The 71642-nt window shown below is 35.4% G+C and overlaps 1 protein-coding gene across 4 annotated transcripts; it reads right to left on the bottom strand.

Moving 5' to 3' along the window:
- Positions 1-7261: 7261 nt before the first annotated feature.
- Positions 7262-60721, bottom strand: LIPI (lipase I). Of its 4 annotated transcripts, none has more exons than XM_030330464.2 (9): positions 60336-60721; positions 57543-57651; positions 55164-55265; positions 44132-44221; positions 42988-43155; positions 41127-41231; positions 27510-27621; positions 21104-21280; positions 7262-7418 (listed from the first exon to the last, which is right to left on the bottom strand). In XM_030330464.2, the coding sequence occupies exons 1-9, from the start codon at positions 60645-60647 to the stop codon at positions 7328-7330; spliced, it is 1266 nt and encodes a 421-aa protein (XP_030186324.2). In that variant the 5' UTR covers positions 60648-60721; the 3' UTR covers positions 7262-7327. The 4 variants fall into 4 exon arrangements, with proteins under 4 accessions (XP_030186324.2, XP_035920194.1, XP_035920192.1 ...); XM_036064301.1 differs by having other exon boundaries at positions 42988-43050; positions 60336-60714; XM_036064299.1 differs by having other exon boundaries at positions 41145-41231; positions 60336-60714.
- Positions 60722-71642: the final 10921 nt, after the last annotated feature.

Genomic DNA, 71642 nt, shown 5'->3' on the forward strand with positions numbered 1-71642 from the left:
TGTTAATTAAAATGAAAGCTTTCCTTTTATTTGTAGTTTAATAAAGTTTTATTTTGTTCTCCCATTTTTTGAGATGAGTTTTAGGTTTTGTACTGGGTTGAAGAGTATCTCCCCAAGTCCACATCCATTCAAACCCTAAGAATGTGACATTATTTGAAAATTGGGTTTTTGCAGATGTAATTAGTTAAGATGAGGTCATGCTGGAGCTTTCCTTCCCTCAACTTCCATATCTAATAAGTGGCATGACCTAGTTCTACCTTCAGAATACTTGAGCTAACCACTACGTCCAACAAAACAAACACACAACGGCAACAAAAACATCACAGACCAAGCCACCATGATCACACAGCCTTCTTAGTGGTTTCTCTGCTTCCAAACTTACCTGCCTACCTAAGGTGCCCTTCCAGTAATGAAACACAGCCAATGTTATTCTCATGTGTGAATGATATTATTAATGGTTTCATATTATATTTAGAATATAATGCAAACTATTACCATGACCAAGAAGATGTTTAAAATCTGGCATCTGCCAATGTCATCATCCTCAACTCCTGCAATCATGCCTCTGGATTTCTAGACTCCCAGCTCCACTGGCCTTCTTCCTGTTTCTCCAACACACTTTCCTTCTTTGGGTCATTATACTTGCTATACCTTTGCTGCAAATGCTGTTCCCTAGATCCTTACATGGGTGGTTCTGCCTTATCCCCCAGGTCTCTTCCAGGGAGGCTTGCCCTGACCATTTCAACTAACTCAGTCCCTCTAGTATCACTATCTCTTTTCACTGTTATTTTTTCTTACTGCCTTATCACTCTCTGAAATTATATTTTTGTTAATTTATATAGTCTTTGTCTTACCCACTAAAAACTAAGCTTTCTAAGTTCAAGAACCTGCTCACTTTGCTCATAGCTGTGTTTCCAATAAAATGTCAGGCACATAATAAACATTCGGTGTATGTTTGGATGAATGAATAAATGAATGAATGTTTATGTAAACGTATCTAATTTGCACATTCTGTAACACATCCTTCTAGAAGCACCACATAGTTTTTCTTGCTACCATCCATGGTATACCTACTCCATGTTTCAGAAAGTATATTGCTTAACTTTTGCTACATAACAAACCATCCCAACACAGTGCCTTGGTCTATTGCATTTCTTCAAGTCTGGGCCAATTCTACCAATCTTTCTGCTTGTGGTCAATCTGTTGAGTGGCAGTTGTTGGCTGAGGTGTATCATTTCTCTTCCATTCAGTGTCTCATCCTTCCAGCAGCTTAGCTTGAGCATTTTAACATGATGTCCCTGGGATCCAAGGGCAGGAAGTATTTGTCAGGTCTCAGGTTGGGTTACATTTGCTATTGTCCCAGTGGCCAAAGTAAGACACATGTTCAAGCCCAGATTCAGGGTTTGAGGGTATTACATATGGGAATGACTACTAGGAGATTTGAACAAACTAGGCAATATTACAGAAACAATCTACCACAGGTGGAAAGCCACATAGCCTGTCTATATTAATTTCCAATCATATAATTTTCCTGATTTTGTGGGATACTGATGACTAAAAAGTCAAATAATGGAAGAGAATGTGAAGAGTGGAAATTTTCTTGCTCTCAGAAAGTTACGGATTTCCAGTAGGTAAATGTCTACACACCTCTAGTTGGAAAGTGAAATGGAATCACAGTGCAATGGGTCACCTCTCTACCTGCCCAATAAGGGCATAATGGGGATCAGCTCAATTACCTGCCTGGATGTCCCATTTGTGTGTGATTATTATAACTTCCTGCTGAAATTTGGAATATTATATTTAATTTCCCTATGCTGCAGATATTTTCAATCCTAGATTCTGTGTATTTCCTTGACTTGTTCAAATGAAAAGGAGGTAAGGGTGAATCTGGCACTACTGCTTGCCATCATCATAACCCTGAGGTGCTTTCCACATTTTTCTTTATATTAAAACTGTGCCTATATTCAAATCTATAAATATTGGTCAAGTGTTACTTTTTTTGTACAGATTTTAGGAGAATATGATTGAAATAAGATAGTCTGTATGATCAGTAATTCATTATTTCATAGAAACTATATCTTGTGTTTCACAATGAAAGTTTTTCGGGGGGTGTCCTAGGCCATGTGGTTCTGAGAATACATTCCATTTAATCATTAAAATAAGGTGTAATACTGATAAATTCTAATTCTCCTTCTCTCTCTCTCTCATCCCATACCCCCCTAACTTAAAAAAAGTGCTCTGCTAACAGTAAGCCCATTTTCCAAGTTATTCATTCTTCATTTACTTTGACAACCCTTATCTTGGAAACGTTCTCCATAGACATTTTCCCAATTAAACATGTCTCCTATCAATTGTTAAAGAGTAACACAAAATTAACAAGTATTGGAAAATAAAAAAAACTCTTTGATAACTTATGACAAGTACAACTGAAAAAGGTCCAGTGATTTCAGAATCTATACCTTTCGCACACTTGTTGTGTGTGTTTTTTTTTCCTTTTCCCAGGTAGTTATTTTTAATAGGCCTGAATTTTTATCATTCTTCTATGTGTTTAGAGTGTTAATGTTTTAATATTTCAGTGATACGTGTGAAAGAATTTTTAAAATTCAGCTCTAAACGCAAAAATTATTCTTAAATACTCTGTTTTGACTAACATCATCTAATGTTAAAATCAGGTTTTACTACATTTACTACATTAGAAAAGAGCGTAAGGCATAGATAATCTCAAATTTGCTGTACAGGAGAGCTCTGTGATCTGTAGCCAGAACCACTTGTAACATTTTGTTCTTCTAAATAGCTTGCAGTCAATGGTCACTGCCCACTCTTCCCAACTAAGCTAAAAAATATTTACTGCTTCATTTAATTTTGCATTTATCATTCAACAAATATTCATGGAACCTTTGAAACAGGCGAGGCAGTCATCTAAACCCTGAAAATACAAAGATGTATAATACAAAAATTTCCTACTCAGGAAAATCACATCTTTGTGATGGATATAGACAAGTAAGCAAAGAGTTAACATCCCAGGCTGTAACAGAGACATGAAATAGCATCTCTGGGAAACACAGGAGGAGGCAAAAGCAAAGGAAGGAGTCATTTGGGGAGATATGCAACAAGCTGACCATGGAAAAGGCCAATAAAAGGCCCAAGTGAGAAGGAAGCTATGAAGACAAATCTGAGTTAGGAACCGGAAGGTGCTGATGGGGATCAAACAAGAAAGCTGGAAGACTATTCAACTGAGTCCTAGAGAATCTGGGTGAATGATAAGTTGCTTTGAATCTTCATACGCTTTTACAATATTATGTTCCATTTAAAACACTTTAATCATGACTGCTAGCCTACATGCAAACACATTCTTCCATGTCCCTGTGAGAAATAATTCTACCCTTAGCCAAGAGCCTAGCATTCCAGAAACTTAAGTCGTGATACAGAAATCCAAATTCAATTCAACACCATCTGCATAACCAGCTGTTCACCTCCCATATTTCCTTCTTTTTTCATGTACCACATGTTCACGGGAAAAAAGAAATTATGAATGAAAATGTTTTCTGTGCTTTGAAGTCCTACATTTCATTATCCCAAAGTCATCCACTGATATTCTCTGAAAGTGTTGTTTATGCCACCCAGAGAAGCAGATTGTATTGTCTTGGGGCAGGAGTCAGGTATTTGGTAACTTTTAACAATGTCTTCATACTAAGATCCTAAAAGCACATGCCAGAAAACCAGTACATGTGCCTGGTGATTTGTTGGAATGGTTACAACCAGCAAGCCCCTTGGCAGTTGGCAGGCACTCACCAGCCCCATCACAATTTCTGAGTCAGGCTCTTCTTTTTTGTCCTATGCTTCTTTTCCAGAGGATTTGAGCTCCTGTTCACACATCTATCCATTTATTCATCCACAAACATTCACATAATGCTTATTACATACTCGGTAGACAACAAAATACAACAAACATATCTTTCAAGTATTGCCAATTGTTCAAAGGGTTTTTTTTTACTCTTTTATTCCCCTTAGTCACTGAAGGTAATAAAACTACCTAATGCATATGGTAGCTTTCAATACTAAATGAAATAGTGCAAGTCAAGGACTTCCTAAAATCACAGACTGGTGGGGCACCTAGGTGGCTCATTTGGTAGAGCAGGAGACTCTTTTATTTTAAGTTTATTTATTTATTTTGATAGGGAGAAAGAGAATTCCAAGCAGGCTCTGCACCATCAGCACAGAGCCCGACACAGGGCTTAAACTCACAAACTATGAGATCATGACCTGAGCCAAAATCAAGATTTGGACGCTTAACCAACTGAGCCACCCAGGTGCCCTAAGCATGAGACTCTTGATATCAAGGGCATAGTTCAAGCCCCATGTTGGGTGTAGAGATTACTAAAAATCAATCAATCGATCAATCAATCAATCACAGACTGTCCCATAGTAAGTATTCATTATGTATTTGTTATTATTATTATAATAATGCAAAAAACAGGACTAATACATAGGCCATAAATTTTATGACTCACAACAAACCTTTATGAATAAAACTATTTCTAAGTATTCTTACATAATTTTGCCTTGTCTATATTGGCTACACACACACACACACACACGCACACACACACACACACACACACACAATTATCCAATACATTAGAATGGTATTACAGCCAATGCAAATGATGCAATTTGGTTTTTTTAATGTGTAGTTTATTAAAACAAAATACAGTTTGCCGAGGATTATATTTACTCCTCATTTCAGTCAACCATTATTGGAATAAAGGTATGATTTGTTGCTTTGTTGGTGATTTTTTTAAATATAAAATTTATTATTCCATGGAAACACAAGAAGACACATCAATAAAATTGTAATATATTACTTAATTAGATAAATCCTAAAACTAACCTAAAAATAACCAAACTGCATTGTTGAAAGGACTTTGAAAGACAGGGTTGGGTCTGATTCTGTGATTCATGCCAAGTAAGCATCATGAAAGATAGAAATTAAACATCTCATGTCTGTTTCCTCTTCTATCTGTTCCAGAACAGCATGCCTTCAAAGCATCGTGGTGTAACGTATTTTGTGCATAATTCTTATTTGTTCCTTTTGTTGTCCCTGATTATTGCTATAGAATACCTGTGCTTCACCATAATACTCCAAAAAGCACATTTTTCCCCTTTTATTTTTGATCTATGACTTCCACAAATTTAAAAAAAAATTATGATAAAAAATGTTGCTTAAGGCCTATGAACTTGAGGTCAGAGGAGTCACAGCCTTCTTCCCTTCTCTGTTTTTATCTTTTAAAAAAATGGGAATAATTAGAATCCTGGAAGATATTATAATATGGAAACCTATAAACATTTTATAAGCTTGTGTCTTCAAGTTATCCTTGGGAGAGTCTATCACCTGTGGCAAGAAGTTTTATTATAAAGGTTACAGGAGCCATGAAAATGCTATAAGTTTCTCTATTATCCGGAAACCCTAAGCAACTGGAATACTGGAACAGAATTTCTGGTCCTCAAAATTTATCTGTAGTGCATTTATTGACATTTAATTTTAAATGTCATTCCCATCACAAACAGATCCAAAAGTTGCTGGGAATATCTGGCAAGTTAATTAGAGAGGATTAGCAATTACATGAGGGTTTGTAGTTTTGTTTAAGACTGTGAGCAGACACCTCAGAGACAGAGAGGAGCAAACAGGTGTCTCTGCAGACTTGAGTCAGAGGCCTGTGTGGTGAAGGCTGAGGCAAAACCCGAAGGCGCTGTTTTCAAAAAGGACTATCAGTTGAGGTACAGGCTGCACTGATTAAATCCCTGGACAAAAAGTGAGGAGATTTCTACTTGTTTCTGCCAGGAACACTCATCTAGTACATCAAGAGTCTTCACACATCAGTGTTTTCCAGATGGGCAACAAAAATGACCCCAATTAATCTTCAAATGGCTTATCAGGCAAAGGTCATCATTGTGGAGCTAATGAGTCATGGCAGGTATTATGGACTGAACTGTGCCTCCTGACCCCACTCCCTTCCACCACCACCCCCACCACCGCCAAATTCATATGCTGAAAGCCCAACCCTCAGCACCTCAGACTGTGACTATATTTGGAGTTGGGGGTCTGCAAAGAAGTGATTAAATTTAAATAAGTCCTTTAGGGTAGACCCTCATCCAACTGGACTGGTGTCTTCATAAGAGGAAATTCAGACACATGGAAGAGACATCATGCACAGAACAAAGACCATGTGGGGAAACAGCAAGAAGACAGCCATCTGCATGTCAAGGAGAGAGGCCTCAGAATAAATGAAGCCTACTGACACCTGGATCTTAGACTTCCAGCCTCCATGCCTGTGAGAAAATAAATTTATGTTGTTTAAGCCACCCATTCTGTGGTATTTTGCTGTGGAAGCTGTAGCAAACTAATATAGCAGGAAGTCAAAACACACGGACTGTGACTGTAGTTGACATACTGGTTTATAAACACACATGAAACAAACCTTGGGAGTATTCAGACATAAGTGAGAGAGTGGAGGCCCAGGAATCCCTCAATGTCTTTATCAGCAGAAATAACGAGGTCAATCTCATAGGGTTTTTGTAAGGATTAAATGAATTCATATATGTGTTATTAAACTGTGTAGCAATACAGGGATGTATGTAAGTGTTAACTATCAGTATTTTTATTATTATTTTCATTATGTATTTCTTATTATTATTATACTAATTTGAAAAGACACCAGTCAAAATATTGACTCAATCTTCACAAAAATTCTTAGGTGACTGAAACATGATGAAGTTTAGCTACTCAAGTTCACACCATCAGTAGGTGGACCCAAAGTCTGACCTTAAGCATTACAGACCCATATATTACTGTGCTCCATAGAAATAAATTTATTTACAGTGCCAAATAAATCAAATATATCTCTAAATGCCAAATAGATCACTAAACACAAGGTGTATTTATGTTTACCAAATTTACATTAATCCAAGTGACTTCTCCAAGTGACAAATTTACAATTAAAAATACTTCTTTTATGACTGCAGTTTGACAAGTAGAAAATGATAGTTTAGACAGTGTATTGAAACAATAGGCGTCTCTTTTTTCTAAAGACATATTATCTATTAAGTAATTAAGGGAAACATTTAATGATAAACATTTGATTGAGGTAAACAGAGATAAACAGCTTTTAGAATATATTCAGAATGCTCTACTATATGCATTTTAATATTTTTCTATATTTTTTATTTTTTAAATTTATTCAGGAAGTAGAAATATGTGAATCCCAGATTGAACAATGCCTTCATAAAGAAATGCTGATTACATTGTCCCCATTTACAAGTTCTTTAATCACAAACCAAATCCTGATGTGCATGTGCTTGGATTGAGAAATAATTCCTCATTTCCTTTAAGAACAAAATTATATATGCAAAGTGGTGGTCTGTGAAAAAGCAAGGGAGAGAGAGAATGAATTATTAATAAAAAGCAGCAAAGTTTATTTTTTTCTCATAAACATTAGAATATTCAATGCCTGTAATTAATTAGTTTTCCAAATGCAGGGACAAACCTATAGCATCCTTTCCATTCCATCTCACTTGGCTACACAGGGATGAAGTAGACACAATATTTATGAGAAAGAAAAAAACTGTGTTTCAAATTCTTCTCTCCTTGATGCCTCTTTGGGATACTAACTTTATATGGGAAATATTTTTGGATACTGTAATAGCTAAAGCCTGAACTCAACTCTTAGTGGCTGGGCCACTTTTTCTACTGGGAGAGCCACCATGAAAGAATGGAGCTTAACTGCATAGACAAATTCTGTCAAAATAATGTAATCATTCCTTTTTTTCCACCTGCTAAAATGGAAGTAATAATGAGTAAAGAATTCTGTGTCTTGGAGAGATTGTGTATTTAGCATTTGAATATTTCTGAAAAGTCAAATCACTGTGGTGAATCGAGCATCTTGTCTAGTTTTTATCTCCCATTAATGTCTTAAAAACTTTCAAAACAGGTAATCAAGGAGGATAAGAAAAGATAGGTTAAAGTTTAGGAAAGGAGCTAAAGAAAAGATGCATTGCTCTAATTCAAGATATACATTGCTCCCAATCTCCTTCTAGCTTGCTTGAGACACCACTGAACAAGTTTTTAAAATATTCAACAGCATTTTTAGTCAAGTTATTCATTTTTAGATAAATCAATTTTCTATGCCTGCAAATTTGATTAAAATAATAAAATATAGACATATTCATTTTTAATTATAAAAACTGAAACAGAATACTAGAGTATCTTCTATTTGAAATAATAAAGGCACCTTGGAATTTTAATTTTAATGCTATAACAGTGAATATAAAATGATAATACTTCAATCATAAGAATTTTAGGTGTTAGCAAAAGTAGTTTTTTGTCACATTATCAGAGATCATCAACCTTCCTTCATTATTAAGAAATAGGTGTAGGAATGACTTTACCACTTCTCCAAACAAATGTATATATACTTGTGTCAATTCTTTACCTATGCCGCTATACCGCTTATCCATTGAATGTGCCTTCACTGTTCTGGACCTCCCTGATCTACCTCGTTTTTAAGTTGTCATAGTAGAACAAGTGTGTCATTAGACTTATTAATAGGCAAATTACCTCAACCATTAAGTAATTATTCTATTCACATATTTATAATATAAAGACAAGTGTGGTTTTTCTTGTTTTCTACAATAAAATATCACAGTATGTTCAATCAGTAATATAATAAATGCATATTTTTGAATTAAATATTCTACATTTTACAAATCTTTGCAAGCATTACAAGTCAGCTGGGGCAGGTTTATAATACCTACCAAAAGTTAATTTTCATCAAAATGTATGAGAAAAATTAATTTTCTTTGTTTTTACATTGTGAAAAGCCTGTCTACTTCCTCTGCCAGGACTCTAATTTTGACATCATTTATTCTATGTTATTAGTTCCTACTCCCCAACCTATAAAATTTTTTAAAAACTATAATTTAGAAGAAAACTTGTGTTATATATTGAACTACCATGGGGAGATTATTATATGTTTACTTGTTTAGTTTTAAAAAGAACACTAAATATTGCATTTCAAATGCTTTACTTACCACAAATTAGTGAAATAAATACATTACTTTGATTATATAAAATAACAGAAGAAATCTAGTAATAGAAAACTCTAAAATTCAAACATAGTTCATTTTTTAAAAACTTAAATCCATGTATTATTCCAAATTACAAAAAATACATGTACTTCCTTATTTTAAAAAGCTCCCTAGGGCCTTTGTACAATAAATCACCACATCCAAGCCTATCATACTGTTTTTAAAAGTTACTTAAGGTTCTCAGCATTAATTCAGGTGCCTGTTCCCACCTGCCAGATGGGAAAAGCCAGTATTTCACAGGTCACTGGGGAAGGCATATGGAGGTTCTTGCCTCAGTAGTGGGAGTAATTAACCCTAAACTACTCCAGGACTGCCTAATAAATCTTGAAAACAGGACCCGAAAAAAAATCAACCTGTTTATAAGAGCTTAAGTGCATCTTCAGAATAAACCTGAAGAATATTTATAGAAATATAAAAATATAGAGCACCCAACATAATAAAATACACAAACATCTATCATCTAATCAAGAATTACCAAACATGCAACGAAGCAGGAAAATGAACCCATATGAGGGTCACCAATTGGAACCAACCCAGAACAAAGTACAGATGTGAGAATCAGCAGGGGACATTAAAGGAGTTATTATAACTTTATTTCATATGTTCAAATAGTAAATAGAGGCATGAGAGATACAAAAAGATGCTAGTCAAACTTGCAGAGGTGAAAACTACAATGTCTGGGATCAAAAATACCCTGGATGGGATTAATATCAGATTAAACATTGCTGAATAAAAGAATAGGAACTCGAAGACATAACAACAAAAGTATTCAAAATAAAATACATAGAGAAAATTAAATATAAAAATTAACAGAGCATCAGTGAGCTGTGGGATAACTTCAAGCAGCCTAATGAACTTGAAATTAAGGCACAGGAGAGAGGGGGGACATGGAAAAAAATGTATTTTAAAAACTAGTTACGATTTTAGATGAAATTTGATGAAATCTATAAAATTATGGGTCCAAAAAAGGTTAACAAATACCAAACACAAGAGGTATGAAGAAAATTACAAGTAAGTCACATCATAATCAAACTGCTTAAAATCAATGGTAAGGCGATAATAAAACCAGCCAGTCGGGGGGTGGGGGTGGGGGTGGGGAAGACATATTATATTTACAAGAACAAAGGAAGGATAGCAATAGATTTCTCATTAGGATCAACGCATAGTAGAACACAGTCCAGCAACATCTTTAACTAACTGAAATAAAAAAAAATAAAACAAAAAAACAAAAAAACAAAAAAACAAAAACCTGTCAAACTAGAAGTCTATACCCAGAGAAACTATTTTTCAAAATCAAGGCATCACAAAGGATTTTTCAGACACATAAAAGTTGAAAGAATTCACACCAGCAAACCCAGACTACCAAACCAAACCAAACCAACAATAAACCTTAAAGGAACTCTTTTAGTCCAAAGGTAAATTACACCAGATAAAAATATGCATCTGCATAACAGAAGCATATCAGAAATGGTAACTATGTGAATATATAAATACATAAGACTTTTCCTAATTATTTATATCTCCTTAATAGATTTACCCTTTAAACAAAAATGATATACTGTATTATGGAATTTTTAGCATATATCCAAGCAATATGTCTGCCAACAACAGCACAAAAGCCAGGATGGGAGAAATGGAATTATACTACTCTCAGGTTCTCATGTTAAATGTGAAGTTATAAAATTCACTTGGAGGTAGACTCTGATAAATTAAGGATTATAATATGAACCCCAAAGAAACCACCAAAATAATCAAAGAGTTAATAACAATAATAATAAACCCAGAAAGGAAATAAAACATAATCCTAAAACTACTCAATTCATCCAAGAGAAGGCAGACAACGACAAAACTGGGAACAAAGAACAGATGGGACAAATAGAAAAGAAAATAATAAGATGATAATAATAAGATTTTAACTCAACCATATTAATAATCACATTAAACTAACTAATCTTTATACCCTCAATTAAATGGCAGAGGCCATCAACATCACGTGTCATTTGAGAAATCCAAATTAAAAACACAAGTTAGTAATGAGAAAATAAAAACCAAACAACAAAAAAACTTGATGATGATGCAGGAGAGCAAAGGAACTCTGCTAAGTGTTGACAGGATTGCAAAATGTACAGTCACTTTGGAAACCAGTCTGGCAGTTTCATATAAAGTTAAACATACACTTACAGTATGACCCAGCGATTTCACTGCTAGATATTTATCCAAGAGAAATGAAAACTTATGTTCACATAAAAACCTACATGCAAATATTTATGTTGGCTTTATTCATAGATAGATATCAAAAACTGTGAACAGACCATATGTCCTCAAACTGGTGAGTGGTTAAACGAACTGCGGTAGTCATCAATAACATTCCATTGATATAAGCAACAAAATGCATGAATTTGGAATGTTTGAAGCTGAATGAAAAAAGCCATATTTAAAAGGCTGTACATACTGTATGATTCCATTTATATAATGATCTGGAAAAGAAAAAACTAGAGACAGTGGTTGCCAGAGAGTGGGAGTGGGTAGTGGGGTTGAAAATAAGGGGGCAGCACAAGGCAGTCTTTGTCATTGATGGAAATGTCCTGTACCTTGAATGTGATGGTGGTGTATGACTCTATGAATTTATCAAAACTCATAGCACTATACACCAAAGAGTACATTTTACTGTTAGGTAAAATTTTTAAAAGTAGATTTAGTCCCACTTTTCGCAGGAAGTCATCCCAGGTCACTTCCACTAGAAATATTCCTCTCAATCCCTAAGTTCAAAGGCCCTACTCTCCTGGAAATGCCCTGAAGGAACGATGCTGTAGTCTCTATCAGAGTTTGTCACAGAGAGATAATTACTGGTTGAATGCATACACAGTATATCTGGGCCATACGGCGTCCCACTTTTATAACTCACGTTCCCAATAACTTGGCAGTGCTAATTCTCATTAATTGCACATTATCTGTAGGGACAGATCTAAATAGGAAAAGCAACTAAACAGTTATGGCAATTATCTAGGTAATTAAACTTAAAGTATACATTTCATCCAAGCATCTGTTAGCACCCTCAACCAGCAGGGAATGCTGTGTTTTGCTAACCACCCACAAGTTTTTTTGTTTGTTTGTTTTTTGTTTATTTTTTTCCCTCATGAGTAGAAACAACTGTATCTAAATTGTATAAATTTGGTAAATTTTCATAGTCTATTCACTGTTTATATTTTACATAAAAGTTAAAATTACATGCATGCTTATTTTTTCTCTATAGCATATTCGATTACATTACCCTATTTTTACTGATTAACCAATGAATGAATTGTGTACAATATTTGTCCGTATAAAAATGATTAAGAAAATAGGGATCGACATATAATAGTGGACACATCTGTCTGCTTTTACCATTTCTTTTTCCCTTATGAGTGACTTAGAAAAGAAAAATGCATGGAAAAAGTCACAACTCTCCACGGCTCGCCAACAATCTGTATGAAGGTGTGAACATCATGTGCTAAGGTGCAAGATTTGAAACTGTTCCTCATCCTTGATGTTCCTTCTATGAATGTAAAACAAGGAAAATTGTTTACCGTGCAGATAGTTGTCTCTGCACAGAAAATCAGTATCTATGATAAGCAAGCACTGGGCGGGGGGGGGGGGGGAACAAAATACTCAACAAAACAGGAAAGACCAATTTGAATGTTCCACAAAAGACAGAATATAATGGCAGCCATTAACTTACATTTTGGAAGAAAAAATTGCTTCTAATCAGGCCCAAGGTACTGCACAACCCCAAGTACATTATGTTCACATTGTTATCTATGTAAACAGTGATTCTCGCAAAGCTACTGCAGTGAATAAGCTGCATGATTCTACACAGAAAGCCTGCTTATAATTTAATGTAAATAATCAGAGTCAGGGGCGTTTGCATGGCTCATTTGGTTAGGCATCTGACTGTTGGTTACCACTGAGGCCATGATCTCACAGTGTGTGGATTCAAGCCCCGCTGTCAGCACAGAGCCAGCTTGGGATTCTCTCTCTCTCCCCACCCCTCTCTCTTGGCCCCTCCCCTGCTCATTCTCTCTCTCTTTCTCTCTCTCTCTCTCTCTCAAAATAAATAAACTTAAAAACAATAATTAGATTCATGATTCAGTTATAACATGTGTGATTATTAGTAAGCATGACAAAATATTAACAGTGATATCTCTTAGTTGTAACATTATATTTGAATTGTCTGAATACTCCATAATGGAAATAATTCACTACATTAATTAATGAAAAAAATATTTATTCCTATAAAAATAACAGCAACTAAAACAAAAGAAAACAAGAACATTATAAAAACCCAAGAAAAGCCAGGCTTCAAATCATTGCAAAGTCACTTCTAGGTTTAAAAACCTTAGATGTGTTATACAAAACCCCTCAGTTTCTGTTCCTTTACTAATAAAACAAAGAAAATACCTACCTCAGAAAGGTGTTGCAAAGATCACAAAAATAGTGTCTGGGATGTAGTAGATCTAAACAAATTTAGCCACTATTATTCATCTTGAAAGCAGCTTACTAACAGAAAAAAGAAAACTTTGGGATATCTCTTTCATGCCTACCTCTTCAAAGAAGTCATCTTTCCTTGGTACATAAGAATTTTCCTTTAAATGGTATACATCATACAAAACATGCACCTAAAAAATCCCTTCCATGTGTGCTAGTTCCCTAAAAAAGAAGGTTAAATTACATTTAGGGCAAATAATTTGGACAGTAAGTTCTACTTTATGAGATGAAATTGGAATCAATGCGAGTTTTCTTCTCTGAAGTTCTTAATCAATAGTCTCAGAGTCTTCCTATGTCCCCAACAAAGCCACTGGGTGAAGATTCTGATCACAGCATTATCAGAGAGGATAGTGTGGGAAAGCGAATACAGAGTTTGTGTAGGAAATTTCAAAAGGACTACAAAAGGAAAGTTTTACAAGAAGGTAGAAGGATGTATATATGGAGAATGAGACAGTTTCATAAAAATATTGGGAATGAGGCATTTTAATGATGAATTGCTTTAGCAAGACAAACAGATCTCTTTCATGTAATTATTGACTTGGTCAATCTTTTGCTTTAGCTGTGTATTTACAGGTTAAATGAGGTATAAGAAAAAAATTAGGGACCAACAAGAGAAGAGAAGAAAAATGAGAAAAAAGGGATTGCTTTAATTGACCATCTATTATCATCCAAATATAAACTTTATGTATATTCTGCCACTGAAAACATTTAGAGCAAATTAAATCACAAGACAAATATACAAAAAAACAACTGTTTTATGAACAGTAAGGATTGACTGAAAATATATTTGTTTGTTATATATTTATGTAAGGTACTTTTAATTCAATGTTGTTAAGATTTGTATTGCTTATTGGATATTTGTGTAATAACTATAACTGCACCCAACAGCATAGTGAAAATATATGTGTTGTATCTTTTATGATTACAACTTGAAAACCCTGATAATGTTGTCCAGTTTTACAATTGCAAATTGGAATTATGTCATCATAACTTTTAAGCAAATTAAAGAGAACCACTTATTTCAATTATCAAATATTTTAAAAATCCTTATATAACTGCAAGAGAATTTTAATCTAAAACACTGTTAGGAGAATATGAATAAAACTATCTTGTCTCTTAATAATTAAAAAACTGAATTTCTAAAAATATTTAGGTATAACATTTTTGTTCAATAATGACTCTAATAGTATATAATATGAGAGTTTGGGTGCCTGGGTGGCTCAGTCAGTTGAGCATCCAACTCTTGATTCCGACTCAGCTCATGATCCCAGGGTTGTGGGATCGAGCCCCACATAGGGCTCTGAACTGAGCATGGAGACTGTTTAAGATTCTCTCTCTCTCTCTCTCTCTCTCTCTCTCTCTCTCTCTCTCTCTTTCTTTCTCTCTCTCTCTCTCTCTTCCCCTGCCGCCTCCCCTGCTGTCTTGTTCTCTCTCAAAGAAAATAATAGAAAAGAAAGAAAAGAAAGGAAAGAAAATAAAAGCTCATTTCCAGTCGTCCTAAAACTACTTAATTCTCTCTTCCTCTGCCCCTCTCCCCCACTCTCTTGCTCTCTCAAAGAAAAGAAAAGAAAGGAAAGGAAAGGAAAGGAAAGGAAAGGAAAGGAAAGGAAAGGAAAGGAAAGGAAAAGAAGGGAAAGAAGGAAAAGGAAAGGAAAGGGAAAAGAAAAAGCTCATTTCCAGTCATACTAAAACTACTTAATTCTCTCTTCCTCTGCCCCTTTTCCCCACTCTCTTGCTCTCTCAAAGAAAAGAACAGAAAAGAACAGAAAGGAAAAAGCTCATTTCCAGTCATCCTAAAACTACTTAATACTTATATGAGGTGTAGCTTACATTACATATAGAAACACTATATGCATGCACTACTCACATAGTTGACATTGTTTTGGAGTTTCTGACCCATATCACCTCTCAAAATTACAGTGACCTAGAGAACATCATTTGGGGACATAGGAAAAAGTGGGGTGTGGATATTGAAGATGGAAGATAGGTTTCAAGAAGGATGAACAAATTTTGGGAAAATGTAAAATGAGTTATGTCAAAATTGCTACCTGTAAACACCCTTCAGAGTTCTAGAGTTCCAGTCCTCATATTCCCCCAAAGTACTGCACGGGTCGGCCTTCAGCCAGGCAATTTCAAAGACACAAATGCAAGGTTGAAGACTTTAGCACAAATAATGTAACTGTAAATGGGTTTTCTAAGATTACTCTTTAAGTTGAAGACAGTACTGTTGCCTTTTCCTAACTAAATACTCTCATTAAATTTAAGTTCCATGTATAGTATTTTCAAAAGAATCTTGAAACTATTCAGCTAAATGCAATACTAAATAACTAGAGAAGTATCAGGAAGTAAGTAAAGCATTCAGGCAAAAGCTACAAAATTATTGATCAAAATATTTAATTAATTTGAAAAAGGACAAAATGTCTAAATGTATTTATAAGCCCTCCAAGATATATTGAAGGAAATTATTTGAGGAGTTACTACAATGTTCAATCTCAAGTTGTTTTACAGGCAAAATATTACATTGTAGCCATCCAGAAAAATAAATATAACCACTTAAAAAACCTAACTTACCCCCAAATTGTTTAAAGTATCTTGAAAAATCTGAATTTGAGTACTCCCACTTAAATATTCATTTTTTGTCTTCATTCACAGGTTAATTGCATCTGGCAAACAAATTTTGATTTTTTTTTTTTTGTTAAACCAATATTTAACTTTAGTAGGATACATTACAAGCCAATGTACTTTCAATTAATGTTTTGCTCGATTTATCAAAATATTTTCAGTTTTTCTGTAGTGTCGTGTTATTTTTGCCACCAAGCATCTATCCCCTTTCAGGTAATATAATCTTCTTTGATAATATTACCTTTATCATTCTTTATCCCACTCTCAATATATAAACTTTGATTGAATTTGATTCCATCTTGTTTCAGAGTAAGCATAAACCAAAGGACTTATTTCCTTGGCCAATCAGAAGAATCTATTTCCTTGACCACAGTGTAAGGTTCAAAAGTATGTACTTGCCCAAAGTCACTGAGATGCAAGGAGGCCTTAAAACCTTTTCTCCACCCATCCTCATGGGATTAGAACTTGGAATCAAGTAGCAGCCAAATTGGTATTATGTAGACAGAGTATGAAGCAATGTGAATGGTAAAGCCAAGAGCTAGCACAGAACTGTTCTTTGAATGCAGCCAAATGAGGAGACATATCTTCCATGGGATTTTCAGATATGTCTGGCTACATGACCCTTTTATCTTTAGGGACTTGCAGTTGTATTTTCTGTCTTTTGTGGTAGGGAATTCGCTTGTTTGTATTATCTGCTATACAACATTGTGCCTATAGTAAACAGTATTGTATTGTGCACTTAAAATTTGTTGAATGTAAATCTCATGTTAAGAGCTCTTACCACCGCAACAATAATAAAAAAAAAAAAAAACAATAGACAACTGAGGGGGTGGTGACAGATTTTGCCTTTTGCTTCATGTGAACTCTGAGCAGCAGGGATAAGGTCTTTAATGAATAAGCCATTTGGTGAAACAGGTAAGGGGGAAGCACTTGGCAGAATGTCCACAGCTATTAGAAAGTATATTTGTTTACATCTTCATTACACATTGTTTATACAACAAAAGAAAAATAAAACATAAAATAAAAAGCTCAGATCATTTTTGTAGTTTGTACATTTTCTCTTTTGTGTCCTTGTCCGTTTATCCTCGTAATATATTCATCCTTTTATTATTGATATGTAAGATATCTTTTTAAATTAATTATTTTTTCACCTTTATTGAGATATAACTGACATATAACACTGTGTAAGTTTGAGGTATACAACATGTTGATTAGATACACTTATATATTACAAAACAATTACCACCATTACCATTTTTTTTGTAGACAACATTTAAGATTTACTTGTAGCAACTCTCAAGCATATGATACAGTACTGTTAACTATAATCACTACATTATACATTATAACCCCAGAACTTATTCATCTTATAACTGGAAATTTGTATTTTTTTACCAATATCTTACCTTTTTATCTGCCCCTTAGGCCCAGGTAACCACCATTCAAGTGTCTATTTCTATGAGTTGGGCTTTTTTAGATTCCACACACAAGTGAAATAGTATTTATGCTTCCCTGATTTATATCACTTAATATAATGTCCTCAAGGTCCGTGCATATTGTCACAAACTGCAGCATGTCCTTCTTTCTTCTTTCCTCTATGATGAATAACATTCATACGCATATGCACACATACATATAGTGATCCATTCATCCATTTGATGGACACGTCAGTTGCTACATTTAATCTTCCACTCTATGAAGATTTCTTTGAATACTTGCAGAATTCTATCTTTTTTTAAAAAGTTTATTTATGTATTTATTTTGAGAGAGAGAGAGAGAGAGAGAGAGAGAGAGAGAGAGAGTATCCTAAGCAGGCTCCATGCTGTCAGTGCAGAGCCCGATGAGGGGTTCAATCTCGCAAACCATGAGATTAAGACCTGAGCCAAAAGCCGAAATCAAGAGGCATACACTTAACAGACTGAGCCACCCAGGTGCCCCACAGAATTCTATCTTTTAAATTTTTTTTATGTTTATTTTTGAGACAGAGACAGAGCATAACTGGGGGAGGGGCAGAGATACAGGGAGACACAGAATCTGAAGCAGGCTCCAGGCTCTGAGCTGTCAGCACAGAGCCTGATGTGGGGCTTGGTCTCATGGACTGTGAGATCATGAACTGAGTCAAAGTTGGACACTTAACCGACTAAGCCACCCAGGCACCCCCAGAATTCTCTCTTTATCACCAAATTTTAAAAAATAAAATATATAAGAGTGAGTCTAAAGATTGGTCTCTTTTAGTTTCTGGTTCTTAGTTTACTCTATCAATTTGCGATCTGTATCTTCTTCTGAAGACAGTTTTCTTGTATCACATCTGCACTTAGTTCTTCTATTGTGTCTCCTCTTCAACAACACCAGATAGCTACATTTTGCATTTCAATTATTTTTTCCCAACAATTGTTCCTCAATCTTTTATATTATGTATATCACCTTATTCTGTAAATTATTATAAAATGAGTTTTTTACATTAGTGATCAATTCTATTTTTTATTTTTAATGTTGATACTAAACTTGATACTGTCTTTAGTTTAACTGTGAGCTCACTCTGCATCATAGTCAGCTGTTTCATAATCACAAACAAGTGCTCTTCTCTTGTTCTTTAATGAATTACTGTTTTCTTAAATATTATTAAGAACACCAAGCAATGATTTGTACAATTTCCATCTATTTCCTATAATAAATCTTTTAAAGGGTCAACCTTATTTCTAAATCTTGATTGTTAGATCTTTTTTTCTATGTTGCTTATGCTGAAATAGGCAGCATTTTGTTGTTGTCATTGTCACTGTTGTTGTTATCGTTTTTTGTGTTTTTCCTGTTCACTTTTGCTTAAATGATAAAAGCAGTATCCAGTCCTATCATTTGCCCATATAAACAAAGGGTGGATTATTCTTAGTTCCTGTTATTGTCCTTGTGTATGTAATTAAATTTCTCTTTCTCAACTTGAGCTTCTGTGCTATTTTATGTATAAAGGTTCTAGCTAATACCTGGTGTCTGGCCAAAGCTTACATTATATGCTTCTAGACTGAAGAGAAAATTCTTTTTCTTTTTCCAGTTGTGATATATAGGGAAAAGACTTTATTCAGGGACAATATGAATTCTTTACACTTAAGTACCAGACAGAAGGTATAAAACTACAACCTCTAAACTTCTCTGTTCATACCTTCCTTAAGCTCAGAGGAGTATTAATGGGGGAAATTAGGAGGCTATGATGGTGCAACAAGTTTGGTCCCTTTAAAACCTAGCTTTTGGAAACACAAGTATAGTCTGCATTCTTATGTTTACCAGAATATTTGCATGTTTAAGATAATAAATACAGAGATCAGTTGAAGATTACAAATCTTGAGACTAGTCCTTTAAACATTACCCCCTAATGTGTGTGTGTGTGTGTGTGTGTGTGTGTGTGTGTGTGTGTCTGTCTCTCTCTCTCTCTCTCTCTCTCTCTCTCTCTCTCTGTCTTTGGTATACTCTGGCAGGGAATAATATTGCTAATATTTCTAGCTGAAAATTTCAAATATTTTGGTATTTTTGGTAGGTATTTCAATCAAAGGCAAAGAAAAGTAGAATAACCCTGAGATTTTTTCCACTATAATGACATCTTAATTATTGACTTTTGAGTGACTAAATATTCTCATACCAAAAGTTACAAAATAACTTACACTTCAAACAATCCAGTTTTCCTCTGTTAATATAGACCTCATCTAAATGCATGTTCTTGTCATTTATTATTTTTATTCTCCAAAACTTCTTATTTACTCTGTTCAACATTCATATAAAGGTAACTAGAGAATCAAATATACAAATACAGAAAAATAAAGAGAAATAAAAAGAAAGATCTACAGTCAACTAAAGAAGAGTGATTTCTAGCAATTCACAAACCCATTGCTATTGACTCTCAGTCGGAACAACTCAAATCTCACATATCCAAATTGACAGATGGTCAACTCATTAAAGGGGTCTTAGTGGTTCTTAATGTTTTCACAGAGGTGTTTCTGTGGCAATATGAATTCTGTCATGGTGAACATGTACATCAATATCATGGGCACAAGGATAGTAGGAAAACCTCTTCAGTTGTGAGAACATGGAACTAAGAAAAACATATTAAATGGGCAAAGAAAAATACTGCTACAGTCTATCATCTTCAAATATCCCCATCAAGTCAGGATAGTATCACATTTTTGTGTAATGGAGATATTTGTGATGTAACAGAGAAACCAAGGCATAGGAGTCAGACTTTCCTCCTGCTGTTATTGTATATATGCTAGAGCTTCACTGATGTCAATATATTCCTAGGGTTGAATCTCCATGATGTCTAGACTCTGATATATAATAGATAAAAATGGATTTTTTTTCTCTTCCCAAATAAAAATAAAGAGAAAAATCATTGAAAGTCCTGATGACTTCTATCTTCTATGATGATATGCTTCGTGATAGAGTTTTCAGCCATTGAACCCCATCTAAAGAATTGTACAAAAGGAATCTCAACCAATCTATAAATATATATGTATATGTAAGAAATTATTGATCAACTTCTAAGGCAGATATTTGTCTCACATTTTTCATTTTTATCGTGTCTAATGAAATGATTGTGTTTTTTACTTTGCCTAGGTAATGTGACTCCAAACTAAACTTCATTCAAACTAATTTTCATTTAAAAAGTGCATTTTGCACCTTTTAGATATTCTAATATTTGTGTAAAATATAATCTGAAATACACAATAAACATATATCTGAACATATGAATTCTTAAGCCATTTCTTAGCATACTGATATTTTCAAGTTTAAAAGATAATATACCGAAATCAAAATTTAGTTTTCTTACCTTTCTGGATAGGTAAGTGATTGTACCATGACACGGTGGATGTTGTAATTACATTGGAAACATTGCCAATTTGAGCTCTGAAAATATCCCAAACCAATGCCTGAAATATTTACAACATCATTTGAAAACTGAGCAAGAATCTTGACTTCTTGAAGTTGATAAAATGATCTGTTCTTCCTAAACAGAAAATTTAATATGCTCACCATATTAGTAATTTAAAATTTAATTTAACTCTAAAGTCAATATAATCTTAATGTAGTATAGAAACAACAATCTTAAAGGAAAAAAAGCCAAAACATATTTGTGAAGTATTTATTAAAATAAATGAAAACAAAATAAAATAATAATATAGGTATCCTCATACAAAATTATTTGGGGACACTTTTTGAGAAAAAAGTGGGGCATCTTGTCTTTCTGACTTGGTGTCTAGATTGTACATTTGTCTAAGATTACAGGAGTCATTTTATGCTTCCTGTTTTAGACACCGTAACAACTATTACAGTTCCCTGAATGGACAGGATACTCAAATAATAATTCTTAATTGATCTGTGCCATTTTGTCAAATATTTGTGAATTATTACAAAAGCTTCAAATTCAAAAGGAAAAAAATTAATGTAGAATTTAATAAGTACAATTTCCTGAGCATTTACAGTGTACCCAGAACTATAATGAAGCTTGACATGCTTGACCTTATCTAACTATCTTGACAACTCCATTTACTAGGTACTATTAGTATTGACGATTACAGATGAGAAAACTGAATATCAGAACATACAAATGTCTTTCCAAAGCTAGTGAATGCAAAACAAACACAGCCATGTCAATGCTCTTCTCCATCACTCTACTCAAATTCCTCACCCCTATGTGCCAGAAACATAGGGGAGCCTGGAGTCAGATCAATATGGATCTGCTTGACTACAAAGGAAACTCCAAAGAAGGTGAAGAAGGAGGAGGAGGAGCAGGATAAGTAAGAGAAGGAGGAAAGAAAGGGAGGGAGAGTAGGAGGAAGGGGGAGGAGGGGGAAGAGGAAAGGAGGAAGGAAGGAAAAGAGAAAAGAGGAGAGAGCAAAAAAAAAAAATTAAAAAATCTGTCGTGGTAATTTCCTCCTTCAAGGTGACAATGATTTGCTTGAGCAAAGGCAACAATCATACGTAAAACAGCTGAGGAGCAACCAGTGGTGTCTCCAGCTCTTGTGCCATCTTATATTTATCCCTGCTCTTTCCTGCTTTTGATTCTTCGAAACAGCTGGGCTCCAAAAAGGTTGTCATTAATCTCCTCAAAGCCCATATCTATTACCCCCAGGAACTGATATTACCTCCTCTTTCATGGAATATAATGTCATTGTTCATATCTCTAATTTCTAAGACGTTATCTAGATTTCTCAGAGATACTTCAGAGTCAGTATGTCCAGATGGGAACGTGCTATCTCTCCCTACAATTTCACATCCACTTCAATGATTTCAAATACCAACTATTTGCTCGTGACCACCAAACCTCTGCCTCTATCTGAGCTCTGTTTGCTGAGATCTATTGCTTTTCACCATGTGTACCTGCATACCTTAAGGATGTCTAAAACTCAGTAGGGTTCAAATCTAAATGACATCTTTCCCAACGCCCATCTCTCACAAAAATATAAATAAAACAAATAAAAATAAAACCTACAACTAACAAATTTTCTTATTATTTTAAATGGCATCACTACCTATTACCCAAGCTAGACAACTAGGATTCACCCTTGATATCACCCCCTCTTTCAATCCCTACATCCAATCTATCATAAATTCCTACTGATTATTCCTACTAAATATCCTGAATCCGCTTTGAATTCATACATTTCCACAGCAAGCACTCAGACACCACTGTTCCTTTCCTATATTCTTGCAACAGCATCCTGTCTTTTTCCTTGTCAACACATTGTGGTCAAATTGTTTTTCCAAAATGAAAATCCAACCCGGCTCCAACCAAACTGCTCCAACTAAAACCCTTTAGTGATTTTCATTTGCTCAGTGAGTAAAATATAAATCCCAAAATATGCCCTACAAGTTCTAGTTCTTACAAAATCCAGGGGCTCTCTACTTCTCTCATATCTCTCTTGCTGATCCTGCCTCCATTCTAAGACATTAGAAAATTCCTTCAGATCCTGAAATGGGCTATGTTCCCTCCTGCTTCAGGATCTGTGCATTTGTTGATACTTTGTCCTGTAATATAGCAAAGAAAATCAATCTTGTCCCTCATTTAGGTCTCAACTAAAATGTCCTCAGAGAAACTTTTAGTGACCTCACTAATTCATATCCCTTATTTCATGTTTCCATGCACACTATAATTTGCCTCAAGACATTTTTCAGATTTTATTTATGTAGTTTTATTTAATTTTTATAACTGTTATATATTTCATTAGGGCTTCAAGCTTAAAGAGGGTAGGACCGTGTCTATCTTTCTCATCACAGTATCTTCAGCACTTAGCATAATTCCTAGCTCAATGTAGATTCCTCTGTTTGAATAGAGGAATGATGAACATCATCATTTTATTTGTATTATGTATGCGTAAAGTCTATCTGCTGCACTAGACAGAAGTTATGTAAAGACAGCAATCTAATTTGTCCAGAATTGTATCCCTAATTTCTAGTACAGTCATTGGCCTATAGAAGCTTTCAAGAAATTATACTGAATGATTAAACTGGCTCCTCTCCATGACTTCCTAGCTCAATAAATGGTATCATAATTTAACTAGTTACCTTGAAACTGGTTTCTTTACTTAACTTTCACATATTTAATTAATCATAAAAAATATCTATCCTAAATCCTAAAAAAAAAAAAAAAAATGAAGAAACACCTCCACGTATTGAGTCTAGACCTCTATCATGTCTCACATAAATTATTATAACAGCCACCTCCACCTCTTTGGACACGTGCCACTCTAATCTCTCCATTACTCATCCTCTGGGGGAATCCTTCCAACCAGAATGTCCAAAATTGATACCTCTTGTTTAAAATCCTATATTTATATATTATTATAGTTAGCATATTATAACGTGTGAGTAATATTTAGCGACATCAAAAAATGATTGCACTGTAGCATTCAGTATAAAAATCAGGATACAGAACACATTTGTGGTAAGATCCTAATTTTGCTAAATGAAGAAAATAATGTGTGTGCATAAGGGTATATACCAGAATGAAGAGAAGAAAAGAGGAGGTAAAGGAAGAGGAGACATAGTGGTAGACCATATAGTAAATGTGAACATCCCTGGATGATATAATTATATATGATTCTCATTTTCTACTGTATTATATGACACATTTTCTACAGTAAGCAAATCTTCCTATTTTAATTTTGAAGAGGGAAACAAAAGGTCATTTAAAAATCTCTGACTTCCCTGGTTTCTGAAACAGTTTAAATCTCAAAGCATGACTAAAGTTATTAGCAAAGAATTATTAATAGAAAAACAATAAAGCCCTTGGCCAGTCATAGATGGACAGATTTGTCATGAATATATCATCCTTCATGAAAAATGCACTAATTCAAGGACGTGAATAAAATATATCAATATTTCAGGGTGTTCTGCATACACAATGATGTTTATAAGGGAAATGAAGAATCACAATTTCTTTGCCTTTTGAACAAGTTGGAAACAACTTCTCTAGGACTGTAGTCTGTGAGCTGTTACTGAACTCAGGTACTCTCCTATCTCCATGCCTTTGAAAACACTGTCTCCATTCCTTGACTGCAATAACTCTCCTTTAAATGTTTCCTTGCATCCTCTTCATACACCCACAGCACATAAGTATTCTGCTAGTATAGATCTTATTACTCAAAGCTGTATTTACTCATTGGTCTCCTTCAGTGTTCTGTGACTTCCTTAAGAACTGTAACAGTGCTATTTTAGCTTGAGTATCCATTATTTAGCGAAACGCCTGAATAAGTTTCAGTGTTGCTGAATAACACTGTTGAATAAGTGGATTCAAAAGCTAAGAAAGCATATATTTCATAAAAATAAATAAAGGATCATACGCATATGTGTGTGCACAGATAGACACATACATACACTATTTTAAGCAACATAAAGCAATAAACTATTACAAAATAATTATTATAACCCAGTCAATCGTGCTGAGAATTAGGTGGAAAGAATTTGAAGTTTCTCTATTAAAATATGGACCTTGATGTAAATGAAGAATTTAGATTGAAATCCCAGTTTGATTTATTTAATAGTCTTTGGGTGACTGAAAAGAAGTTGAGAAAAGGGAAAAAACAAAAATAATTGATGCTCACTCAGGACAAGTTTTTTTTTTTTTTTTAATTTTTTTTTTCAACGTTTATTTATTTTTGGGACAGAGAGAGACAGAGCATGAACGGGGGAGGGGCAGAGAGAGAGGGAGACACAGAATCGGAAACAGGCTCCAGGCTCTGAGCCATCAGCCCAGAGCCTGACGCGGGGCTCGAACTCCCGGACCGCGAGATCGTGACCTGGCTGAAGTCGGACGCTTAACCGACTGCGCCACCCAGGCGCCCCTACAAGTTTTATCCAACTACTAAATTATCTGCAAAGCCTTTAAAAATTTTATGAAAACTAATTTGGTAAGGCTCTAATATTAAAAATACATTTATCTCAAAGTTAAAAAAATTTTCTCTGACTTATGACTCAGAATGTTATTTCCAAGAGTGGCCTTAGTATCCCATGATACTATAAATAGTTTCTATGTTATGTCAGTACACAGGTTCTCAATATTTGATCATAATATACTTCTTTTACTATTATTTTATTTGTGGATTTTAAGGTGTTAAAGATTTATCTACAAAACAAACTTCGTTTACTATGAGCTATGGCTACTTTGTATATTTTTGTTATTTTAGATTTTAAACAAAGGTTCATAATAATACTGTAAAATTACATACATCACTGCCATTATTTGTGACACTAATGTGCAAATATATAAGCATGCAGAGACTTTTTCCTGGTTCACTTTAATGGTTGCATAAATTTGGATGTCATGATGTACTCAAGTCTGAATCCCATCACACACTAGATTTAGTCAATTCAGGTATTGTAACTACCTAGACTGTGACAACAGTAAACGTTGGATATACCAACTATGCTTCCTGAAATTCGAATGATGTCATCAGTAATCAGTCTAAACTTAAACCAAACTGTCGTAAGTCCAGGTGTAATAAAATAAAGTGTTTCTTTTTTTTTTTTTTTTTTAAATTTTTTTTTTCAACGTTTATTTATTTTTGGGACAGAGAGAGACAGAGCATGAACGGGGGAGGGGCAGAGAGAGAGGGAGACACAGAATCGGAAACAGGCTCCAGGCTCCGAGCCATCAGCCCAGAGCCTGACGCGGGGCTCGAACTCACGGGCCGCGCGAGATCGTGACCTGGCTGAAGTCAGACGCTTAACCGACTGCGCCACCCAGGCGCCCCTAAAGTGTTTCTTTTATCTCATCACTAGATATGTTACCTGTGAGCCTTTCAAAAAGTTACATTATTTAATAGATTTCTAGAAGTCTAGCACAGCAGGTTGGAAACTACTATTTAAAAATGTTTTTAATGTTTATTTTCGATAGAGAGAGATGGGGGCCCAGGGGTGGGGCAGAGAGAGGGAGACAGAATCTGAAGCAGGCTCCAGGCTCTGAACTGTCAGCACAGAGCCTGACGCAGAGCTCAAACTCAAAAACCGAGAGATCATGACCTGAATTGAAGTCAGACGCTTATCCAACTGAGCCACCCAGGCACCCTGAGGAAACCACAATTTTAATAGTAGCATGCATCTTCATACCATTCTTTTATTTAACAGAAAGTGAATTTCCTTGTTTGAGAACTTATGAAATAGACAGGTATACCTTCAACAAATTCAAGCTGAGAATATTCTTTGAGATGATTAGATAACTTTTAAAATATGTATATATAACATACATATATACACAAAAAGCTAAATAGAAGATTAAGCAAAAAAAAAAACCCTCTTCTATCTTGTAGGATTTGTAGCTGCAAGTGTTTCTCTGAAATACTGAAATTGGGTCACTCTACTGACAGAAGCTACTTGACATTTGGTCATATCACTGTGAATACAATGTTGCCTGAAAACTAGAGAGAAATAGAAGGCAAGATAGTTTGAGAAGAAGAACACGGGAATGACAATCAAAAGAGAAAAAAAAAACTTTTCCTAATGTTTGTAGTCCCTAGGTGTGTATGACATAAAGAAGTTAAGTAGTAGACTTCATATTCCACATCTTTCTGCAGACAATGAATGAATTAGAATATAACACCTGAGATATTTTAATATTTAATATTTTAAGACTCTCTGGAGAAAAAAAATTTACACTATTTGTATTATATTCCAAAGTGGATGCTCAAGAAAACAAACATTTAATTTATGAAAGAAAAAAATTACTAAATTATACTTACTCATAGACCCTTGACTCTTCAACCATTCCAAGCTGGTTTAATAATTTAAATGTAATACAGCCATTTTTCATATTGTTATCCAGAACAGTTATACCGAGAACAAAATAATAGCCTACAAAAAATATAGAATGCAATTGACATTATTATTATTTTCTACTTATTTTTGGTACCTATACAGATATAGATGTGTGTTTGTAAATGTGTGTATAATATATGTATTATATGTAATATACATGTAATACATGTAATTACATACATGTAATCTAGACACATATTATATATGCACATAATATCAAGAGGCATTTTGTACATGGGTAATATATTTTCATTTTGTCAATTTTTAACTAGACTTGAAAATGAGAAATGGAAAAACCTGCCAGAAAGTCATTGGTATGGTAAAGAGCTGGCCAAATAGAGAATACTAACTGGTGTGCAAACCAAAAAAAATCATAGTTTAGGTCAATGAAACAATTTTTATTTTTCAGTAGCACACCTAAAATAAATATGATGTTTCCATATTTATCTGAGGAATTGTCTTGGCTAAAATTGCTTGACAAATATAATTCCCAATTTCATTGTTTTTTAGGAATGACTGTAAAATTAAGTATTTTTATATATACCCAGCTCGTAGTAGCTCTTATTCAAAATACCCAGTCAAAATATCTGTACACTGAAAACTACATAACGCTTATGGGAAAAAAACTGAAGAAGACACAAAGAAATGGAAAAATATTCCATGCTTTTGGTTTGGAAAAACAAATGTTGTTAAAATGTCAGTACTACCCAATGCAGTCTACATATTCACTGCAACCCCTTTTCAAAGGAACATGAGCATTCTTCACAGAGCTAGAACAAACAATTCTAAAATTTTTATGGAACCAGAAAATACTTCAAATAGCCAATGTAATGTTGAAAAAGAAAATCAAAGCTGAAGGCATCACAATTCCATACTTTAAGCTGTATTACAAAGTTGTAATCATCAAGACAATATGGTACTGACACAAAAATAGATATAGATCAGCGGAACAGAATAAATAATACAGAAATGGACCCAAAAATGTATGACCAACTAATCTTTGACAAAGCAGGAAAGAATATCCAATGGAAAAAAGACAGTCTCTTAAGCAAATGGTGTTGGGAAAACTAGACAGCGACATGCAAAAGAATGAACCTGGACCACTTTCTTACACCATACACGAAAATAAACTCAAAATGGAAGAAAGACCTAATTGTAAGACAGGAAACCATCAAAATCCTAGAGAAGAAAACAGTCAACAACCTCTTTGACGTTGGCCACAGTACCTTCTTACTAAACATATCCCTGGAGGTAAGGGACACAAAAGCAAAAATGAATTATTGGGACTTTATTGAGATGAAAAGGTTCTGCATAGTGAAGGAAACAATAAGCAAAACTAAAAGGCAACCGATAGAATAAGATGAGATATTTGCAAATGATATATCAGATAAAATGTTAGTATCCAAAATCTATAAAGAACATGTCAAACTCAACACCCCAAAAACAAATAATCCTGTGAAGAAATGGGAAAAATACATCAACAGACACTTTTCCAAAGAAGATATCCAGATGGCTAACAGAGACCTAAAAAGATGCTTAACATCACTCATCACCAGGGAACTACAAATCAAAACCACAATGAGATACCACCTCACACTTGTCAAAATGGCTAAAATGAATAACTCAGGAAACAACAGATGTTGGCAAGGATGCAGAGAAAGGAGAACCCTTTTGCACTGTTGGTGGGAATGCAAACTGGTGGAGCCACTCTGGAAAACAGTACGGAGGTTCCTCCAAAATTTGAAGATAGAACTATCTTATGGCCCAGCAATTGCAACATTAAGTATTTATCCAAAGGACACAAAATGCTGATTCGAAGAGGCACATGCACCCCAATGTGCAGCACTATTGCCAATAGCCAAGTTGTGAAAAGAGCCCAAATGTCCACTGACACACACACACACACACACACACACACACACACACAGGAATATTACTCGGTGATCAAAAAGAATAGAATCTTGCCATTTGCAACAATGTCAATGGAACTAGAGTGTATTATGTATGCTTAAGTGAAATAGTCAGAGAAAGAGAAGTATCATATGATTTCACTCATGTGTGGAATTTATGAAACAAAACAGATGAACATAGGGAAAGGGAAGGAAAAATAAGATAAAAATAGAAAGGGGGTCAAACATAACAGACTCTAAAATACAGATAACTGAGGGTTGCTGAAGGGGTATGGGGTGAGAGGGTGAGCTAACTGGGTGATAGGCATTAAGGAAGGCAGTTATCAGGATGAGCACTGGGGGTTAAATGTAAATGATGAATCACTAAATTCTACTTCTGAAACCATTACTACATAAAATGTTAAATAACTTGGATTTAAATTTAAAAAAATAAAAGAGGAAGAAAAAAATTCCCAGCTAAAAATTGATACATATTTCAGAGGCAAGGATACTGAACTCACCCCCATATTCAGTGTTGTCTGAACTATAGAGAAAGTTCTGACTCCCTGTGAGATTTTTTTTAGCACAGAAGAATTTATTAAGGAATATGTAGCTCAAACAAGCATTCAGGGCCAGAGAACAAGGCTCAGCCAGAAACACTGCCCCAAAATCACAGGACAGACTGCTTCAAGATCCCATTGCTACCACTTCCAAACATGAGCTAGAAGATTAGCTAAGAAAGCAAGTTTAAGACACTTTCATTTCTATGATGAGAAAATATTAACACATCTGGACAGGAAATACCCAGAGGGAGGATTTAAATTCACATCAAAGTGATATTTTTAAGTATGCACTACATCTACCCCTTTTACCAACTAACATCAATATCCACTCTTCCTCCTATATTTCAAGCACGATGCTATTATTGCTTAGATGCCCATTCCATAGTACTAATAACAGCCAAGTGGGCTACATTTGGCTGCAATCCAGGGTAAGGCAATACCCATTCTTTTAGTTCTATCCCAATCCTGTTGTGATATTGTAACTTATGGACTAGAATGTACAGTCCATCTCCATCATACTTTATATAAGGGAGGTAGAAACCAGTCCCTGTACTGTGAACTATTTCTTAGAAGAAAACATATAAAAACAGAACATGGAATGTATGAAATTATCTTGTGAGAAATACATGTAGTAAAACCATGCAGGCTAGGTGTTAAATGTTGCTACCGAACAGACAAGAGTAACTTCTTGTTTTATGCCTGATGCTTACTTAGTACCACCTTAAATGAGATAATTTATTTACCACTGGACCTCAAGAAATTCTAACACAAGAGACTGAAGAACCACTTCTTACTCTGAAGTGACTCCCCAGCTTCAGACAAAAGACTGTTTCACCTCACCCGGAAAAGTAGGTGTTCAGACTCTCTCAGATGATTTCTGGTAGTGTGACATATTAAGATGTCACAGAAAAAGCCCATCTCATGTTACAAGTACATGGAAATGATGACTGTACAATCCATAAATTAAATACAAAACCAAGCTCAGATGAAGGCAGGGAAAATATCATAAGGCAGAAAGGAAGAGAAAATAAAGGCAAAACATAAGGAGGACTGAAGCCCTGGATCCCTACAGGACCTGGGAACTAGATTTAGCATGGAGACAGAGGATGCATGTCAGCTTCCATGCACAGGAGGCATGATGCTAAGTAAAGGAGCTCAGTAATATAGAAGTTAAACCCAAAAGGAAGAAGTAGGGGAGGGAGAAGAAGGCCAGATAAAATGTAGAAAAACAACTGGTAAATAGAGTATTTGATGTAATAGCATCCATAATAAATACTAATTGTTAAACAACAAGTGGAATAAAATACTATAGAACATAATATTCAAGATGGAAAAAAAGACACAGATTCAAGGGGTCTATGAGACAAATTGTTGTGATAGAATCAGATAAAATCAGGAGGCAATTTTATGTACAAAGAAAAAAAGAAGGAAGTCACCAGGCAACTATAAAAATCCTGAACTTTTATACATCTAAGAAGCCATAGTCTCAGAATAAAGCTAAAATCTAAACAATAGCTTCCTGCTCAAAATAAAAGATTTAAATAGGACTCAAATTCCAACATAATAGACAAAATGCTCAAAACATTATTGAAAATTGCCCATTATACCAAGAACAAAGACAATCACAACTTTGGTGAGAAAGGAAATCAATTGATGCCAACACTGAGATGAATCAGATGCTAGGATTATCTGACAAGGATTTCAAAGAAGCCATTATAAAAATGCTTCAAAGTCAGTTTCTTGAAAAAAAATGAATAGAAAAATCTGAGCAAAAAAATAGAAACTGGAAAAGAAAGTAGAAATTACATAAGTAAAAACTACAGTAATGTATATATAACTCATTGCATGTGCCTGACGGTAGAGTGGATGATTAAGGATAGAAATCAGTGAATCTGAAGACAGATCAATTTGGCACTCAATCTCAGCAATGTAGAGAAAAGAGATTGAGGGGGAAAAAATTAACAGGGCCTCAGACACTTGTGGGACTAAACAAAAGATGTAATTTCTGTGTTATCATATCAAAAAGAGAGAAAGGAGAGTGAGGCTGAAAGAGTATTCAAAGAAATGATGGCTGATGGCTGAGGACTTTCTAAATTTGGTGAAGGAAACTAACATGAAGATTCAAGAAGCTGAGTGAATGTAAACAGGATACTAAACAAATCCTCACCATGTCATCTCAAAACTAAACTTCAGAAAACTGGGAGGAGGAGCCAAGATGGTGAAACAGCATGGAAGGTTTTTGTGTGTCTCACATCCATGAAATACAGCCAGACCAACACTAAACCATCCTGCACACCTAGAAACCTAATCTGAGGATTAACACAACAATCTACACAACCTGAACCACAGAATTCAGCAGGTACGTGGCATGGAGAGGTGAACTTGGGGAGAGAGAAAACATGGAGGGCACGGAACAGCTTTTGCATGCAGAGAGAGGATGGACATGGTGGGGGAGAATAAGGGGAAAGCACCCCTCCCTAAAAGCAGCTGGAGAGAAAGTGGAAAATTGGAAACAGCTGCAGGGACTGAACTAAAAAGGGAGAAAGGAGAAAGGAGAGGGTTTAAATTCCATTAAGACTGTAAACAAGGGGATCACAGTCTGCAACTCTGCATCTCAATACCTGACAGTGGTCTGGTGTAAAGGGTGAATCCCCAGGAGCAGAGCGGGGTCCGACAGGTTCTCGGGCTACAAGGGGAGAAGCGGTTCCACTGCTGGAGAGAAGCGGTTCCACTGCTGGAAGGACGTTTGGTAGAGGCTGTGAGGCCACCTGTGCCCAGCAGACCCCAGAGAAGGGCCACATTCACTGGTGCTGGAACAGGGTCATTGGGGGTGAAGCCTGGTGCCAGATGTGTGTTATTATTTTCCATACCCCTGAGGTGCTGCTGCTACACTGTCTCACGAACTTCTTCTGGGGCGGGCTAGCACCCAGCCGCAGTTAGTGGGCATCGGCAGCAGCATGATCCCGCAAGCATTCCTGGGTGTGGCCGGCACCCGACTATTGCTCTGTGAGACCCTCCACAGAGGGGCAGAGCAGGTCAAAGCCACAGTACCTCAGAAGTGGGGGGATGGGGAAGGCAGCGGCATCTGAGACAAAACTCTGGAGGGAGGTGCTGCCTGGGGTCTGGTCACTAATGGTGTGGAAACGGCGAGTGGACAGAAGCTGAAGATGAAGGATGGGTGCACAATTGCTGATCAGGGAGAAAAGAGTTCCAATACTAGAGACTGAGTAGCTGGGTGACACCATTTTTACTGCTCCCACACATGCGCATATGCACCTACAAGTGCCACAACAATCCACCCCAGTAGGCTAGCAGCGCCATCTAGCAGATAAGGGAGCCGTTACACTAAGCCCCGACCAACTGGGCTGACCAAGCTCTTCAAGAACACAAGTCTCACCGCTTGCTCAGTTTATGTACTATAAAGTGCTTCATAGTCTGACTTCCAGGGGAAAATGAAGTAATTTAAGTACTATTTCAATCTGTTAGCAGGTCCAATTATTCAATTTTCTTTCTTTTTTCTTTTTTTCACCTCTTTTTCTTGAATACAGAAAGAGAAAAAAGTTATTTTTATTTTTAGTTTCTATTAAAAATATATTTCTTTAATTTTTTCTACTATATTCTTTACTTTTGTGTAATTTTTTTTCAAATTCCATTTTACTTCCATCATTTCATTTTAGTCTATTTCAGTATTTTCATTTTTTTCAAATTCCCAATTTCCTTTGTTTCCCCCTTTTTTCTCTAATCTATCAAACCACTTTCAACACCCAAACCAAAACACACCCAGGATCTAGCATCATTTATTCGATTTTTTGTATGAGTGTGTTTTTAATTTTTTAATTTTAATATTTTTTAATTTTAATTTTTCTACCTCATTAATTCCTTTTCTCCCTTCAAAATGACAAAACGAAGGAATTCACCCCAAAAGAAAAGAGCACGAAGAAACGACAGCAAGGGATTTAACCAACACAGATACAAGCCAGATATCTGAAGCAGAATTCAGAATCATGATAATAAGAATACTAGCTGGAGTTCAAAATAGATTAGAATCCCTTTCTGCAGAGATAAAAGAAGTAAAAACTAGTCAGGATGAAATAAAAAATGCTACACCTGAGCCGCAATCATGGGTGGATGCCTCAGGGGCAAGGATGGATGAGGCAGAACAGAGAATCAGCGATATAGAGGACAAAATTATGGAGAATTATGAAGCAGAAAAAAGAGGGACATTAAGGCAAAAGAGCATGATTTAAGAATTAGAGAAATCAGTTACTCATTAAAAAGGAACAACATCAGAATCATAGGGGTCCAGAAAAGAAAGAGAGAGAAATAGGGGTAGAAGGGTTATGTGAGCAAAACATAGCAGAAAACTTTCCTAACCTGGGGAAAGATACAGACATCACAATCCAGTAAGCACAGAGGACCCCCATTAGAGTCAACAAAAACCGACCATCAGCAAAGCACATCATAGTCAAATTCACAAAATACTCAGGAAAGAAGAGAATCATGAAAGCAACAAGGGGAAAAAACTCCCTAACCTACAAGGGAAGACCAATCAGGTGTGCAGCAGACCTATCCAGAGAAACTTAGCAGGCCAGAAAGGAGTGGTAGGATATATTTAATGTGTTGAATCAGAAAAATATGGAGCCAAGAATTCTTTACCAGCAAGGCTGTCATTCAAAATAGAAGGAGAGATAAAAAGTTTCCTAGACAAACAAAAATTAAAGGAGTTTGTGACCACTAAACCAGCCCTGCAAGAAATTTTAAGGGGAACTCTCTGAGAGGAGAAAAGATTAAATTATAAATAAATAAACAAATAAATAAATAAATACCAAAAGCAACAAAGATTAGAAAGGACCAGAGAACACCACCAGAAACTCTAAGCATCATAATGGCAATAAATTCATATATTTCAGTACTAACCCATTAAATGTCAATGGACTCAATGCTCCAATTAAACTACATAGGGTAACAGAATAGATAAGAAAACAAGATCCATTTGTTTACAAGAGACCCACTTTAGACCTAAAGACACCTTTCGATTGAAAATAAGGGGATGGAGAACCATCTATCATGCTTATAGTCAACAAAAGAAAGCCGGAGTAGCCATACTTGTATCAGACAATCTAGACTTTAAAATAAAGACTGTATCAAGAAATGCAGAAGGGCATTGTATCATAATCAAGGGATGTATTCACCAAGAGGACCTAACAATCATAAACATTTATGTGCCAAATGTGAAAGCACCCAAATATATAAATCAATTAATCACAAACATAAAGAAACTCATCAATAGTAATACCATAATAGTAGGAGACTTCAACACCCCACTCACAGCAATGGACAGATCATCTAATCAGAAAATCAACAAGGAAACAATGGCTTTGAATGACACACTGGACCAGATTGACTTAACAGATATATTCAGAGCATTTCATCCTAAAGCAGCAGAATACATATTCTTTTCCAGTGCACATGGAACATTCTCCAGAATAGACCACATGCTAGGACATAACAGCCCTCAGCAAGTATAAAAAGATCGAGATCATACCATGCATATTTTCAGACCATAACGCTATGAAACTCGGAATCAACCACAAGAAAAAATGTGGAAAGGTAACAAATACTTGAAGACTGAACAACATCCTACTAAAGAATGAATGGGCTAACCAAGCAGTTAAAGAGGAAATTAAAAAGTATATGGAAGCCAATGAAAACGATAACACCACAATCAAAATCTCTGGGACGCAGCAAAGGCAGTCCAGGCCTTTCTAAAGAAGGAAGATCTCAGATACACAACCTAACCTTACGCCTTAAAGAAGTGGAAAAAGAACAGCAAATAAAAACCAAAACCAGCAGAAGACAGGAAATAATAAAGATTAGAGCAGAAACTAATGCTAACGAAACCAAAAAAAACAGTAGAACAGGTCAATGTTAATTCTTTAAAAGAATTAACAAAATTGATAAACCACTAGCCAGTCTGATCAAAAAGAAAAAGGAAATCACCCAAATAAATGAAATCAAGAATGAAAGAGGAGAGATCACAACCAACACTGAAGAAATAAAAACAATAACAAGAGAATATTATGAGAAATTATATGTCAATAAAATGGGCAATCTGGAAGAAATGGACAAATTCCTAGAAACATATACACTACCAAAACTGAAACAGGAAGAAATAGAAAATTTGAACAGACCATAACCAGTAAGGAAATCGAATTAGTAATAAAAAATCTGCCAAAAGACAAGAGTCCAGGGCTGGATGGCTTTACAGCGTAATTCTACCAAACATTTAAGGAAGAGTTAACACCTATTCTCTTGAAGCTGTTCCAAAAAATAGAAATGGAAGGAAAACTTCCAAACTCTTTCTACGAAGCCAGCATTACCTTGATTCCAAAACCATACAGAGACCCCACTAAAAAGCAGAACTATAGACCAATTTCCCTGATGAACATGGATGCAAAAATCCTCAACAAGATATTAGCCAACCGACTCCAACAATACATTAAAAACATTATTCACCACAACCAAGTGGGATTTATAACTGGGATGCAGGGCTGGTTCAATATCCACAAAACAATTAACGTGATTGATCACATCAATAAAAGAAAGGATAAGAACCATATGATCCTCTCAATAGATGCAGAGAAAGCATTTGACAAAATACAGCATCCTTTCTTGATGAAAACCCTCAAGAAAGTAGGGATAGAAGGAGCATACTTAGAGATCATAAAAGCCATATATGAATGACCCAATGCTATTATCATCCTCAATGGGGAAAAACTGAGAGCTGTCCCCCTAAGGTCACGAACAAGATGGGGATGTCCACTCTCGCCACTGTTATTCAACATAGTATTGGAAGCCTCTGCAATCAGACAACATAAAGAAATAAAAGGCATCCAAATCGGCCAGGAGGAGGTCAAACTTTCCCTCTTCTCAGATGACATGATACTCTATATGGAAAACCCTAAAGATTCCACCAAAAACTCATAGAACTGATTCATGAATTCAGCAACACTGCAGCATATAAAATCAATGCACAGAAATCATATGCATTCCTATACACCAACAATGAAGCAACAGAAAGAGAAATCAAAGAATAGATCCCATTTACAATTGTAAATTTACCATAAAATACCTAGGAATAAATCTAACCAAAGAGATGAAAAATCTATACACTGAAAGCTATAGAAAGCTTATGAAAGAAATTGAAGAAGACACAAAAAAAAATGGAAAAAGATTCCATGCTCCTGGATAGGAAGAACAAATATTGTTAAAATGTCGATACTACCCAAAACAATCTACATATTCAATGCAATCCCTATCTAAATAATACCAGAAGTCTTCACAGAGCTAGAACAAATAATCCTAAAATTTGTATGGAACCAGAAAAGACCCCAAATAGCCAAAGCAATCTTGAAAAAGGAAACCAAAGCAGAAGGCCTCACAATCCCAGACTTCAAGCTGTACTACAAGGCTGTAATCATGAAGACAGTATGGTACTGGCACAAAAACAGATACTCAGATCAATGGATCAGAATACAGAACCAAGAAATGGACCCACAAACGTATGGACAACTAATCTTTGACAAAGCAGAAAAGAATATCCAATAGAATAAAGACAGTCTCTTCAAGGGGTGCTGGGAAAACTGGACAGCGACATGCAGAAAAATGAAACTGTACAACTTTCTTACACCATACACAAAAATAAACTCAAAATGGATGAAAGACCTAAATGTAAGACAGGAAGCCATCAAAATCCTCAGGGAGAAAGCAGAAAAAAACCTTCTGACCTTGGCCGCAGCAACTTCTTACTCAACACGTCTCCAGGGGCAAGGGAAACAAAAGCAAAAATGAACTATTGGGACCTCATCAAAATAAAAGCTTCTGCACAGCAAAGGAAACAATCAGCAAAACTAAAAGGCAACCGACATGATGGGAGATGATATTTGCAAACGACATACCAGATAAGGGGTTAGTATCCAAAATCTATAAAGAACTTATCAAACTCAACACCCAAAAAACAAATAATCCAGTGAGGAAATGGGCAAAAGACATGAATAGACACCTCTCCAAAGCAGACATCCAGATGGCCAACTGACACATGAAAAAATGCCCAACATCACTCATCATCAAGGAAATACAAATCAAAACCACAATGAGATACCACCTTACACCTGTCAGAATGGCTAACATTAACAGCTCAGGCAACAACAGATGTTGGCGAGGATGCAGAGGAAGAGGATCTCTTTTGCATTGTTGGTGGGAATACAAGCTCGCACAGCCACTCTGGGAAACAGTATGGAGGTTCCTCAAAAAACTAAAAATAGACCTACCCTACGACCCAGCAATTGCACTACTAGGCATTTACCCACGGGATACAGGTGTGCTGTTTCGGAAGGACACATGCACCCCATGTTTATAGCAGCACTATCAACAATAGCCAAAGTATGGAAAGAGCCCAAATGTCCATCGATGGGTGGATGAATGGATAAAGAAGAAGCGGTATACATATACACAATGGAGTATTACTCGGCCATTAAAAAGAATGAAATCTTGCCATTTGCAACTACGTGGATGGAATTGGAGGGTATTATGCTAAGTGAAATTAGTCAGAGAAAGACAAATATCATATGACTTCACTCATATGAGGACTTTAAGAGACAAAACAGATGAACATAAGGGAAGGGAAACAAAAATAATATAAAAACAGGGAGGGGGACAAAACAGAAGTGACTCATAAATATGGAGAACAAACTGAGGGTTACTGGAGGGGTTGTGGGAGGGGGGATGGGTTAAATGGGTAAGGGACACTAAGGAATCTACTCCTGAAATCATTGTTGCACTATATGCTAACTAATTTGGATGTAAAATATAAAAAAAAATAAATAATGTAAAATAAAATAAAAATAAATAAAATAAAATAAAATAAAATATCCAGTTAAGAAATAGGCAAAGGATATGAACACACATTTCACCAAAGAGGATATACAGAAAAGATATTCATTATTATAAACCATCAGGGTAACAAAAATTAAAACCACAATATGGCATCACTATCCACCTATTAGAATGAATAATTTTTTTTAAATAATGACAACACCAATTATTAGTAAGAAATCAGAGAAATTGGATAACTCATACTTTGCTGAGGGGATTGCAAAATGATACAGTACTCTGAAAAACACTTGGTCAATTTCTTATAAAGTTAATTATCTTCTGACCTAGCACGTGCATTTCTTAGGCCTTTGGAGAAATGAAAACTTAAATTCACACAAAAACTTGTATATAAATGTTCATAGCTTTATTCATAAAGCCAAAATTAAAAATATCCCTCGTGTCCTTCAAGAGATGAACAATTAAACCAGCTGTAGTACATATATACCATGGAATACTACTCCACAATAAAAAGGAATGATGGATAAACCTCCAGAGAAGCTGAGTGAAAAAAAAAAAAGAGGCAATTAAAAGGTCACATACTGAATGAGTCCCTTTATATAACATTTTCAAAATGACAAAATTCTATTTATTTTTTATTGTATCTTCTTTTTTTTTCTTTTTTTTAAATTTAAACTTTAGTTAGTTAACATACAGGGCAATATTGGTTTCAGGAGAATTCAGTGATTCACCACTTATATACAACACCCAGTGCTCATCACAAGTGTCCTCCTTAATACCCATCACTCACCTAGCCCATTCCACCCACACCTCCCTCCATCAACCCTCAGTTTGTTCTCTATCATTAAGAGCAAAATGATAAAATTTTAGAAAAGCAGGACAGGATGGTATATGTGGTTATAAAAGTATCACCCAAAGGATCCTTGTGGTGATGGAACTGTTCACGATCTTCACTGTAGTGACAGATACTAGCCTTAAACGTATGATTAAATTGTACAGAACTACACACACACACAGACACAGAGGAGTGCCTGGGGAAATATGAATATCCTGGTGGTGATATTATATTATAATTATACTATGTTGCAAAATATTAACATTGAGGAAAACTGGATAAAGTGTACACAGGAGCTCTCTGTATTTCTTATATCTGCATTTGAATCTAAATTTAATTTAGTAAAAATTTTAATTAAATAATAGGCCTAATTCCAAATGGTACAATATAACACTAATATTTTAAAAATTATTTTAAAATATTTTAAAAATTACAATATCTTAAAATTGATAGCAACTGTGTGTGCAAAATATTAACACTAACAGCCCTAAAAATACTTTTATTTTTTATTTATTTTTTAAATGTTTGTTTATTTTTTAGAGAGAGAGAGAAAAAGAGTGCGAGCAGGGGAGGGGCAGAGAGAGAAAGAGAGGGAGACACAGAATCTGAAGCAGTATCCAGGCTCTGAGCCGTCAGCACAGAGCCCAAGGCAGGGCTCAAACTCACAAACTGCGAGATCATGACCTGAGCCAAAGTTGGATGCTTAACTGACAGCCACTCAGGAGCCCCCAAAATACTTTTAAATACGAGAATCGATTTTAAGTACTTATCCATCAGTAACTAAAGTCAATGGCAGTGACTTGAAACTTCTCGTAAGATTCTTCTTATAATAGGATTTACCTTTATTTATAAACAACTACCAGCTTTTCATCTTTAAACAGAATAAAATTTAAAATAGCTCCTCATAAGTCTAATTATTTAATATATTTCTAAGAGATTCTCTCTTGTTCATTGAATTTTCTCTTGTCTCTAAATATATAGGGGAGGTTATTATTTACTTATACATTTTGTATTTATATAATTTAGGTTCAGTTCCCAAAGGATATTAATAGTGTAGACAGATGTCTTGAACTCTATAATCAGGTGTATGTTGACATAACTCTAAAGGTGGGAAGGATAATCAGGCAAATTTGGAGGAAAAGAACAAACAGACTTTATTGTTTCTTTGGGAAAATATTGTCCAAAGCATATGTTCATTCAATCTAAAATATCAAGTCCTTATTTGAATTTGGCTCTAACAAATTTCAGAATTCCTTGAGATTACATGATGAAATCGGAGTCGGTTGAAAGAACATTTTGGAGAATATATAAATTAGTATATAAAACTAATTATTTGTTCATTTGTTGAAAATGTTAACTTACTGCAGAATGGTTTTGTGCCAGTAGTATCCAAAAACACAGCGGTCCTGAGAAATCTTTTTTCTTTTCTTTCTTTTAAAACATCTTTCCATAGCTCAGCTTGATAACCTGAGATTTGAGAAAGAAAACATTAGAAACTAGACTTCAAGCAAATAGCACACAAAGCTTTCAAATCACTAAAGGAACTAAAGGATCAATGTATTATAATAATTATTATAATTATAGTTCAGGATCTTTATCACTTAAAAATGACTTTTCAAATAATTTTACATTATATTTATTTTAATTACATGATAATTCAAATTAAAGATTCACAAGCAAATCTACTCCCTGGAAATCTTATCAGAGGTTAGAATACTCTATATGGCTACAATCCATTTGTAGCAGTCTTTACTAATATATCATAAATTAAGAATTTTATTTGTGTCTTTTTAGTAAATATAGCAGAATAAAATTATTAGATAAAATAAACACAGAATTTAGTTCCATGAGTACACGCCCCAATTCTCCTACAAATACACATTCAAAGAGATACAGTATAGATGTCTGTACATTATATATAATACATGAAGTGTAGATAACATCTATATACACTATATATTATGTATATAATATGTATATTTCCAATATATACATTATTACTAAATTTGAAATATTATCACACACGTATACATATTGAAAATGCTTCCCACTTTATGTATTTGTCTCTTTCCACTTTCTACCTCTGAATTTGAAATGTGAACAAGGTAGAAAGAACACTGAATTGAGAATTAAGGATTTTAACTCTAGCTCTCACTCGTGTCCTTACACAATACTTATGCTCACACTGGGTCACAATTTTCTCATTTATATGGAAGAGCAATGAAACCAGAAAAGCAATCCCTAACATGAGGTCTGAAGAAAAGGAATCCCACAGGATGTTTTCTGGACAGAAGAGGTCTACAAGAAAATAAGTCTGACAAAGCCTGCATATTGCCTGTCTCTCCTAGCAATTCTCTATGCATGTTAGTATAAACCTCCTGCTGAAGAAAACTGCAGGAAGCTTTTTAATTCAGCCTTTGTAATTGCTTCCCATTTAATAGAGCCCCTTTGGCTCTGGAAACATTTCTGGCAGATCCTGATCATGACACTGATCAGATGTTTACATGCTCATAACATGACTGGGGGTTGGTAATGTCTTTGGAAAATCCTGAACAAACAACCTCTGAGATTCTTTCCAGCTCTTACGTTCTATTTTTATGTGGATTCATTTTTCTCTATAATTTCCCACCAGCAGGCTGTAGTTATCGAAAGTTGGAATACTTAACCGCTCTTGCCAAGTTTTATCAATTTGGAAGGTGTGAACCATGTATGATTCATGTCTACTTGCTAATAGCAAATGAAAAGCTAACAATGGTTTATACCTCTCCACTTGCTCCTAAAGCTTTCCATAAAAATAAAAACCCTCAATGCCACTAAGAATGCACAACTCTCAAAAGAAAGAAAGAAAGAAAGAAAGAAAGAAAGAAAGAAAGAAAGAAAGAAAGAAAGAAAGAAAGAAAGCAGTCTCTTTCTTTAGTGGAAATATGCATGGATGATAAATAGTGACAGTCCTCTGCAAAGCAAGAACAAAGATCCTCATGAGACCACCAGATCTGTATACTACACTGAGCATAGAAAGGCAGTTGATTAAACTTCTCTCACTAAATACCTTATAAAATACTTAGTAAGAAATAAACTCTTGTGTCTGGTTGTTCCACAGGCAATTTTTCCATAAAATGCTAACATGTTCATAAGTAAATAAAAAGCTTCCAGCAAAAAATACTAACAATTATGTTATTCATTTTCCATAAAATCTTATAGTCATCATACCAATCTCACTTACCTAGCCTAGGACATGATTTTTCCTTGAAGTCGTCACAGTCCACACATGAACCAGCATGGAAATCTTTGTATGAAGGACAAGGAAATGAAATAAAATTGCAGGTTGTTTCCAAAGATGCCATGAACAAGTAAACGGCTCTCTGGTGACTGCATTTAATAAATGCAACGCCTTAAGTGTTAAAAAACAAAAAACAAAAAACAAGCAAAAGAACTGCAGATGTATTAAACCAAGTTCAAGCAAATTAGAGAAAAAATTAAAGGTTAAGTTCTACTCAATACCATGCACTTGTGAATATTGAAATGTTGCCTGACCACAATGTGCCGTTTTATCTCAAGCAGCTAGAGGTAGTACCATTGAAAATGTAAATTCAGTATGCTTTTACAGGAGATTTAAAAGACATTTTTCTAAAGTAATAATTACCACAGGGGAAAAATGTGTTTAATTTCAATAATCTGACACACTACAAACACAGTGCCACAACACTTAATGGCTATGTACACATGGTTCTCTTCTAACCCCTCACCCCTAATATTTCTATTTAATGTCAGAGAGGATTATGAAACCAGGTAACATTAGAACTTCATTATGTCCCTTTCTTTCCTCAACTTCTCACATCCTTATAACCTTTGATCAAACTTCTCTAGCTACAGTGGGCTTTGGCAATATGTTACTTGACAGGTGTCACTGTAGATGCTTCCTATGGCTCTGAACTGAGCCAAACTCCACACCTGGAGCAGCTGTTTGGCTATTTATGTAACAACCAAGTGCAAGAGATTATGAATCTGTGTTTGTACAATACTATAGTGATGGTAAAGATTAAGTCCTGGAACCGAACTCATGTTATGTGATACTTTGACCAGATTGCTTCTTCAATAACTCAGAATTTCTCCTAATGTTTAAAATAATGAAATACAACTGTTGAAACTAATGTCATAGGTTTCATCATGACCAAATGGTATATCTACTGGTCAACTTTATGAACCAATAAAAATCCAATTAAACCATTTTTCACCAATGACTCTCATTAATCATGAGCAACAGTGATCAAAATCTTGCCCATAGATTAAGAGGGAAAAAAAGTAAACTGATTTTCTTTCATCATTCTGAATCATCTGTAATTCATTCAAAAATATTATTGGTATACCTGAAAAAATGGATTTGGGACAGCCAGGTTGCTTTTTTCCTCCATTTGCATAAAAATCTATATGTCCCAAAGGTTCATTAATGCCTAAACCTGAGAAGAAAAGCACTGGAGAATCACAAAGTGAACATAATCAGGTCAGCAACACTTGTACAAATAGCATCTCCTATAAATTCCATTGAAAGTGACTCCTACAGTTTGAATGGAAAATAAAATACATGCTATTTTTAAAAAGATGCATTTTAATGCCTCAAATTAACTCCTCTTGAAAATTATGTCATTAATTTAACATATTTATCAGTCACCGATTTACTATGCCCATCACAGTTCTTTGTGCTATGAATATGCAAGTAAAAAAGAAAAAGAGAGAAAAAAATCCTTTTTTTTTTTTTGGTGGAAATTAAATTTTAATTAAATTAAATTAAATTAAATTAATTTAATTTAATTTAATTTAATTTAATTTAATTTAATAAAACAAGTAAGAATATAGTATGCCAGATAATAGTAAGGGCTGTAGAGAAAACACAAGTAGAACAAGAGTACAGTTAGTGCCTAGTGAGAGTGGCAGGTTGCTCTTTCAAACAGTTTGGTTAGGGAAATGCCCATTGAGGAGGTAGAGTCACACAAAATGTGAAAGATGTAAGACAGTGAGCCAAGCAGAAAACTATGTGAGCGTACCTAAAGTATTCAAAGAAGCCAGGCTAGCTGGAGTACAACGTGGATGAGGGAGCACTGGAAAGAATGAAGCCAAGTCATACAGGACCTTTTAAGCCAGTGTGATGATTTGCTTGTACCCTGGATAATAAGGCCTAAGACTTGGTACTAGATTCACTAACTGGAAAAATCTAAATATGCTGCTTCAGCTGGAACAAACTGGGCCAGAGTGACATAAACCTGTAGCTATGATTTAAGGGCTTTTGTGTATCTGTAGATCCTCAAGGCACTGGAGAATTACAAATTCTGAGTCCATGATTACCAATATGGGATCTATAACTTGGGGAAGTCATAGGAATGAAAGAGGGTAACAAGTTCAGAATACTCAGGACTATGATTAGAAATGAAAATCTTGCTGCCAAGTAAGCCTGCTGGGCTTTGGCTTAGGGACTACAAATTTCCTACAGCATAATAAACTCTTAAAAGTGATTGGCAATAGATTTATATAACAAAGTAAATACTTGCGGCTGACAGTCAGGATTAAGATGCAGCAACATGATTTAGTTCTAGTATGTAACAGAACAAGATAACCGTTAGTGAGGTATTTATTACCAGAGCATAAGAACACTGGGCATGTGCAATATCGGGGAGGGGATTCAGTGTGTAAGGAAAGGCAAAGAACAATTTTTTTTCTTTTTTTTTTTCCTTCTTTTAATGTTTATTTATTTCTGAGAGAGACAGAGACAGACAGACGATGTGAGTGGGGGAGGGACAGAGAGAGACAGGGAGACACCAAATCTGAAGCAGGCTCCCTAAGCAGGCTCCAGGGTTTTAGCTGTCCACACAGAGCTCATGAACCACAAGATCATGCCCTGAGCCGAAGTCGGATGCTTAACCAACAGAGCCACCTAGGCACCCCAGCAAAGAAAAATTTGGGTGAATTCATTGGAACTCGTTAGAATTGGGAAGCATAAGTGTGATTTGACTGTAACAGTGGTGAGGGTTTGATAGCCTCTTTATATTCCATCAACTGCCTGCAATTTCCTAAATATGGCCCCAAAAAACAAAAAGGCCAATGATTTTGGAGACCTTTAATTTCCTTATGTCTGAACTCAACATGGAGTTCCAAGAATAGGGGTTCCATGTTGGAGCCATCATTTTCTCCAATCTTCTACTAAAGTAGAATCAAGCCAAGAAGACTCCTCAGGGATCAAAGAGAAGCAAAAGACATTTATATTAACTTAACAAACAGCCCTTGATGTCATTTTCCCTTTATCAGATGGAGGAAGATGAGCAGTTTGGTCATTTAGGTCATTCATTTCCTTCATTTGAGGAAGTATAGGAAAAGCATATATCGCTTTTTAAATTTTCTTTTTATTATAGTTTATAATACATATATGAAGAAAACATAAATGGATTCTTCTATGGATTAATTACTATCAGGGAAATAGCCAATTAGCTACCACACCAATGTCAACATATAGCACCTGGAAACCCCTACAGTGTTCTTATCTAATCACCAGCTTCTCCTTTTCCTACAATAATAATAACTACCTTTTAATAAAATAATTTTTTTGCTAATCTTTAGCTTCTAAGGATGCCTCCCAAAACATTACAATTTATATTTTCCCATATAAAAATTGACTCATATTCATGTATCCTTTTGTGTATGCTTTTATTATAAACTTGCTTTTTTATAATAATCCAAATTGGGTATGATTCATTATCCATTTTTATATGTTGCTGAATTGGTTTACTAGTGTGATGATTTATGTAGAATTTTTGTATCCATGGTTATAATAGAAAATGTCCACAAATTTTCTTTTCTGTAATGTCTGTCTCAAGTTTTGACATTAAATTTATGAAGGCTTTTTAAAAAGGTTTTAAACAGTTTCCTACATTTTTTTTACTTTTTAATTTTTTTAAACATTTATTTTTATTATTTTTTTTATTTTTTATATATATGAAATTTATTGACAAATTGGTTTCCATACAACACCCAGTGCTCATCCCAAAAGGTGCCCTCCTCAATACCCATCACCCACCCTCCCCTCCCTCCCACCCCCCATCAACCCTCAGTTTGTTCTCAGTTTTTAAGAGTCTCTTATGCTTTGGCTCTCTCCCACTCTAACCTCTTTTTTTTTTTTTTCCTTCCCCTCCCCCATGGGTTCCTGTTTAGTTTCTCAGGATCCACATAAGAGTGAAACCATGTGGTATCTGTCTTTCTCTGTATGGCTTATTTCACTTAGCATCACACTCTCCAGTTCCATCCACGTTGCTACAAAAGGCCATATTTCATTTTTTCTCATTGCCACATAGTATTCCATTGTGTATATAAACCACAATTTCTTTATCCATTCATCAGTTGATGGACATTTAGGCTCTTTCCATAATTTGGCTATTGTTGAGAGTGCTGCTATGAACATTGGGGTACAAGTGCCCCTATGCATCAGTACTCCTGTATCCCTTGGATAAATTCCTAGCAGTGCTATTGCTGGGTCATAGGGTAGGTCTATTTTTAATTTTCTGAGGAACCTCCACACTGCTTTCCAGAGCGGCTGCACCAATTTGCATTCCCACCAACAGTGCAAGAGGGTTCCCGTTTCTCCACATCCTCTCCAGCATCTATAGTCTCCTGATTTGTTCATTTTGGCCACTCTGACTGGCGTGAGGTGATACCTGAGTGTGGTTTTGATTTGTATTTCCCTGATAAGGAGCGACGCTGAACATCTTTTCATGTGCCTGTTGGCCATCTGGATGTCTTCTTTAGAGAAGTGTCTATTCATGTTTTCTGCCCATTTCTTCACTGGGTTATTTGTTTTTCGGGTGTGGAGTTTGGTGAGCTCTTTATAGATTTTAGATACTAGCCCTTTGTCTGATATGTCATTTGCAAATATCTTTTCCCATTCCGTTGGTTGCCTTTTAGTTTTGTTGGTTGTTTCCTTTGCTGTGCAGAAGCTTTTTATCTTCATAAGGTCCCAGTAATTCACTTTTGCTTTTAATTCCCTTGCCTTTGGGGATGTGTCGAGTAAGAGATTGCTACGGCTGAGGTCAGAGAGGTCTTTTCCTGCTTTCTCCTCTAAGGTTCTGATGGTTTCCTGTCTCACATTTAGGTCCCTTATCCATTTTGAGTTTATTTTTGTAAATGGTGTGAGAAAGTGGTCTAGTTTCAACCTTCTGCATGTTGCTGTCCAGTTCTCCCAGCACCATTTGTTAAAGAGGCTGTCTTTTTTCCATTGGATGTTCTTTCCTGCTTTGTCAAAGATGAGTTGGCCGTACGTTTGTGGGTCTAGTTCTGGGGTTTCTATTCTATTCCATTGGTCTGTGTGTCTGTTTTTGTGCCAATACCATGCTGTCTTGATGATGACAGCTTTGTAGTAGAGGCTAAAGTCTGGGATTGTGATGCCTCCTGCTTTGGTCTTCTTCTTCAAAATTCCTTTGGCTATTCGGGGCCTTTTGTGGTTCCATATGAATTTTAGGATTGCTTGTTCTAATTTCGAGAAGAATGCTGGTGCAATTTTGATTGGGATTGCATTGAATGTGTAGATAGCTTTGGGTAGTATTGACATTTTGACAATATTTATTTTTCCAATCCATGAGCAGGGAATGTCTTTCCATTTCTTTAAGTCTTCTTCAATTACCTTCATAAGCTTTCTATAGTTTTCAGCATACAGATCCTTTACATCTTTGGTTAGATTTATTCCTAGGTATTTTATGCTTCTTGGTGCAATTGTGAATGGGATCATTTTCTTTATTTGTCTTTCTGTGGCTTCATTGTTAGTGTATAAGAATGCAACTGATTTCTGTACATTGATTTTGTATCCTGCAACTTTGCTGAATTCATGTATCAGTTCTAGCAGACTTTTGGTGGAGTCTATCGGATTTTCCATGTATAATATCATGTCATCTGCAAAAAGCGAAAGCTTGACTTCATCTTTGCCAATTTTGATGCCTTTGATTTCCTTTTGTTGTCTGATTGCTGATGCTAGAACTTCCAGCACTATGTTAAACAACAGCGGTGAGAGTGGGCATCCCTGTCGTGTTCCTGATCTCAGGGAAAAAGCTCTCAGTTTTTCCCCGTTGAGGATGATGTTAGCTGTGGGCTTTTCATAAATGGCTTTTATGATCTTTAAATATGTTCCTTCTATCCCGACTTTCTCAAGGGTTTTTATTAAGAAATGTTGCTGGATTTTGTCAAAGGCCTTTTCTGCATCGATTGACAGGATCATATGGTTCTTCTCTTTTTTTTTGTTAATGTGATGTATCACGGTGATTGATTTGCGAATGTTGAACCAGCCCTGCAGCCCAGGAATGAATCCCACTTGATCATGGTGAATAATTCTTTTTATATGCTGTTGAATTCGATTTGCTAGTATCTTATTGAGAATTTTTGCATCCATATTCATCAGGGATATTGGCCTGTAGTTCTCTTTTTTTACTGGGTCTCTGTCTGGTTTAGGAATCAAAGTAATACTGGCTTCATAGAAGGAGTCTGGAAGTTTTCCTTCCCTTTCTATTTCTTGGAATAGCTTGAGAAGGATAGGTATTATCTCTGCTTTAAATGTCTGGTAGAACTCCCCTGGGAAGCCATCTGGTCCTGGACTCTTATTTGTTGGGAGATTTTTGATAACCGATTCAATTTCTTCGCTGGTTATGGGTCTGTTCAGGCTTTCTATTTCCTCCTGATTGAGTTTTGGAAGAGTGTGGGTGTTCAGGAATTTGTCCATTTCTTCCAGGTTGTCCAATTTGTTGGCATATAATTTTTCATAGTATTCCCTGATAATTGTTTGTATCTCTGAGGGATTGGTTGTAATAATTCCATTTTCATTCATGATTTTATCTATTTGGGTCATCTCCCTTTTCTTTTTGAGAAGCCTGGCTAGAGGTTTGTCAATTTTGTTTATTTTTTCAAAAAACCAACTCTTGGTTTCGTTGATCTGCTCTACAGTTTTTTTAGATTCTATATTGTTTATTTCTGCTCTGATCTTTATTATTTCTCTTCTTCTGCTGGGTTTAGGCTGCCTTTGCTGTTCTGCTTCTATTTCCTTTAGGTGTGCTGTTAGATTTTGTATTTGGGATTTTTCTTGTTTCTTGAGATAGGCCTGGATTGCAATGTATTTTCCTCTCAGGACTGCCTTCGCTGCGTCCCAAAGCGTTTGGATTGTTGTATTTTCATTTTCGTTTGTTTCCATATATTTTTTGATTTCTTCTCTAATTGCCTGGTTGACCCACTCATTCGTTAGTAGGGTGTTCTTTAACCTCCATGCTTTTGGAGGTTTTCCAGACTTTTTCCTGTGGTTGATTTCAAGCTTCATAGCATTGTGGTCTGAAAGTATGCATGGTATAATTTCAATTCTTGTAAACTTATGAAGGGCTGTTTTGTGACCCAGTATATGATCTATCTTGGAGAATGTTCCATGTGCACTCGAGAAGAAAGTATATTCTGTTGCTTTGGGATGCAGAGTTCTAAATATATCTGTCAAGTCCATCTGATGCAATGTTTCATTCAGGGCCCTTGTTTCTTTATTGACTGTGTGTCTAGATGATCTATCCATTTCTGTAAGTGGGGTGTTAAAGTCCCCAGCAATTACCACATTCTTATCAATAAGGTTGCTTCTGTTTATGAGTAATTGTTTTATATATTTGGGGGCTCCGGTATTCGGCGCATAGACATTTATAATTGTTAGCTCTTCCTGATGGATAGACCCTGTAACTATTATATAATGTCCTTCTTCATCTCTTGTTACAGCCTTTAATTTAAAGTCTAGTTTGTCTGATATAAGTATGGCTACTCCAGCTTTCTTTTGGCTTCCAGTAGCATGATAAATAGTTCTCCATCCCCTCACTCTGAATCTAAAGGTGTCCTCAGGTCTAAAATGAGTCTCTTGTAGACAGCAAATAGATGGGTCTTGTTTTTTTATCCATTCTGATACCCTGTGTCTTTTGGTTGGTGCATTTAATCCATTTACATTCAGTGTTATTATAGAAAGATACGGGTTTAGAGTAATTGTGGTGTCTGTATGTTTTATGCTTGTAGTGATGTCTCTGGTACTTTGTCTCACAGGGTCCCCCTTAGGATCTCTTGTAGGGCTGGTTTAGTGGTGACAAATTCCTTCAGTTTTTGTTTGTTTGGGAAGACCTTTATCTCTCCTTCTATTCTAAATGACAGACTTGCTGGATAAAGGATTCTCGGCTGCATATTTTTGCTATCTAGCACCCTGAAAATCTCGTGCCAATTCTTTCTGGCCTGCCAAGTTTCAAAAGAGAGATCAGTCACGAGTCTTATAGGTCTCCCTTTATATGTGAGGGCACGTTTACCCCTTGCTGCTTTCAGAATTTTCTCTTTATCCTTGTATTTTGCCAGTTTCACTATGATATGTCGTGCAGAAGATCGATTCAAGTTACGTCTGAAGGGAGTTCTCTGTGCCTCTTGGATTTCAATGCCTTTTTCCTTCCCCAGTTCAGGGAAGTTCTCAGCTATAATTTCTTCAAGTACCCCTTCAGCACCTTTCCCTCTCTCTTCCTCCTCTGGGATACCAATTATGCGTATATTATTTCTTTTTAGTGTATCACTTAGTTCTCTAATTTTCCCCTCATACTCCTGGATTTTTTTATCTCTCTTTTTCTCAGCTTCCTCTTTTTCCATAACTTTATCTTCTAGTTCACCTATTCTCTCCTCTGCCTCTTCCATCCGAGCCGTGGTGGTTTGCATTTTGTTTTGCATTTCCTTTAAAGCGTTTTTCAGCTCCTCGTGACTGTTCCTTAGTCCCTTGATCTCTGTAGCAAGAGATTCTCTGCTGTCCTGTATACTGTTTTCCAGCCCAGCGATTAATTTTATGACTATTATTCTAAATTCACTTTCTGTTATATTATTTAAATCCTTTTTGATCAGCTCATTAGCTGTTGTTATTTCCTGGAGATCCTTCTGAGGGGAATTCTTCCGCTTGGTCATTTTGGATAGTCCCTGGTGTGGTGAGGACCTGCAGGGCACTTCCCCTGTGCTGTGGTGTATAACTGGAGTTGGTGGGCGGGGCCGCAGTCCGTCCTGATGTCTGCCCCCAGCCCACCGCTGGGGCCACAGTCAGACTGGTGTGTGCCTTCTCTTCCCCTCTCCTGGGGCGGGATTCACTGTGGGGTGGCGTGGCCCGTCTGGGCTACTTGCACACTGCCAGGCTTGTGATGCTGGGGATCTGGCGTATTAGCTGGGGTGGGAAGGCAAGGTGCATGGCGGCGGGGGGGGGGGGGGGGCAGGCTTAGCTCGCTTCTCCTTAGGTGATCCACTTCAGGAGGGGCCCTGTGGCAGCCGGAGGGAGTCAGATCCGCTGCCGGAGGTTTGGCTCCGCAGAAGCACAGAGTTGGGTGTTTGCGCGGAGCGAGCAATTTCCCTGGCCGGAACCGGTTCCCTTTGGGATTTTGGCTGGGGGATGGGCGGGGGAGATGGCGCTGGCGAGCGCCTTTGTTCCCCGCCAAACTGAGCTCTTTCGTCCGGGGGCTCCGCAGCTCACCCTCCCTTTGTCCTCCAGCCTTCCCGCTTTCCGAGCAGAGCTGTTAACTTATGACCTCCCAGACGCTAAGTCGCGCTTGCTGTCGGAACACAGTCAGTCAGGCCCCTCCGCTTTTGCCAGCCGGACTCGGGGGCTCTGCTTGGCCGGCGAGCCGCCCCTCCGCCCCGGCTCCCTCCCGCCAGTCCGTGGAGCACGCACCGCCTCGCCGCCCTTCCTACCCTCTTCCGTGGGCCTCTAGTCTGCACTTGGGTCCGGTGAGTCCGTTCTGCTAATCCTCTGGCGGTTTTCTGGGTTATTTAGGCAGGTGTAGGTGGAATCTAAGTGATCAGCAGGACGCGCGGTGAGCCCAGCGTCCTCCTACGCCACCATCTTCCTCTTGTTCCAAACATTTATTTTTTGTGAGACAGAGAGAGAGAGAGAGAGAGAGAGAGAGAGAGAGTGTGTGAATGGGGGAGGGGCAGAGAGAGAGGGAGACACAGAATCTGAAGCAGGCTCCAGGTTCTGAGCTGTCAGCACAGAACCTGATGTGGGGCTCTAACTCATGAACTACGAGATCGTGACCTGATCCGAAGTCAGATGCTTAACTGACTGAGCCACCCAGGCACCTTGGTAATTTTTAAATTACAGTTTCTATTTCATTAATAATTATAGAACCAAATTTTCTCTCTTAATTTGTTAGTTTGGTAAATGCTTTTTCTTCTTCATAAAATTTTTCTATTTTATATATCATACCATATAATCATATATTTTCATTTCTGCATAATATTGTTCATTATATCATAATACAGTCATTTTAATACCTGTAGCATCTGTAACACTATCTCCTGTTTATTATTGATATTGTGTCTTCTCTCTTTGTTCTATTTTTTCTCTCAAAGAATATATTAACATGGAGAGTGATATATAAAATTTAAGCATTCTATATTTCCTTCATTTCATGGAAAGAAGATAAAAATGAGATGTTTTACAAGCTTCATGTATGGGTTTCAAAAATATTTCTTATACCTCTGCATCAGAGAACCTACTATGAGAAAAGTGACTCCAAATCGCCAGTTCACTTCTAGAATTTTTCTAGATGTTGGACTGGTAAGTTTTCCCTGATATCCCAGCAGGAATATTAGCCCAAATTACCTAATTCACAATTTTGGAAGGTGACATAGATTTTTTAACATATACAACTGAATAAGGACAAAACCTATTGGTAAGTAAAAGATGCACTCTGAATAGTATTCAAGGAAGAATTAATCTGTCAGCTATGTACTGACCCCAAATATCTCATTCAGAAATTCCTTGAGACAGGTGGATATGCAGCATCAAAATTCTGTGTCCCTCATTTGTGATGGTCATGAAAAGATCAACCAAAGGTGCCAAAACAATGTGGCATTTAGTGGTAAGTTAGATCTGATAGGTTGGGTCATCAAAAGATGTTGAGAATGAAAGACAATATAAAACAGTTTATTAGGAAAATCCAAAAAAAAAATAAAATAAAAAGTAGGAAGAGCTAATTCCAAGGCCATAGGCAGAGCTGAAGTTGGGATTTCAGAAAGAAGAGCTCAGACAAAGAACTGCAGAGCAATTGGGCAGTAGGCGTACTATGTGTGGGAATGCTAAGCTGATATAAGAGCTAGAGATAAGGAAGACTTGAGAGGTTGAGGTATCACACTAGAACTGTGAACCTTAGGCACTGACTCCCTGTGAGATATAGGTGAACTCAGATTCCACTTTAGAAGCAAAACTGTACCCATATAGGGTTAGCCCAGGCATTGATATTGAGAAATTGTCATCTATGGCATTTATAGCATTTGTATCTCTTGCAAAGGCACTGGTATGGATCACCATGAAGTCAATTCAGAGGACTATGGGAGCAAATAAATTACCTGGACCAAAGAGAAAAGTAACCTGAGGAAATAGGAGAATCAGAATAGTCTTTGCATCACTTCCTCCTTTCTCCATGGTAGCACCATAACCTCCCCATGCCCACAGTGACAACACATGTAAATTATCAGCTAATCAGAGCAAGAAACTGGTGAAGGCAGGCTCTGGAATCAAAAGATTTCAAATTTTTTGAAATTTTGAAATTTGAAATTTCAAAAAATTGAAATTTTGAAATTTGAAAGCGGCTCTGCTGCTTACTGGCCTTGTGACTTTGACTCTAGCTTCCCCATAAGTAAAAAAGAGATGACATTTACTTATCTCATGGGAACTTAGGAGAATGCCATAATTAATTCACATAAAACATTTAAAACACTGCCTGAAGTATATACGAAGTGCTCAATAAATATTAGTATCATCAACTCCAAATCAGAAAAGGGCTTAGGGCCATCTAACTTATTCCTTGAAAGTGCCTGTCCAAAGCATTCTGGACCAAACTATCAATAGCATATTTGACATTTTCAGGAAGATAATTAAAAACAATAGAGAAATTATTTCTCTACCTTTAGGGGAAGGTATTCTTTATCTGTGCCTGAAATGCTGTTTTCATTTCTAGTTGATAGATATCACAGCAAGAAAATGAGTGGAGAATGGTAACCTAAATACATCAGGAACATTAAGCATGGGAGAATTTGTGATCAGATCAAAATTGTCAATAGCATGAACAAGATGAAGTATTTTTTAATCAAATTTCCGCTTTTTAGGATGATAGGACAGGTCTTGAAACCTGAAGGAGGTAAATTGAAGGCAAAAAGTGCCATGTTAACACCATAGGATATCACTAACTCCAAGAAATACCACTTGTGGGAAAAACAATCATTTTATAATTACAGACTCATCATCACTTTATCCACTAATCTTCCTCCTTTTATGTTCTCTGCATCCCAATGTCTACATCTCCTTTTCATTTTCAAGTAATTAAGCAATAAATCCTACATTGTTACCATTGATATCAGAATGGATGACATCCACAAACTTTGCATCAGTGTAATCTAATCTGAGATCACATGGCTGTCCAGAGAACTTTGGCCCAGCTGGGTCAAGACCTGAAATTCAAGAAAGAAACTATCAATCAATTAATCAACTTCTACTATAGTGTTTATTAGATCATATGTTTGCATTATTATATTATAAACATAAGTCTATACAGCTTTAAACTTGTCTAAAAACTAATCTAAATATAAATGAAATTGGATGAATAGCAAATATCTTCATTATCTGAATAATTTATACCAATCTTCCGAGTTTACCAACAATCTAGTGTTAAGCCACACTAGAAATGCCTCAACAAAATATTGTAGGTTTTTTTTAGCATTTTTATTTAAGAAGTACTTAGAGATAAACTGGTAGTATTTTTATAGTTAATAAGTAACTACTACTTTTCCTGGAGGGGAAGGGGAATGAGTAATAGCCTGGTCCTATCTTGAACTTCATGCCTTACTAGTTCATCCCAGATCTATCTGCAGTTCTAAAATGAATTTTAAGTGCCAAATACAATTTGTGGTGGGGTATAAAACATAATTATTATTATGTTATCATTTATTTTCCACCAAAAGCTTCCCATATACACACAAGAAAAGAAAAATGTATTAAAATTTCCATGGAATATAGATATTATTTCTGGTGCATGTGAAATTCTACATAGAAATTCTAGGCTCATGACCTACTGGCAACTGTCAAAAAGGGGCAAAGAGGTAAAATTCAACACCTTGAGAACATCTGTGCAATGGGAGATACACTCATCTCAAAAAAGAGATTTTTTAAACTAAAATATAATGTTGCTCATCCCAAGCCCTTCTATTTTCCCTAGTGTATTTAGCCCACTTGACTGAATGAGGCAGAAACTTCTCTTTTCGTAAATAATTCTGATGTAGAACTACTACACTTGCTGGAATTTTAAACCCTGATGATTGCTTGACATGTGGAGCCATTCAAACTGGACTAATGTATGAATAAACACACTTTAACATAAAGTAGGATTACTGTGATGGTTGAAAGAGAAATAGGATTTGGTTGCTAGAAAGCTTTGCATAAATCCTGGCTTAGCTGTTAAGAACTTTTGACCTTCCTACATTCATTCAGTTAACCTGTTTTCGTATCTGTATAACAGGGATATTACTAAAACTGATCAAAGTAAGAAAGGTATACTTTAAGTTTGTAAAGCTCTTACTTATGCAATTTATTCACCTCTCCCCTCCCCCTTTGCTTCAACTTAATACTCTACTACTTTTATTAACACTCAAAATCATTATAAATCTTCTACAGACACATATCTCAATAATTGTTTTAAAAAAACAACTATAGGGCACTTGAGTAACCTGACTATAGGGCACCTAGGTGTCTGACTCTTGATTTCAGCTCAGGTCATGGTTTGGTTTCCACACTGACAGTGTGGAACCTGCTTGGGATTCTCAGTCTCCCTTTCTCTCTGCCCTTCTTCTCGTGCTTTCTCTCTCTCTCTCTCTCTCTCTCTCTCTCTCTCTCTCTCTCTCTCAAATAATAAACCTTTTTTTTTTTTTAAGCTAAATTGGTTGGGGAAGGATACTAACTTTCTCGTTCTAAAATCACCACCATTCCCAAAAGGAAGCATGAAAATCCACATCAGCATTATTTGGCTACTAAACTTTCTGCATGCAGGAACTCTGTGAAGGAAAATATGAGAGGAATCAGGATCTAGACTCCCTCAAGCCTGGTTGTCAACTCCTGATTCTCTCTTCTGATGTTCAAGTAAAATTTAAAAGAACTGAAATATGTTAAAGTTTATGAAAATTAAATACATGGGTATATATTTAGTTAATACATGAAAAAAGTTTTATAAAAAAAAAGTTACAGAGGGAAGGAGCCAAACCATAAGAGACTCCTAAATACTAAGAACAAACTGAGGGTTGATGGGGGGTGGAAGAGAGGGGAAAAGTGGGTGGTGGGCATTGAGGAGGGCACCTGTTGGGATGAGCACTGGGTGTTGTATGGAAACCCATTTGACAATAAATTATATTTAATATAAAAAAACAAAAAAGTTTTATATTTAATGAGTCAAGCTTTTCTCTGGATTATTACAATAATAGGTTCTTAAAATTCACATGGAGCTGCAGAAATTGATCTTCCTCCCAGTTCTATATGAGCACTTCAACACTGCTTAGAACTAAACAAGAAAGAAGACTTTAGAATCTAACTAAAACAAAGGCGAGCATTGAATATAATACAGAAAAAAATAATGTGCATCATTTTTACTGTTTAACTATTGTACCTGTTAACTTGTAAATAAAGTAATTTCTCATGGTTAAAATTATGCTAAAATACTAATTTTATCAAAAATATTTTACCTGTAATTCTTCCAAGTTGACCTTGAAATATCTTTCCAACAAATCCACTAACATGAGCCCCTAAGCTCATACCTATGAAATGAAAATTATCAAGAGTCGCTCCATGGTTCTGCAATTGAAAATGAAGTGTTATGATTTTCATTTCAGAAATCACAAATTATGCCTTGTGCATCAATATTATAGTATTCACTATTTTTTTTTCTGGTTTAATACATTTCTGGGAGATAGAGAATGGGATTTTATAATTTCAAAACAACATATTGTTGTTCAACTTTTTCCATAAGATATCTGATTTTTCTCAATATATTTTTAGTAATAACATTAAGCTTTTAAAAACCTTTGTTATCTATTATCTAAAATAGTATATGCAAAATAATATATTAATTAATAAATAATTTTGTAATAATAGTAATAGACATTAACAGGTACTTAACTTGAATAAGTGTTTTATAACTATCATATTCCATTAACTTGAATAAGTGTTTTGTAAATCTCATATTCACATTAGTCCTACGAGTTATTTATTTTTATCCTATTGCCCAAAGTTATTAAGAGCACATATTAAGTGTTGAATGAATAGTTTGATAATGAGTTGCCCAAAGCCAAATATACTTATTACTGTAAGGGAAAAAGATGGACTTCAAGTCCAGGCCTATTTAACTCCAAAATATATACTAATCTGCCTCATTGTTTTATCTGATCAGATTGTGTCAAAATCCCTAGGAAGACTGGAACAGTGTGAATTATAATTCTCATTTCGGAGATGATAAAATGAGACTCATGGATTTTAAGTGATTTCCCAAATCCACAAGCTGGAGAGTGATGGAATCTGATCTTCCAAGCCCAAGTTTTGAGCACTTCTTAGAGTCTTAGCTCTGGAGGGCCACTAGGGAGCTAACAAGGAGGGAAAGTTTCTCCCACCACACTCTCAGAAAGCAGGTTGTGGTCCATTCAGCAGACTGACACATTTGATGGCTTGGAGAAAGATGTGGAACATTTACTGCCAATGAGAAACTACACCCAGGCTTTCCAGCCACAGGTTAATTTTCTTCAAATTTCTCAGAGCAATGCCCAGAAACCTGAAGGGGTATTGCTTTCAACTTCAGTGTTATTAATCTTTTCATTTTTTTCCTTAATATAAAGCCTTTTTCTAAATTTCTATATTTAATAATCATATTTCCAACACTTTGAAGTACATGTTTATTAGAGAAAAGACACTTCTATAAGCAAAAATCAGTTATGTAGTTTACAGGCGATAAGAACAGGTGAATCAATCACCTCCTCTGTCTCTCTATAGAGAGATGGTTTGGTTTTGTCCGAACTTGGGGATGTATAAATTATACTGATCCTGATTTTTACTCAGATTATTTTATTCCAGGTCCTGGTTAAGAATTAATGTCATTTTATACTTATATAAAATATTGTCATAAAGTTTGATTATCTCAAATATATAGATAAATAAATGAGGCAGAGAGATTAAACAATTGGTCAGAGTCACACAGAGGATAACAGGTTGATTTGATCTTTGAACTCCTCCAGTCTGACTCCTAACCATTATATGTAACTGCTTCTTGGATCAGTTATGCCTGCTTAGTTTTAAGAGAGTCTCCCAAGCACAACTGAGCAGGTTGAGTTGAGCACAACTCAAAACAGATTTCAAGCCCATGAATGCCCCAGAAATTACCTTTCTTTCTCTCAAGCGCTCATCACCACCACATCTCTCTCTAGAATAGACACTGATCGCTATATGGGTTGACATAGTAAATGTAGATGTAAATTCCTGATAAGCCCAAATTAGCCTCAATTTGTTAGACTCGTCCCAACCCTGGACCTAAATGCTGGACAAATCTAAATGGTATTAAGACTGGTCTTGAAGATTGGCAGAAGTATGCAACTTTTTAAGATGTTTTTCCCTCACTTCTACCAATTCACACTCAATTAACTATAAACATATTAGCCATACCTTAGAAAAGAACTTAATGATTATATAGTTTATCTCCTTGGTGCACAGATAATCACTACCTTAACCTCAAGTCAGTATAGGTAAAGTTACAAAAGGATAAAAATCTTAAAAGATTGTTTTAAGTTTATTTATTTATTTTGAGAGAGAGAGAGCACGTGCAGGCATGCACGCATGTGAGCAGGGGACGGGCAGAGAGAGAGGGAAAGACAGAATCTTAAGCAGGCTCTGCACTGCCAGCACAGAGCCTAATGTGGGGCTCGAAGCCACAAACAGTGAAATAATGACCTGAACTGAAACTAAGAGTCACTTAACTGACTGAGCCACCAGGTGCCCCCAAAAATCTTAAAAGATTTTTAAGACAAAATGTAATAACTAAGTCTTTAAGACATTTCTTCTAAAAATAAGACAGTACACATCTACATATGGCATTTATCCATTTCCACAAAGAAAAGATGGCTGTAAATGGTAGCATATAAAAGCAATAATTCTTTTTTTTTTTTAATTTTTTTTTTAATGTTTATTTTTTTGGGGGACAGAGAGAGACAGAGCATGAATGGGAGGGGCAGAGAGAGAGGGAGACACAGAATCGGAAGCAGGCTCCAGGCTCTGAGCCATCAGCCCAGAGCCTGACGCGGGGCTCGAACTCACGGACCGCGAGATCGTGACCTGGCTGAAGTCGGACGCTTAACCGACTGCGCCACCCAGGCGCCCCTAAAAGCAATAATTCTTAATGCTTATAGAAAAAAAAAAGTATTTATCTTACTACCACTCTGTGGTATTGCATAAAACACTGTATATTGTATAACATACATAATATATAAAATTCTTACCAAAAGAATCTGAATGTATGTACCCAAAGTAGCAGCAACTTTTCTGATGTTTTTAACTGCTCTGTTGTAAATAAAAGTTGTAGCACCCCGGTTCCAGTCTACTACAATTACATTCAGATCCTCGTGATTCAACAGAACCTTTAGAAAGTTCTGAAGCCATTTAGGAGTGGAGCCCATTGGTCTGTATCCATGAATAATCCAGACTGTTTTCTTGCTTGTATTGAAATTAACATTAAGTGAGTTATTCTGCTCAAACAGTGGCTCAGCACAGGAAGGATTGTTTCTTGTATACATCATCAAAACAATGTCCATTTGGGGAGAAAACAAATCTTTGATGGAATGCAATATGTTTAGCTGAGAGAATTCAAGGCATGGTCTTTTATTCTCTGAAATTGAAAAAAAATTCAGTTAAGCTGAGTACTGGGATAGTATTTGATACAATTCTTATTACTGTTAAAAAGAGCAGATTTGAACTTGAAGGGTGGGAAGGATTTTATTTCACTAGTATTTCAACATAATATCCTGAGCAACTACAATGATTAATTTGTTGATTATATAAAGACTTTTTGAACAAGAAGCATTCAAAATTTTAAAATAAAATATAGAAAGAAATATGGTTGGTTAAAACAATTATTTTTTATCTGTACAAAACAGCAATGGTGTGACTAAAATCATTAATATTGTTAGTAACAAAAGTATTATTCACACCAGTAAAAGTACATAAATTGATTGTGAGGTTTAAAAGAAATTCTGCAGAAGAATACTTACATGTGAATAATAATCATTCAAAAACATATTTTATCTAATTAACGATCAAATAAAAAATCAAAACAATATGGTATAAGTTTCTTCCTATCAAATTAAAGAAAATGAAGAAAATCATATTAATACTTAATACTTGTGAAGGTAAATTTGACACATAATTATATAAATGAATGCTAAGAGTATAAATTGGTATAACATCCTTTCCTTTTGAAATTGAAATTATGTGGTACATATTCATAATCTTAAAAATATGTATTCTTCCTCACTTTCCTTCTAGGATTTATATTAATGAAATAAACAATTTGTATTAAATATAAGACATTAATAACAGGTTTATGCATAATTGTACAAAAATTTAAAACAACTTAAATATCATCATTTAGTATTTTCTACTTTTTTTAAGTTTATTTATTCATGTTGAGGGGACAAGAGGACAAGTGGAACAGAGACATAGAGAGAAAAAGAAACAAAGAGAATCTTAAGCAGGGCCCATACTGTCAGCACAGAGCCTGATGTTGGGCTTGAACACACAAACCATGAGATCATGATCTGAGTTAAAATCAAGAGTCAGACACTTAACCAACTTAGCCACCCAGGCACCCTGTCATCTTATAGTATTTTTATCAATGCATGCATCCTATATGTCTGCCTATCTATCTACCTTATGTACCTACCTACCTATCTATCCATCCATCTATCCTACAAGGAAGTAGGGAAGAAAATAAAATATCTAAGCCAAATCAATAGCAAGAATCATAGCTAGGCAGTAAAACAATGGCTGCTTTTTTAATTTTCTTTTTCATAGGTTCTCAGAATTGTAATTTCTTTCAAAGTAAGCATGTAATCCCATTTTTTTTTTATTTCTAAAAAGAGAGAGAGCATGTGAGTGGGAGAAAGGGGCAGAGGGAGAGAGAGAGAGAATCTTAAGCTGACTTCACACTCAGCGTGGAGCCCAACAGGGGGCTGATATCAGGACCCTGGGATCTATGACCTGAGCCAAAATCAAGAGTCTGATCAACTGACTGAGCCACCCAGGCACCCCTCAATTTTTTTTTATGAGAGCATATGATTGTACTGTTTCTGGAAGTTTTACTTGTTAAAAGATTTGGGAAACAATTTGCCAGCATATATCAAAAATTCACAAAATCATTAATATACTTCATGTCAGTAATTCTACTTCTAAAAACTTATCCCAAGAAAATAGTCATTTAAACATATAAAATCAACTAATGTATATTATTTTAGCACTGGAGAAATAGAAGCGATTTAAGTGTCCAGAAACAATAATGTGATTAAGTAAGCTACATACATATTATATATATATATATATATATATATATATATATATATATATATGTTATATATATTTAAAACTATAGACGTATAATAGATGTTTGATAAATCCATAATAATATGCACTAATTACAATCTACCTTCTAGTTCAGAGAGTATATATGTGATACTGTCACAATTATTCAGAAGATGAAGGAGGAAGGGAGTGAAGGAAAAGCAAGAACCACAATTAATTCCCAGGTTAACAGCTAAGAGATACTTAGACAAGTGAAAAAGTTTGAAACAAACTTCATTTGTTCTAAGTCCTAGAGAATGAGGAAGTGGAAAGGAGAAATAAATCAAATCACAGTGCAATATCACTGCTTGCTACACTATACTAATTGCATAGGGAATTGTGTACATCCATTTTTCCACCATCTGAAATGTTTCCATCAGCTGAAACTCTGAGAGGACCATATGCAATCAATATATCCACACTGCTGGTCCACTCCAAACCAGTGTAGATTTTACCTGGCCCTGGAATGAATAATGAGGAATAAACAGGACCCCTGTGATAAAGTAAGGGACAGAAAAACCTGAAACAATCTACAGAGAAATCTATTATCTATTGCCAAATGTTGAAGTAACTGCAGAAAATTCTATAGCACTCTCATTACAGTACAAAAAAATCATGTCTCAAAAAACAGGAGGCCATTAAGAGAAAATTTATTGAGGTAAAAAAAAATAATAGGACAAAATTAAAAGTGGAATAATGAGATACTGCAATTCAAGGAAAGAAAAAAATGCAATTGCAGGATAAAAATTCACGTTACATATGAGAAAACATGGAACACCCACCTGACAGTAAGAAATGAAGGAAGAAAGATTTCAATTAGGAGGAGAAACAAAGATAGGGGACAGGAAATGATGATTCAAGTTAAAAATCATCGTTTTCCTGGAATGGGAAATAATTGGAGAGGGAGAGGGTAGCAGTTACAATAACTAAGGAAATAATTGCACACCAGGGTGTGCAAACTGAAAGACTCAACACAATCTAGAGAAAATCAGTTAATTAGACTCATCAAGAGACTTCCTAGAAACTGGTTTGGGTTTTGATGAAAGAGAAAAATATCCTAAAAACAGCAAGGCAGAAAATCCATGTTAAAAATAGAGAAACGAAGTCTTGATGACTTCAGATTTGCCTTCCGAAGCAATACATTAGACAGATAAAAGTGTAATGAATGAAGGTTATAAGTGGAAAAGTTTGTGGCCTAAGAATTTTATATCCTCCCTTAAGTGCACCACTCACAAATGACACAGTACAGTTCCCAACATCATCATTGTTAAATAAGTGCTATATTTAATGAAGACAAGATCCACAGAAACTCACAGTATAAAAAGATTGAAAGTGAGCATAGAAATAGGTTAGACACCAATATAAGTGTAAATATTAAAAACTGGGTAAAACAAATGCAATATCAAAAGGCATTCTTATTTGAATGTTTGATAAGAATATTTAAATATTAAGACAAGTCAATATACTAATAAGATGGGAATATCAGTTAAAAGTAGTATCAACAAAGTAGGTGTGGACAAAATCCTTTAACTGGGGGATTCAAAAGATATCAGTTATTTTTAATTTTAATATATAGTTAAATGTGGCTTTAAAAAGATATTGAAACCTGAAATGTTAAACCCTGTACTATGTAAAACAGTACATGTAACTTTGTACACACTAAAAACATAGAAGTACAGCAATGTATATATACATAAGACAAGAAAAAATGAAAAAAAGAAATATAGAAAGTTAAATCCATGAAACAAAATAATACAATTATACTAGAGAAAAAAATATATGATATATACAAACTTACGTAACTGTATAAAGATTGCCTATTCAAAAACAAAGAATCTTCGGTTTTCATTAAAAAATGACACTTAGCTATAAGTTATTTAAAAGAAGTAACAGAAATTTTAAATAAATGGGAAGGTATATTCTACACAAAATAAAAGGAAAGTTGTTTGGTATACTAGATTATAAGGGTGGCTCCAATTCATCCCCCTTTCCTTGCCATGGAAAATAGGATCTTGGTATAAATAATACAAGCAGAAACTTAAAATGGGCTTATACATTGCGGGGTTGGCCTCTCCTACTTTGGCCATCACCATGAGAATATCCCTGGTCTGGCCTGTTAGAAGAAGAGAAAGAGGTGTAGAAGAGCCCAGCTCATCAAGTTCCCAGCTGGTCACCCCAGGCGACTGACAGCCAGTCAAAAGCAAAACATGCAAGTGAACCCAACAGAAGAGCAGTGCTACCTAACCACAAAATCCCCACCTGACTCCACAAGTGTGACTAATGCTGCTTTAAGCCAAATGCTACTGAGGGCCTGAGGTTTTGTTTTGTTTCATGGTGTTTGGCTTTACTGTGACATAATATAATTGATTCCATTGGTAATATTAATATCAGGTACAGAAAATAAAAACAAACGTCTTTAAAAGATAATAAAATGTTACACTAGTATACAGTAAAACTCCTAAAAAACATTGAACTGAATTATGATAGATGTTAGGAATAGAAAAATAAAGTTCTATATATCAAAAACTTATCAGAATTCCCAATAATACTGTCATATTTCTCAGCAGAAACTTTGTAGTCCAGAAGGCAGTGAGATGACATATATTTAAAGTGATGAAAGAGAAAAACTTTCAACCTAGAATTCTATATCCAGCAAAACTGCCCTTAAAAAAATGAGAGCTAAGTTAAGACATCCCTAGACAAACAAAAGCTGAGGGAGTTCACTGCCATAGACTTGGCTCTACATGAAATAACAATGGGAGCCTTCAAGTTGAAATGAAAGTGCATTAGACAATAACTTAAAGTCATATGAAAACATAAAGAGCTCTGGAAAGGATAAATGTATAAACAAATACAAAAAATATTTTTAATTTTGATTTATAACTCTTACTTTTTATTTTCTACAGAATATAAAAGGCAAATGCATAAATACAATTATAAATCTATGTTAATGGTATGCAATATAAATATAACATTTGTGCCATCAATAACTGAAATGAGGAAAGCAGAGCTATAAAGGAGTAGTTGTTTATGTAAAAGTTGTTTTTTATTGAGGTCTTTATTTTCTTGAAGTTAACTTAGTATCAATTTAAAATAGATTGTCATAACTTTAGGATGTTACAAGTAATCCCTATGATAACCAAAAAGAAAATAATCTATAGAACATATACAAAAGAAAATGAGAAGGGAATCATAATGTGTCACTAAAAAAAAAAAATTAAATACAAGACAGTAATGGAGGAAATGAAAGACAAAAATGAGCTCTAAGACATATAAAAAACAAATAAGAAAATGGGAAAAAATAAGTGCTTCCTATCAGTAATAACTTTAAATGTAAATGGATTAAACCACTTAATAAAAAGAAATACATTGAAAGAGTGGATAAAAAACAACAACATCCAAGTGTATGCTGTCTACAAGAGACTCACTTTAAAGACATTCATAGGTTGAAAGTGTTAGGATGCAAACAAGATACTCAATGCAAAAAGTAACTGAAAGAGAGCAGGGATATGAAGAGACATCTCCACACTCATGTTGTTCACTGCAGCATTATTCACAATAATCAAGACATGGAAACAACCTAAATTTCCTTAAGCGAATGAATGGATTTTAAAAATGTAGTATATATACATAATAGAATTTATTCAACCATAAAAAAGTAAATCCTGTCATTTGGAACAGTAGATAAAACTAGAGGGCATTATGCTAAGTGATATAAGCCAGACAGAGAAAAACAAATGCTATATAATATCAACTATAAATGGAATCTAAAAACAAAAACAAAAAACAAAAAAAACAATTTCTATTAACAGATAATAAAATGGTGGTTACCAGAGGCTTGGGACTGGTAAATGGGGAGGTACAGTAACTTCCAGTTACAAGATAAATAAGTTCTTAGGATCTAGTGTGCATCAGGTGACTATAGTTAATAATACAATACTGTATATTTGATTATGTAATAATATAATATTGCATACTTGAAAGTTGCTGAGAGTAAATCTTAAACATTCTCATCATGCACAGGAAAAGTGTTAATTTTGAGAGGTGATGGATGTATTAATTATCTTGATCTTGGTAATCATTCTGCAATGCATATGTGTATCAAATCATCACATTGTACAATTTAAATATACACAAGTATATTTGTCAATTATTCCTCAATAAAGTTTGGGATAAGAAAAGAACAGAGATTGGGACATCTATACTTCTACCAGAGAAAATAGACTCTAAGTTAAAAATTCTTACAAGAGATAAAGAAGGACATAATAGAACTAAAACCATAAAACTCTTAGAAGAAAATACAAGAGAAAACCTCAAGACTTTGGGTCTCAAAATTACTTTTTGAGAATCACCAAAAACAGCACAGACAATAAAAGAAAAAAGGATGAAATGTACTTCATCAAAATTAAAAACTTTTGTGCACTGAAGGACATTATAAATAGAATGAAAAGGCAATCCAGGGAATAGGAGAAAATGTTTAACAATCATATATCTGATAAGGGATTTATATTCAGAATACATAAAGAACTCCCATAATTCAATAACAACAAACAACCAATAAAAAACTGGCAAAAGATTTGAATGGACATATAGATAAGATATACAAATGGCTAATAAGCACATGAAAAAATGCTCAATCTCACTAATCATTAGAGAAATGCAAATCAAAACCATAATGAGATACCACTTCAATTCCATTAGAATCTGAAGGTAAAAGATGTAGCTACTACCAAGAAACACAAAATAACAATTGTTGGCAAGAATGTGGAAAAATTGGAATGCTGCCCATTGCTGATGGGAATGGAAAATGGTATGGTGGTTCCTTAAAAAATTAAAAATAAAATAACAATATAATCTAGAAACTCCATTTCTGGGTATATACCTAAAAGAACTGAAAGCAGAGACTCAAAGAGATATTTATACCCCCATGTTCATAGAAACATTATTTATAATAACCAAAAGGTGGAAGCAATCCAAGCATCCATCAATAGATCAATGTATAAACAAAATCTGGTATACACATACAATAAAATATTATTCAGCCTTAAAATGAAAGTAAATTCTGACATGTGCTACAACACGGAAGAACTCTGAAGACATTATACTAAGTGAAATAAGCCAGTCACAAAAATACAAATACTGCATGATTACACTTACATGAGTACCTAAAGTAGTCAATATAGAGAGACATAAAATAGAATAGTGGTTGCCAGGGGCTGGGAAGGAGAGGAAAATGGGGAACTATGTTTTTTATAGGTATAGAGTTTCAGTTTGGAAAGATGAAAACGTTCCGGTGATGGATAGTGGCAATGGTTGTACAAAATGTGAGTGTACTTAATGCCACTCAACTGTAAAAATTATTAAAATGGCGATTTTTATATGTGTTTTACCACAATTAAAACAAAACCTTCTAGAATCCAATTCCTGTCATGAAATATATCAGATTCCATACTTCTCTTACTTCTGTAAACAACTCGAACAGTGGATAAAATGTGTATATGAAACTTTAGACACTGGACAACAAAAAGCACAGAACTGTGATCTCTAAAAGAAAGGAAACAAATTATGTGAACACTATAATCTAGTAGCTTCCTGCCTAGAGATAGTCTCCCTTAGTGCAGGAAGTTTGGACCCAAGGAGAGCATGATGATGTTACCAAGTTGGGGAGAAAGATCAGGGTTTGGGGAGAGTAAAACAACTAGAATTTCTAGATTATATGCTGCAAAAGAAGTGGCTCTACAGAGGCAGAGGCTTGAAATGTGCAGAGGGGTCCCCAAGAATCGGTTGCTGTATACAGACCTATGCATGCATAGTGTGAAACTCCACAAAGAGCTGTAAACTGAACAGTTCCAGAGGTCACAATGCTCTGGGAGACAATGAAGCCCTGGCTAGCCAGAGTAGAAAGACCCTAAGGAACATCATGGACATTCAACAGAGACCCTAGAAAGGTCACATTTGGTTTTAAGAGAGCTAAACTAGCTCTAGAGTGAAAGAGACTCATCTTTTCCTCTTTTCATTCTCTCAACTCTACTTGCTTTGATTCAGCTTCATTCTCTGGCAGGCAGCAGGCTATATGTCTGTAATATTGAGAGAAAATATTAATGATCTTGAAGTAAGCAAATATTTCTCAGACAAGATTACAGTGAGTGTGAAACATAAAAGAAAAAGGTGATAAATTGGACAGTCATAATGAAACATGTCTGTTCCTGAAAAGACACTCATCGTTAAGAATGTGAATATGTAGGCGTGTAATATGTACACCTGAAAATCACCTGTATCCAGAATATGGTGGGGTGGAGGGAATCTGAGTGTTTATATACACATATATGTTAAACACACGAACTCAATTTTTCAGAATTGTCAAAATAACTGAAGACACTTAACAAAAGATGGTATAATGGCCTAAGATCCATGCTCAACATCACTAGTCACCAGTAAAATGTAAGTTAAATTAAAATAATAATATCACTACACACCCACTAGAAAGGCTAAAATTAAAAAGACGGAGGGGCACCCGGCTGGTTCATCCAACTCCTGATGTCGGCTCAGGTCATGATCTCTCACTTGGAGAGATCAAGCCCCGCATCAGGATTTTCTCTCTCTCCCTCTCTGTCCCTCTCCCACTGGTGCGTAGTTTCTCTCTTTCTCTATCAAAAATAAACTTAAAAAAAAATATGGACAGAACCAAGTATAGGTGAGGATGTAGGGCAACTTGAAGCATCCTTCATTGCTAAGGGAAGTAACAAAATGATATATTTTGGAAAACCATTTAGCAATTTCTCAAAATATTAAGTATATACTTTTATGACCCTAAAAAATCAGTTTCAGTTGTTTACCTCTGAGAAATAAAAGCATTTTTCCACAACATGTACAAGCTCATAGACGTTTTTTCATAAGGACCCCAAACTGGAAAAAACCTGCATGTCAATAAAAGGAGTATAGATATACAAATTGTGGCATAATTATACCATGTAATACTACCCAGCAATAAAAAGGAATAAGCTGCCCATACATGCAACAACTTTGTTAAGACTCAAAAACATGATATTGAACAAAATGTTCTACAAAGAAAAGTACATGTTGTTTAATCCCATTTTTATGAAATTCTTAAAAAGGGATATTTAATCTAGAGTATCAGAAAGCAGGTCAGATTTGTTTAAAACCAGACAAGGAGAGGGGGTTACTTGCAAAGAGCTAACTTTTGGTAATTCAATAAATATTTTATTTTTTGATAAGACTGTTACATGCCATGTAAAATGTGGTGCACATATTTTTAAAAACTCATCAAAGTATACTCTTAAATGAGTACATTTTAGCATATATAAGTTATACCTCAATAAAGTTAAAAAAAACTTATAAAGTTCTAATTTTTCTACAAAACAGAGAAAAACATAAAGCTTAATCATTTTTAGAAGCTAGAATATCTCTAATATCAAGCATAACAAAAATAGGGCAAATATCCACATAGATAGATACAGGAGCTATAAATTACTACAACTCATGTAACAATTAAAGGCAAAATTCCCAAATAACACACTCACAAGCATATACAGTCCATAGCACAGTCTACAGCATAAAACTAGAACAAGAGTTAATACTATATTATATAAATTAAAAATAGAAGTATATTTTATTAAAATGACAAAATATTACCTATTACATGCCAATAACGATTGTCATATTAGTGATGAAACATTAGTGACATTATTTCCATTAAAATTAAAAAAATATAAAACATCTGCTGTCATACATTCTTCTAACTCAGCAACAATATAAGAAAAAGAACCAAACTCAACACCTGAAAGACAAATAATCCAGTGAAGAAATGGGCAGAAAACATGAATAGACACTTTTCCAAAGAAGACATCCAGATGGCCAACAGACACATGAAAAGATGCTCAATGTCACTCATCAGGGAAATACAAATCAAAGCCACACTGAGATACCACCTCACACAGCTCAGTGGCTAAAATGAACAAATCAGGAAACTACAGATGCTGGTGAGAAGGTGGATAAAAGGAAACCCTCTTGCACTGTTGGTGGGAATGCAAACTGGTGCAGCTGCTCTGGAAAACAGTGTAGAGGTTCCTCAAAAAATTAAAAATAGAACTACCCTATGATAGCTAGTAGCTAGAGTCAAACCACATGAGACCCTTAAATACAGAGAGCAAACTGATGGTTGACGGGGAGGGGCAGAGAGGGGACATGGGTGATGGGCACTGAGGAGGGTGCTTGTTGGAATGAAAACTGGGTGTTGTATATAAGCCAATTTTACAATGAACTATTTTTTAAAAATTCAAAAAATAAAAAAATTCAAGGCCCCCCCAGCAAAAAATATATGTAAGAAAAGAAATATAATCATTGGGTACAGACATAACTTGCTTAATATGATATATTCTATTAAAAATATGAAAACAGGAACTCAAAAAATTAGTCCAAGGGGAAGTTTTAATATACATATATAAAAGAGGCACCTGGGTGGCTCAGTTGGTTAAGCCTCCGACATTGGCTCAGGTCATGATATCACAGTTCATGGGTTCAAGCCCTGTTTCAGGCTCCGTGCTGACAGATCAGAGCCTGGAGCCTGCTTCACATTCTGTGTCTCCTCTCTCTCTGCCCCTCTCCTACTCACTCTGTGCGTGTCTTTCTCTCTCAAAAAATAAATAAAACTAAATGGGCACCTGGGTGGCTCAGTTGCTTAAGCCTCTGACTCTTGGTTTCAGCTCAGGTCATAATTTTGTGGTTTGCAAAATCAAGCCCCACACTGGGCTCTGTGCTGACAGTTCAGAGCCTGCGTGGGATTCTCTCTCTCCCTCTGTCTCTGCCCCTCCCCCCGCTTACTCTCTGTCTCTCTCTCAAAAATAAATAACCTTGAAAAATTTTTAAATAATAAATATTTAAAAATAGATATATAAATATATAAAAATCATTAGCTTTGGCTCATATTAGCAATAGTCAATATAAAATATAATAAAATTATTAAAACCCACAAAAATATAAATATTAATAATTTCTGCAAATATATTTTATATTTACAGTTCTCCAGCTTTTCTTTTTCAAAACTTCCCCCACAGTAAGTGAATTTTTGGAGCTAACCATAAAGATATGCTCTCCCTTCATCCTAGACCAATTTGAATACCCAATCAACCTAGACCCAAGATTAGACCACAGGGGAATGTAAAATCCAAACAGGT

The sequence above is a fragment of the Lynx canadensis genome, chromosome C2 (genome assembly GCF_007474595.2).
Source record: "Lynx canadensis isolate LIC74 chromosome C2, mLynCan4.pri.v2, whole genome shotgun sequence".
NCBI lineage: Eukaryota > Metazoa > Chordata > Mammalia > Carnivora > Felidae > Lynx > Lynx canadensis.

Coding starts and splice junctions, on each gene's coding strand:
- LIPI (XM_030330464.2), bottom strand. CDS start 60,647: ATGGACATTGTTTTGATGATGTATACAAGAAACAATCCTTCCTGTGCT. Junction 57,652..60,335: donor CATACATTCAGATTCTTTTG/GTAAGAATTTTA, acceptor TTTCAATTGCAG/AACCATGGAGCGACTCTTGA. Junction 55,266..57,542: donor TCAACTTGGAAGAATTACAG/GTAAAATATTTT, acceptor CTTGAATTTCAG/GTCTTGACCCAGCTGGGCCA.